The sequence below is a fragment of the Tetrao urogallus genome, assembly GCF_951394365.1.
Source record: "Tetrao urogallus genome assembly, chromosome: 19".
NCBI classification, from domain to species: domain Eukaryota; kingdom Metazoa; phylum Chordata; class Aves; order Galliformes; family Phasianidae; genus Tetrao; species Tetrao urogallus.
This window is the reverse complement of record NC_136832.1, coordinates 8543212-8593993: the sequence shown is the minus strand read 5'-3', so window position 1 is coordinate 8593993 and position 50782 is coordinate 8543212. Positions and strand designations below refer to the sequence as shown.

General features: G+C 43.5%; 2 protein-coding genes across 2 annotated transcripts; one reads left to right on the top strand and one right to left on the bottom strand.

Moving 5' to 3' along the window:
* Nucleotides 1-19556: 19556 nt before the first annotated feature.
* STOM (stomatin) lies at nucleotides 19557-34482 on the top strand (the record flags this gene model as incomplete). The annotated part of the gene is given in 9 exon segments (XM_079544826.1): nucleotides 19557-19586; nucleotides 20188-20193; nucleotides 20197-20245; nucleotides 28322-28425; nucleotides 29231-29303; nucleotides 29684-29766; nucleotides 32401-32604; nucleotides 33113-33247; nucleotides 34288-34482. Coding segments are annotated over 9 exon segments (879 nt in total).
* Nucleotides 34483-36336: 1854 nt separating this feature from the next.
* Nucleotides 36337-48575, bottom strand: GSN (gelsolin; the record flags this gene model as incomplete). Its single annotated transcript, XM_079544563.1, is given in 18 exon segments — nucleotides 36337-36688; nucleotides 37127-37187; nucleotides 37701-37778; nucleotides 38196-38320; nucleotides 38599-38773; nucleotides 39582-39752; nucleotides 40151-40241; nucleotides 41027-41160; nucleotides 41973-42188; nucleotides 42441-42529; nucleotides 42974-43106; nucleotides 44002-44091; nucleotides 44383-44532; nucleotides 44761-44922; nucleotides 45918-46072; nucleotides 46989-47190; nucleotides 48440-48475; nucleotides 48477-48575. Coding segments are annotated over 18 exon segments (2337 nt in total). The 3' UTR covers nucleotides 36337-36518.
* Nucleotides 48576-50782: the final 2207 nt, after the last annotated feature.

The following is a 50782-nucleotide window of genomic DNA, read 5'->3' as shown; positions in this document are numbered from 1 at the left end:
TGTCCTGTAATATTGATTGAAGAGTTTAACTTACCAACAGCCTGGCTGTCATTCATGCAATCCTCCTGGCTCATTGTGCATGGCAGAGTTGGAAAAATACATGCCATGGTTGTTGTATTCTCAAAGCACAATGGTTCAACTCCATCCCTTTGTGGGACACAACTTGGATCTGCGATTCGCCCTCATGCTGTAGGGAATACGATTCCACTAAAACCAATTGCTGAAATTTGGTCTGCAAGGTTCTTCCAGAAAACGCTGTGTCTTTAAAAGCCTAATAACTCGTTCACATGGAAATAGTCAGGCCACACAGCAGGATAAATTCAGAGGTGATAGCAGAGCTCACAATAGCTATAAAAACTCTAATTTAAGCAGTTAGAAGACACAAGAAATGCACAATTCAGAGATACTTTGTGCTCAAGAGTTTGTACACAAATGCAACATCTTATAAATCTTCACCAGGTCACAAAAGCTGCTGAATTGCCTTTCATTCTTACAGCAAGTGGCTTCAGTACAGCAGGAAAATCTGTAGCTCTGGTATGTCATCCCTCTGAAAAGGGTAATTTAAGGTTATGGGTTCCGAATCAGCACATTCTTCTGCACTTTTCTTCCAAAACAAGTTTTTCTTTTTCTTCTTGGTGAAAAAGAGTCAAGTAAATCCATTCCAGTGCGTTAAAAAGAACACACCAAAATGTTAGACCTGTGAGCCACCACAAAATGACAGTAACCTCTCCTTATATTCAGAGAAAGAAAATATTGGGGAGGTGTGCTATAATGATTTATAAAAGCCTTACAAGAACGTGTAGCTTTATGTGAGCCCTTATCCCAGGGGAACATGGAAAAAAGCTACAAAACTTTGTCCCCTTTCACCAACATCAACATGGAGAACAAGCTACCAAGCTTGTGTTCAAAGCAGTGCGAGCAGCACAGCTCAGTGAGGGACCTCAGCAAAACACCCCAACAACCCTTTCAGCCACAGGTGATCACTTTCCATTGTATTCCAGGGTTTTTTGTGTCAAGGCAACGAACACAGCTGAAATCTCAACTCAGTTGAGTTTGACTCAGAAAGAATACTGCGTGCAGAAATGAGCCACAGCTTCCTCAGTCTCAAATATTTCACCGAGGTCCTTGCAGATGATTTTGTATGTCCTGCCAAGCAAGTGAAAGGGCTACAGGAGGGAAGAGGAGCAGTTCTAAAGCATGTTACTGTCACGTGTTCTGCAGAACAGCTTTTGCTATCCCCAGCGATCTGCTCACTGGGCTGTCCTACAGCAACTAAGAGTGAATGAACTGACTCTGAATTCTAAGATCAGGTGGATGGTAAACCACGAAGGACTATCAGTAAATCAATAATGAAACACCAGGCTCCATCCTGACAGCAGAAGAAGGAATTTGATTAGACATTCTTGAAGGCAAAAAAGGCACTTTTACAGAAAGCAGCTCAAGCTGGGGTCAGTTCCCAAGGCATTAATGTTTGTCACATGGGCAATGCAGTGAGATAAACACAACAGTTAGCAGTGCTCAGAGCAGCTCGGTAGCTGCCTGACAATAAAAGGGACAAAAGACTGCTTTGTGAATGACAGCTGCCAGAAAACCTTCTCAAAGGAAAAGCTTATCTTACCAGCATCCAGTGTTCTTTGAAAACTTTCTACTTAATGAATGTATGCAAAACTAAGGCAGGGCAACCACATCCATGGACAAATCCCTCAGACCTGCACATGGTCCTGCAGCTCCAGCAGCATAGCACTGGATGTGATTGACCTTCTGACCAACAAATGGCTCAGTACACATACTGAACGTACACAACACATGCATTCTACATTTAGTGAGCCATTTCAGCATACTGGAGAAAAAAAAGTTACTCTTGTATTTTCCAAAGAATCAAGATACTCTCTGTGATTCCTAAAATCCAGATTCCAACATTGGGACAGAAAGAATACTTGCTTATATGTATGTTTGTTAGCATCAGTCCAAAATACACTTGCATTTCTCTGACAGTCCTAAAACTTCTTGCTGTTAAGGAGAAAACAAGATTCAATCCTATGTCCTGGCGGTATAAGAGGAAGAATAACAAAACTGCATTTAAATGGAGAAGAATAGTTCATTGAAGTTAAAAACTGTATTCTGCCTTCTTAAGCTTTTCAATTCAATCTTATCATTCGAAGCAATGCTGAATTCTGTCTGTGATAGCTTTACACAATTCAACTTCAGCACGGCACAGAGCCCAAAACAAAGCAGTGCTGCCCACTTATAACTCTCCAGTCAACTGTTCACACAGCTTAAATGTTACTTCATTCCTTCAACCACATTCCTCCTGCACAGCTTTAGTTCTACTGTGATATTAACACTGCAGCTACGTCGTGCTTCCAGCCCCAGGTTATCAGCAGAAAATATGCTGTGGGAATTCCATGGGTCGTTCTTCAACCATACATACATAGAAAGTAAAACACTTGGTGGATTTCAAACTGCATGTAATATAGCACTGAACACATATTAAAGAGCTGAAAAATCAATGTATTCTAATTCATTATATAAATTGTTCACCAAAATGTAAACAATTTCTTGTCCTCAATGCAGTCAAGCCATTCTATTCACAGAGAAAAAAAGATTCCCAATTGCAAACAACTTTTCACCCCAATTTATGCCTTTTGTATGCATTCTAATAGACCAGATAGCAGAACATCAGCATGTGGAATGCTATAAACCCAGGGAATAGCTGCAGTTTTAACCACAGATTTTAATTCCAGGGTGAGTTGATGTGGTCCACAGCTAAATATATCCTTCTAAGTAAATTACTCACTGCAACTGCCTTTAGGAAAGCTTTCTGCAGATAAAGAAGCTGCTTCCAAATGCTACATTTGACAGCACATACAGCATGAAGTTACATTCCCTTCCCACTGGCAAAAAGACCCCCAAACTGAATAATGTAGAAAGCATAGGTTACTCTCCACTCTGCAAAAGCTTCCCAGGAGATAGGTTAATGAGGAAAGCACCAATTCTGCCAGATCCCTGCTCCTTACAATAGCCTGTATCTATCAGTCCACGATGTCTATCTCCAAACCTTGTAAACAGAGTGATTTTTAAGATAATGTGAAGCACATTACCACATTCATTTCTACTGATCCATGCAGAAGCCAGTAAAAACACACGCCTAGCCCTGTCCTTAAGGAGGATGTGCAACTCAGACGCTCTTTCACTATCCTTTTTTTTCTCCTCTCTATGTTTTCTACTTCTTACCATTGGAGTTTTCCTGGTCCAAGGGATTATCTGGTTCCATTACTTCAAATAAAAGCATCCAACATGCAGTTCTCCATGCAGCAGAGGCATAAAAACACAGCAGTTGCCTAAGCTGATTCACCTGATTTATGAATTAGTGCTGCATCCATAAGAGGCTGTGTTTCTTCTTTTGTATTACATCTGGCTGCTTTTCCAACTAGATGGCTGGGTATTACAGCATGCAGGCCTTTTTCCAGCATCCTCTTAATGCATTATATTTAAAGTAGCAGCAACCTTTTTCTCCCATCCCCCAGAATAGTTACAGCAATGTAACTAGGCTGAGCTGGCAGAGAGCAGAGCTCATTCAGAACAGGACCTGCAAGCGTTCTCTGATTCGTGTTGCTGCATAAAGAGAATGATTGATACAATAAAAAGTAAGTGGGCTTTGACACAGCGCAGTACGCACTGCAGAAAGTCACACCAAAGCCAGCAAAGGTCTTGAGGGTTTGGGGAATGCCTTGCTGAAGCCACCAGTACCCACCCCCTCGCACACCAACGCAAATTATGTCCTGTTCCCTCCTCCCCTTCCTCCCCCCCTCAATCTTTTATAACCCTGGATCTCCTCCAGCAATAGTCTGTTTCTTTACTCGGTTTATAATAAACTCTGCCATTCCCTTGTGTCCCCAGGGCTGTCTTGGAAAGGAAAGAGGCTGTTTGCAGAATGAATAGAGCAGCCACTGCCCACCAGGGGGGCAAATGGGTGACTGCACTGAGCAGCTGGAACTTGCTGCAGCAGCAGCCTTCTGCTGGACACCTCATCCTGCATTCACCTCCTTTGCCAAGCTAGGAGTTGCTGCTAAGTTGTTTTTCTGAGCTAGGGGACAAAGACTGCCTTTGCCAGAATCATATGGCAAATCATACCACGTTCTGGAGCTGCAGACTCTCAACAGTCAATATTAGTTGGTGCTTCGACCACAGTCTCAGGAGTCAGGTCACCTTTACATTGCCCTTGGGTCTGCCACCAGCACCCTGAGACTTCAGCTAATTCAGAACTCTTTCATGTGCCTCAATTTTCTATATTATAGGTATTGAAATATGTCTGATCTCACAGTAATGCAGCTAAAAGTTCCAGCTTTAAGCGCTTTGAGTTTGGGTAAATGATACAGTGCAAGGACTGAGGACCTATCCCATCACCTAGCTCAGGAACACAAAATCTTATTTTCTCCAAAGCCATCTCCACAAAATAACTGAAGAAGATATCAGTGTGCAGCCATAAAACAAGATGTCTCTGTAAAACACGATGTCTGTAAAAGGTGAAGTTATATTGCCATTACAACAACCCTGGAACAATTCTGCAGAATTGACAACCCAGACTTTCAGAGGCAATTTTACCTTGAACTTGTGATTCAAACTCTTTCCTTCATACCAGCAAAGACATAAAGACCATTCTGTTTGTTAAGAATTCTTTTGTTTAAATCCAAAGCAAGGATCACTCTGTGCAGATTTAATGTGTTTCGGGTTTGTCATGGCTGATGACACAGGAATCAAAGGCAGATAACAGAGTGCAGGGTTTGCTGCTGTGGTGCCCCTGGGTAATGCTTCTGCCTCCCTTGCTCACTCTGTGCAGAGTCGTGTAACTTGTGCTTTAGAGCTAACTCTTCCTGCCTGGTGCTACAGGCTGTAGGCGGACAAATGAATGGCTGGCTGAAGGGAGAAAAACATGCTGTTCTGTATGGAGAAATTAACCTAGCAGGTTGATATGACTCTACTGTAATTGTACCTTACAAAAACACTTTAGTACTGTTCCTGAGAATTCTGCCGTATTAATAGAAGAAAAACTAATTTCCATCTATTTGTTTTAAGCATTGCACAGTATATAGCCCCTATTAAATAACGTTCTGAGATCTCTGCCTTGGTCTAAATTACAGTGCTGCAAACCCTGTATTCTCTCTCCTAGCACCCTACGCTCCCTATGTTCTTTACAACTTCTCTACTTCTCCCCCTCACTGACAAAACAAAAAACCTCCCTGTTTCCACCTTCCCCACAAAACCACCTACTTTGAGACTACAGGAACACGGCACTGCCTCCTAACAGTCCTCCACCTGCTTTGGGTCATATATACAGTCCAGGACTTAGTATATGATAGAAAAAAAGGGTGCTTACTCTTGACTGACACGAACTACATCCCTGCAGCGTGACTTAAGCAGAGCTGAGCACAGCAGGCATGGGAGGCACTCAGAGGAGATGAGCAGTCCTGGTCAGGTCTCATCTGCCATCCCATACTCCAAATCTGGAGGTACATCAACATGTACACAGAGTGACTCATTAACACAGCCAACCCAGCTCACAGGAGATGAACTCCAGAGGCTGGAAGACCCACAGTCACCACTGTACAGCAACACCTAGTACTGTAATGAACGTGTGAATTGACACGAGTTACATAAAGAAAGTGTATTTTCCCATGAAATGGATGCTGTAGTTAGATAATGTACTTTCCACAGACCATTTAATACCTCTGAAATCCTTCTTGTGGTGAGTCAAAAGTAACCCAAGGAGGCTGACAGAGCAGCCAAGGCCAAGAAATCAAAATAAAAACAGTGAAAAATAATACTTACTTAGAACTCAACAATGGTATTTTGAGAACTGATTTGATTTTAATGCCATCAAAATTATTTGTGCATCTGCAGTTAAAGATCTAGTAAAAATTCATCTTTAACGTGCCAGTCAGAACGATGACAATATTTTGGCTAGGGCAGTATTCACTGTTCCTAACAACTGAGCAATTGTGATGTGTCTTTGTGTGAGCACAGCTCATGCAGTCGGGGAAGCAGCTCGTGCAATGATTTTGAAGGGAAAGGGACAGTTGGAAGACCAGGGCTTTGATCTCTGGGGATTTTAATTGCTCAGGCACTGAACGGAAAATTGCAGAAGTGAAGAGGGAAATGATTTTCAGACAAATGGTCTGAATGGTCAGAGGCTATGCTAGACCAAATACCAGGAAATGAGCCAAGCACACTGAACTAATGAGTGTGGAAAGAGAAGTCTAGCTAGCGTGTTCTCCAGAATACCTATGAGCTGAAGTAGAACACATAATTTAGAGATGGGGAAAACTGACTCCTCAAGGAAGGAATTTCGAAATGGTTGGAAGGAAGTGGAAATGAAATGTATTCCATTCTATCTAATCAGAGCATCTCTACATTCCACTAGATGGCTACAGATGAGATGAGAAAATGAAGCTATACAGTATATAATTCACACCCCTGCATGAAATCGTAAATGAGAAAGATAGAATTTACCTTTAATTTGCTACTAACTTCCTGTAAAGATCTGGGCAGATCAGTTCCTCTCTCTTATCAGCTACATGGATCGGTATTTGAGCTGTTTGTTATCCTTCATGACCCACGTTAACATTTCTGGATTAAGCTATACAGTCTAAGCTGGAAGCAGTAGAAATGTGGGGATCTTGAATTTGCCTCCAGGGAAAGGATACATTCCATAAGTCCTTTTGGAGCAGGTTTTGCTAACAGATATTAGTTGCTAATATCTGTGCTAAAACATTCCTGTGGATCCCTTCTCAGCACGTCACCTCAGCAGTCACACCACGCGAGAGGACATGCTGGAGGCTGAAAGATCTCCATCATTTAAAATAAAGAGGAAACATTTAAGACTGCTCATCTAGAAAAAGAAATGAGAAGACTTTCAGTGCTTTCCTCCTGAGAAACGGAAGAGTACTGCATTATTCTGCCTGCTGTTTGAGGCAGCCATTGTTAGCCAGTGTAAAGGATCAGCATGATGCCACAGCTGCCTGCCACCACACAGTCCTTCTTTGAAACATAAATTCATATGTAGGAGGGAGCAATGAATGCATGCAAGTTGAAAAGCTAGTGAAGCACAGACCTGCTTAACAAAACCGTCTGCCAAGGTTACCGGGGGTGTTGTCAAAGCCTCTTCTTTTGTGAGGGCTGAATAACAATTCATACCAACTAACCAGCCTCACTGTTTCTTTGGCTTTACCTGGCAAGTTTTCAAAGTCACTGTTCATGGCTGGGTCTGCTCACATTGAGATCGGCTTATCTTGCCCTGGACAGCAAAGGCAGGGATGATTATACTCCAAAAGTTCATGCCAAAGCCCTATTGTGCTGCTTCTCTGCTTGAACTGTGTCTGTTGTAAATGTGCTTGAATGTGACGCAAGGACAAATTGAAAAATGATGCATCCCGAATCCCCCTGCCTCAGAAACTGATAGCAATTCAACCATTTAATTTAACAAATCTGAATGCAACTGAGATCTTCTGGAAGCCCCAGCAGCAAGGCAGCTCCAGTTGCCAATTCTAGCTAGCAAATGCTCTTGCTAACACAAGGCTTGTCAGGACTATGACCCATTTTAAACTTACCACTGAAGAACTTTCAAAAGAGAGAGCTGTCTGCCGAGCTGTCCAGAGCCATATGGAAGCCTTTTTTTCTCAGCTGAGTGCTTTTTTGGAATATACATCATATAAACTGGAGGAATAGGACAGACATCCTCTAAGGATCCTTTATTTGAGGAGGCAGAATGTATCCTGTTAAATCAGCAGAACTCTGTCTTAAATTTCTCAAGAAAGTGATGCTGTAACGACACATCTAAGGTGGCAGCTCTTCACCCAGAACTAAACAAAGCCTCACCACAGGCAAAAACAGAAGGTAGAACAGCGAAACGGAGCACGAAAGGCTGCAAGTCCTGTGCTGGATAAAGAGACTGTGAAAGGCATTCCCAGTGCAAGAAGTTGTGGCTGTGGAATCATTCCCTTCAGCGCTGTGTGGCTTTGTGAACCGTTTGGAGGTTTGGTTTATAAGGGATCTCTGGGATAAGAGCAGTTCAGTGTCTGACATGTGCCCAAAAGATGCAACTCACTGAACCATGTTTGACCTCAGGGGCTTTATCATAAATTTCTTCAGTTTCTGAGAAGAGCAGCTTTGTTCTTCTGCCCAAATCTTGGCTACAAATCACTGAATCTTGTCATCAGCAACAAAAACTGCTAAGGAGTAAACCAAGCAAAATGCTTTAGAGCTGCTGGTTCTAGATAACGCAGTGATGGCTATGAAAGGAGTACAGCTTAAATATTCTGCCATGGGATACGCCAGCAATCACTGAATGTAGTCAAAACAAGAGTAACTAGAAGATAACATTACTTCTTGCTACTATGCACTTCAAACTGATGCAAGTATGTCTTCAGTAAACTCCTACTGGCAGTTTAATGGAGGAAAATAAAACTGAAGTGACTCCTGGGCAAAAATAACCAATGGTCTGCAACACGGAGGGCTCTGTGCACTGCTCACCGAGCTGTCTGCTGAGATTCCACCCTGGCTGACTTTGCAGATTCCTTGTTATGTTTCTGCAGCTGTCTCCTAGAAACAGGAACAAGAAGCATTTGCTGTTTTCTCAGCTCTGTTGTAAAACTCTGCAACTGCTTCCTTTGCATCCAGGATGCACAAGTAATGAATGTACATTTCCTTAATCAATGGACTGCCTTAAAGAATGGGCTGTTCTTTGCTATTCAGTTATGTAAATGTAACACAGTGGCAATTGCTGTAATGATATATCATGAATAAAAACCTGGATGTAATTACCCAAAAGCACTTGGATGCTGACCAGAATCCCAGGGGGATCCAAACCTCGGGTAAGAATCTTACCAGGTTGACCAGATGTTGAAAAGTTACACCTAATTCCTTTTTATCAAATAAAACTTGTAATGGCTATCGCTTCTGAAGGGTATTTTGTCAAACAGCAAAATGGAAATCAAGTGCTGTTTCTTGACAAAAGTTTTATCGGAGTTTTCTGTGAAGATTCAGGCTAAAATAACATACTGTCCAAAACAATTCATGTATCCTTGACAACATCTGCTGCAAAAACAGCCCTGGTTGAGCACCATGTACACATCTCTTTTTACATATGAAAATCACCTTTTCTTCTCTCTTCCAGAAGTGAGCTGTTCTGCTGCTGTGCTGGGATGCCGTGGCAGCAGGGCTGTGACTCGTTACTCGGGGCCTTTAGGAAATCAGCCCTTCTTCTAGGTTTGTAAAATTCCACAGAAATAAGAAAGGTCAGAAAAAACAAGCGCAAGGTTCAGCTGCACCTGAGGATCTTCAATTTATGTGATCCCAAATGGATGCAAGCAAGGTAAGTGGCGGGAACAAGGCCTTACTTTCTGTAAAGAAATGGACCTGTCCAGATGGAAGCTCGTGTTTCATACTGGCTATAAATGGGGGAGAAAACCCACATCCAGGTCTCCCCCTGTGAAATCTTGGTTTCCACAGGCCAGCAGGTTGTCCTCACACATGCATAGCTACAGCACAGAAAGAGTATCAAAAATTCATATTTATTTCTGTTTGCTAATTAGCACACGCTACTTAGAAAAAAGAAAGAAAAAACCAATCCAGACAGTGTTGAAGCCCCCAAAAGGAAACCACTGCTCTGAGGGCTTGTATTCTGGATCCTCCAAGGCTGCCAGGCTGCTCGCTCAGAGCCTGCTCCTTCTTTTCCTCCCCTCGCTCATTGTTTCCTGCCTGCTCCTCACTGTCTCCCTTTTTGCTTAGGCATTCAGCTAATTGCTGTCCTTCCAGATCGCCGCAGCCTCTCTGCCTTCATAGCTTTTTAGAATGAATTACTCCATATGGTCTTTTGCTTTATGTGAAATCCACATAACAATAAGCAAAGATTGTGAAGCAATTGTTTGTTGCTGTGTCATTTGAAAAGAGGAACACAAGATAAATGGCATCTTATTCTTTCCTCATGTCTCTAATCTGTTTCTGATAAAATAGATCTATAATGTCTCTTCTTTGAAATATTACTGTCATTCTTCCTCTTTGTTGTTCCCAAACTTCTGATTTCACATTCACTTGTTCAGTACACTTTCTTGCTCTAGGCAGAATAGAAGTATGAGAATACAGTCTCTGTTCCTACTCAATTAGGTTTGCCCCAGCCAAGACTTCAGAAATAGATCTAACCATCTGACAGAGATAAACTGTTTTTTTAACCCGAGGTTTCCATGGAGTTATTGAGATATTGCTGTGGCTATGAAGTACACACTGCAAATCTCACTGCAGACTCACAGAAAATTAGAAAATTCACTGAAATCAATGGGAAGAGGAAGGGTAAGGTGAAAAGGCAGAGAGCAAATGCTCTTCTTGGTATGCGAGTGCAAGGTTCAAACCTGCCTTCCGTAACCCTGATGAATAAAAAATCCTGACTAATCAATCACCTGCATTCCAATCTCCTGAACTCCTTTCCTTTCCTGACCCCCACAGTGTTCCTCCTATCAGTCCATTCTGTATGGGTTTTGACTTATCCTTTGACTTATCTGCAGAATGTGTGGGAAACTTCCAGTTTATCTTAGTTTATGAACGTAGTACCTTTCCACACGAATCAAACTTTACAGGAAAGAAAAAAGATATTTCATAGTACATAATGGACAGCATTGTGCCATTCGCTGACTTTGAGGAACTAACTCACTAACAGAAGTCAGCTGTGCATTATGCTCCTTCGCTTTTCCCCTCTCCAAGGTTTCACACGTCCTGTCCACACCCAAAGTAAATAAGCCCATTTCTCTCTGATCCCATGAATAGCACGTAGGCTAAAACCTGGAATTATCAAGCCTGACCTACTGCAGTCTTGAGTGCATTAATATTCAGCTGCTGATCCTACTGACAGTTACAGCATCTTCCTCAGACAGACATACACTCCTGTGCCATACTCCTCTCCCCGTGCAATATTATCACCTTCAGACTCCATAGAAAAGACTCTATTCCAGCTTTATTCAAGTAACTGAAACTATTGGAATGATTTGAAGATTTTAATGTTTTCCCTTCTTTTTTTTTTTTTTTTTTTGGCAGCCTACTTTATCTGATCTAGCAGTGTCCTGATTTGCCATCTTATTCTCACTAGGAGATATCATAAATTTCTATAATCAGTTCCCATCACTTGATGGAATAATTTTAGTGTCAGATGAAGCTAGCTGTGCCTGATTGCAGGCAATGCCTGTCAGTCTGCACAGGCTGCAATGTCCTCTGTCAGACTTCTCTTCTGCTGCAGGTCTCTGTCATCATCAGAACCGTCCCCCTGTGATGCTCTCAGCACACGGTGTGTTGGAGGAGGACCTGGGCTGGACTGCAGAGTGCACTGCAGGCTCTGCAGGCAGAGGATCGAGTTCTGCTCTCTCCTTGATGAAGCAACAATTTCATTTCACTTTCTCCATCAGTTCTTCTCTCATGATGTCTTGGCAACATTTTGTTCTTGTTCACCATTCAGCATTATCTGCTTTATTTCCCTCATTCCTTTTGCATTCCTTTCCCTCACCACCTGCTAATTTAAACAGAAATTGTCTGGCATTATCAGCCAATCTGTTTACTCTGCTCTTGTTCAAACCAAGAGCACTTCTCTCACGCTAAGCTGCTCTGTCCCAACCCCATACACGTTATTACCATCCTCAGAGCCCACAGTTTCTTCCATATGCCATCTGTAGAACTAACCATCTTTCTAGAGATACTGATAATCCAAAAAACGTGCCCATTTTTAAATTAAGACATGGGAATAGAGACTGACGGAGAAGAGAGATGTCCAGAGTTGGGCCTTCACTCGCTCCCAGAACCATTCAGCGTGCTGGCATACACAAGATAGAAAAAGGAGGTCTGGATAACAGCCTGGCTATTAGAACAGCAGTACTAAAACAGCAGAGTGCATGCCCTGCCAGGGAAGCCCATCCCTGTGCTGAGCAAACTTCCTCTTGAGAAGCAGCTTCTGGGAGGACCAGAATCCCCCCTTGCATGGGATCAGCCCAGCTGCTCCTAGCACTGACTGCTGAGGACGCTCAGAGAGCTGCTGCTCTGCGTTCTGCCCACGCTGACTCGCTGAGTGTTACACAGTTCATGGCTGCCTTATTGAAAATAACACATTTCAACCTCATGCTCCAAATCCTTAAGGTACAAAACAAGTAGTGCAGTGGCTACTTGGAACCCCATCAGTGGCTAGTAGCAAAATGCTGAAATCATCCTTGGTAGCAACAACATGAACGTTTTGCAAACTGAGGCGCAGTCAGCACAACTGGTATGAATGCATTCAAAAAGCCAGTGGGAAACAGCTAATCAGAAAGGCCTCAATGAATTTGTAAGTAAGAGAATTCTGCTTTCAGGATCTACTGAAATATTTTAGAAGGATGCTATCCTTCAGAAAAGGAGCTGAGATGCTGAGTGATCATGCTGTTTAATTACTCCCAATTATAAACAAGAATTGGACTGAAACACGGATGTTTTGTCAGAGATGATATCAGCTGGCAAAATTGATCTCCACGATGAAACGTCCCATGTGAATTTATAAACGTGATTACAGATTAGATTTTTTCCAATTCCTAATTAACTTGGCTTTAAATGAATCTGCTTGGAATAAATGAGAAATCTGAGATTTTTACCTCATCAACCATTAGGTTCATATTTCAGGCAGAGGTTATGAAATAGAAGGGTTGCCAACAAGCATGGATTTGACATCCGTGTCTGCTCTCAAGCGGACCTGTGTGTAACGAGGGATTTGAGCACGTGTGATTTTAAGCTGATGAGCAAACAAGCCTGATTCAAAGCTGAAGCACTTCACTCAATCAATAGTTTTATATAAGCAAGTCTTCTCAAAGTAAGCGAAAGCCACACAATTGGGAAAACAGCAAAGAGGGCAACTTGTCTGGGGTTGAGTAGGAAAAAAATACTTATGTATGTGTATTTAACTCCTGTGAATTTAAAAAGTCCAACTTTTGTATGTGTTTGTTACTATTAATACAAACCTTCAACTGTGTGCCAAAAGAAGTTGCTTCGTGTGTGACAGAAAAGCAGATCAGAATAATTTGACTGAATGTTGGAGCTTGACTTCTTACCAACAGCAGGGTATCATGCTGCTGTATTGTATGTTGCTTAGCAATGTAATGTGGGAAGCAGCACATAGTCCTTGACAGCATCATTGTCCGTTGAAACGCTTGTGAAATATTACCTTGGTTATATAAAGATAGCATACAGTTATAGAAAGAGCATGAAGTTTCAGAGCAGGACAAAGGGAAGGAAGCAAACTGCAAAGGAAAGGCATTGCTATTCTGAGGGCAGGAAGGATTCCCTGGATCATCTTTCACCCTCTGAATACACTCAGCATAAATTAAACACAGAGAAATGGTATCTGTAAAATCTGGTTACAGCAGTGCTTACGAATGATGTACGTGTTGTACAGTCACTGCTCAACAGTTGAATAGCTCTGAGTCCATATGTGCCAATGCCACTACATTACTACCATATAAAGACAACCTATCATTTATTGTGCTCATGTTTTGCTTTGGAGGAAGATTCCTGTGCTCTGATGTACTGATTATCCGGAGTGAGCAGAGCATGCACACTAAGCACGTAGCAAAGACAGATTTGCTCTACAGGTTACATGAGACATTGGGGAACGTTCACCTCTCGTGGTTCATGGCACAGCAGAGGCTGCAGGAGTTGGAGGTGCACTCTGCTGCATTCACTATGCTTGCTTTTTCTCTGGTGCCTTTTGCACAGTGTCAATCTGCTCTTGCTTGATCATTTTGACAGCCTCAGTGTAACAGCCACTGCCAAGATTTGCCCTCATGCACATTCTGAAATGTTTTTGGCCCATCTTCTAGCCATTCACAATGTTGTAACTAGATAGCTAGGCTGATCTGTTTTCTGACATTCACGGCAGATGCTGGGACCCATGTATCAAACCATACAGAAGCGCTGCTTCACTGCTTAGCACTGCAGCTCTCTGAAGCTCCAGCATGGTCAGTGATGCTCTCTTTTCACCTGCACAATTTCTCATATGCTCACCTTTCCCTGACGAAAGCACTGTGCAGTTTCCAAGTGACACAAGGACGAGGCAGTGTGACAGTGTCATTAATAACTCAAATGGCAATGAAATCCTCTGATCTGCAGCAACAGGAGGTCTCTCCAGAAGAGGGCAGGTCTTGTTATGCCTCTCTTGCCAGAGATGACTGCCAAAGCAGAGCAAGCATTTGCTTGCTGCATGTCAGTGGAGCACAGTTTTATCACGGCTCATCCACCAACATCATTCTGTAACACTTTCTCCATCACTTCCCCTCTCAGTAACTACCAGGAATACGTGCTAGATGTGAGCAGTGCAAAGAGAACATGCACAGAACTGAACTTGTACGCAAGCAACCCATCCCCAACAGACTGAATCTCAAGAGGCTGCAGAGCTCTGCAGTTTATAAGCACTGGATTCCCCACACTAACTAATCTTTGTAACGTGAGGAAGCACAAGGCTCATGTTCGTACTTCATCACATGCAATAAGCCTCAGCTCCTGATGGTTCATAAGGACACAGGAGCAGATCTGCATCTTAGTAACAAATACTGAATTGACGAGACAGATCCTAGGGGCATTTCCAAAGAACAATTCAATATTCCCTTCTATAGTATTTGGCAGGAAACCACCACAGAGTTTATTCAGCTTGGATTAACTAATGGATCTGAGCATTCTCTTCAACAAAGAGGGAAGATGTTGACTTACACTGACTGCGGGGCTGCTGAATGCTTTGGACAAATCAGATAAACTGATTTACCACAGGATCCGTGCCAGTTCTGATTCTAAGCTCAGTGATGCCTCATTTCAGAATGAGAATTCTTCCATTTGTTTAGAAATATTTATTTTTCTTGGTGTGTGCAACACCAACAAACATGGGAAATTATTTTCCCATATCAAAATACTGAAAGGTACAAATCAACGTTATAACTCTGTTGAAATTGAGCACATGACAGAAGCACAGGTCCAGGTGGTGCAGACCCTTTCAGCTTGCCCACAATCAGTGTGTATGTGATGCACGCTGTTCTTCAGAGGGCCCAATTCCTTTCCAAAGAGCAGAGTCTCATACAAACTGTTGCAGTGCTCAGAGTCACCCTGTGCAACAGCACTTAGCCTCATTCTTCAGCCCCGAGGAGTACGGCTTTGATCTCAAGGAGCACGCATCTGACCTGTAGTAGCCATTCTCCAAATCCAGAGAGTTGTTTCAAGGCATTTGTCTGAAGGTGGCTGTTTTTGTCTCCGTGTGGCAGTGGCAGCGTTTGGTGCGGAGACCTTCCATAACAACAGACAGGTATTTGTGGTGCAGAAATCCTCCTTGGTGATGTGGGAGCTCTGCAGGGAGAGGCTGGGAAAGCCCACATAGGGGCTGCTACTGGGGTAGGAAGGCCAGGAGAGCACTGCTTTCTGTCTGGGACAGAGGGCAGAACAGCCTCTGCAGATCAGAACCAATCGCTGCGCTGTTTTCCCCAAATCATACTTGTTACATGGCAATAATCTAGCTGATAATTTAAACTAGTAAATGCAGAACAGTACCTGGGTCACCTCTACCACGCCATCAGAAATACAGTGTTTTCATGGCAGCCTTCCTTTGGCCTTTAAATCATTCCTCATATCTTTGAATTCTTCAATTTGATTCCCCTAATTTAGTTTTTTAGCTTTTGCCACAAATTCCTGGTTTATCAGCCTTGGCTTCCTTTTATCTGATCTGAAATTAAGATCTATTCCGTGGCCTCTATGCCTCTAATGGATTTTCTGCTTAAACATAAGTGAGTGTATAATTCAGCCAGAAGGTTTTTCATAGCAGTGCAGACTCACAATGGCATAAAAGCAGCTAGCTTTTACTAATGGAAGCCCCTGTTTGGATCTAGTGCTCCAGTGATGTCCTGTACAGACAAGACTTCTTCCTTCATGTCTCTCTGTAGCCCTAAGGAAAGCTTCTTTCAAATCCAATGAACTTCAAAGCTCTTTATTTTCTTTATTTTTAACATTTTGCAGCTCAGAACTGGAGAGGACAGCTGTTATGATATAACCACGCCGTGTTGCTGTCTGTAAAGATAATTTCAGTGAGGAGAATAGCATCCCTGTTTACATGTGCAGTCACACACAGTAACTTCCAAAGTCTGCTCCCACCCTGTTTGCCTTCCCAAGCTCAGGGGGCTCTGGAAGCACACAGTAGTAAGAATGGCTGTGGTGACACAGGGAGATGTGAGAGCATCCCCAGCCACCCTGCAGCCTGGCCTTCCAGCATCCATCAGCTTCCTTTGCTCAGGCCATCAGTGCAAGGCCAGGACCCGTCTGCCACCCATCCCTGCACCTCCCTGCAGTGAAGCAGAGCCTCCAGATGAATTCCCTCTGCTCAGAGGATGAAAAACACACCTGAGCAACAGATGGTGTGTGCAGTCTCCCTCCGCTGTCAGCCTTCTGTCTTAGCCTTTGTGGACCAGCACTCCAGCACTAAAAGTTCCTCTCATAAAGCACTTCCTTAACGTGCAGCTTAGCAGTGACAGCTAATACGTGACAAGAGAGCCTCGAGAGATGCCATGTGACGGAACACAGCAAACAGCTTTTCTGAAATGACCCTGTGGTTCATACACAACAGAAATGCAGACACCTGCAACCCCTCAGCTTATGATTCCTGCTCACAGGCACCAATGCATAAAGCTCTGCTGACAGGGATATCTGAAGAAACCGGTTTTGGCACCAACGCTTGGGAGCGCACCTTAGAACGACCTTAAGCTTCTCCATAGAAAAAGCTTAAACTCCCTCTTGTGGATAACAGAAGTTCCTTTTTGTAAGAGAAAGACCACTGAAGAGTATGCAAGCAATGAATCTCTCCCTTTTCTTTCTCCATGTTTTTCCCATGCTCCCTCCCCACATCGTTCCCATACAGGTTGTGCAGTGAAAAGAAAGGGGAATTTCTCAGCCGACTCACAGGTCTGTGCTGGGACAACCAAACTGCCCACAGAATGGGAACGCAGGGGAAAAGAACTTCCTTTCCAGATGAAACTTCTTTTCACCTACACATTAAATAATGTCTGTAGTCTAAATTTCAGTACACTGTACAAGATTTTAGAATAAAGAAAAAAACAGAGAAACGCTCAATTTAGTATCAGACAACCAAAACCAGGCAATGTGTATTTCTATCAAACCATAAAGAAGAAGTTGGCGTTTTTGGACATACTTCAGTTTGAATGCAAATTGCATTATTCATACGGTTCTACTTTGAGGTGCCTGCATTTAGATTTTCTTCTTATATGAAGTTGATAATTACCCTTCAGGAAAGGAAATTTGAGTAATTAAAATAGAGATGGCGGTTTGTGTCCCTTCCTGGTAGTACTGACTACAATAAAAAGAATCTATCAGAGGAGAATTGATAGACTGTGCTTCACAAGAGCCCGAAGAAGCAATTCCCATGGACCACAACAAATAATGCCTTTTGTTCTACAGCAATATGGAAATTCCAGTGCAGGCCTGTGCTACCTTTGGAGCACAGTGAGGGCTTACCATTGCTGCAGGTGCCATCAGCTCGAGTTCTTCATTGCAGAGCAGTTTCCATGGCAGGGCTCTCCCTCCTCTCCCTGTGCCAGCACACTTGCTCGTGGGTTGTCAGGACCTGGAGTGTGGAAAGGATCCATCTGAAAGCACTGCATTTTAACAGATGTTTTCTACTGCATCATTTCAGTGATCTGGTCTACGCAAACAAACGTTACCCCTCCAGTTTCTGACAAGCCCTAATTGATTGTTGCTCCCATCTTGAATCACCAAGTACATCAGAAACAGCGCAAGTACAAAGGGATGGCAGACCTTCAAATTAAGGAGGCTGTAAACTATAGAATTTGGGGCTGTGGGCACAAACCTGCACAGAGGCATCAGCGCTCCCAGGCATCCAGAGCTGGGGAGAGCAGCTCTCAGCACAAAAGTCCAGAGCACAGAGAGCTGCTCACAGCAGCAGGAACACATTGCTTGTAAGCACTATACTGTCTAGAATTTGGTAGATGTAACCCCAAGTGAGGATCATTAAATTTCCTGCAGGTTGCTGACATTAGTCTGAAAATTTGATGATGCATCACTGCTATCAGCAAAGCAAAGAACATCAGTTATCAAATTGGAACTGGAAGGTACATGCAGATTCTGAGGCTGCTGGGAGACAGAAAGATGTGGGTTAAAGTACATCCCAGGGTGCACATTGCCAGAAGAGACACAAAAGCCATCAGAAACATCTCTCATTATTATGCTTCTCTGCAGTGACAGCAGAACAAACCCCAGGCTGAATGGCCCCATTAGCAGTGGGGCTCGTTGGCTATGAGCTGCACCACTGCACCTTTCCCTGCGATTTATGGAGACCAGAATCAGCTGATTGCTCCGGCCTCTCCTCATTTCTTTTATGGCTCCAAAAAAGTGGAAATGGACATTTAAAACAAATTTCAAAACAATTTGTGCCTGAGTGTACGCCATGTTTACAAGAAGGAACTACCAAAGCCAAGTAATAAAACCTCCAGAAATGCAGTTTATAGTGGAAACTGTGGCACAACTCTAATTACTTCAGCATAACAGGCATCTCTGTGGACAGAGTTGCAGCATATTTTTAACCTACATGAAAAAGTCAAATAAGAAATGTATGCAACAAGAAATGGGAACATAAATCCCTTCCAAATGGAAGACAATTTCCGCTGAGAAAGCTTGCAACCCATTAAAAGCCACAGTCCCCAGATGAAAGGAGAGGCAAGCAGTGGGACTTCAGCCATTGTCAGTGCTGAATCCATTCTAACCAAAGTCAGAGGGGGTTTTCCCAGCAGCTTAATACAGAACAAGACCTACAGTTCTTTGCTAATTGTCTCCATGAACAAAAACAGTCATTTAGGAGATAGATGGCAGGCTTGGGGGGAAATCCACGTTCAGCTGCAGTACGAAAAGACATGTGAACAAACGTCCATTCCCTAGATACGGGGCATGGAAACACAACAAGAACACCAGGCACATCAGTAAGATCCAAGTAATTAGAAATCTGACATGTTGCCACCTCTGTTTCCCACTTCCATGGTCTCGGTAGCTTTTAGATCTTTCAGTTAAAAATGACCAGCTCTATATTTTAGATGGCAAGCTAAGAAATCCTGACCAGGAGGAAAAATAAATGGATTTGAATGCAGCTACCAGGGGCTCACAGGGAGCAGCAGTGTGCAGACAAGGCGGCCATACAGGCTGCCATAGGATACAGTTGGCACCAGACTGTTTCTGTTAGGTTTTGTTACCCCATTAAACCACTGCCACTATCATTACAATTATCTAAAGTCCACTTCATCCATTATTTTCGTTTGTTCTACAGCCCCAAACACGCAGTGTATTCCACTCATTAAAGCAGTAAGTCAGACCACTGAAAGCATGAACATTTCAGTTGGAACATCTGGAAGTTGTGTCACCATAAGAAATGCAGCACTCTGGGGTTGCCTGGTAGCTGCTGCAACAAACTGTGCATCATTTCCCACGTAGCTGTGATACAGTACTGCATGTATCACCCACAGGAAAATAGCACAAAGGTGAGAGGTGGTTCAATAGCAGATAAAGAGCCAAAGAGAGAGGAGAGAGAACACAGGCACCTCTGAGACCTCCGAGGAGGGGGAAAAAAGAGAAGTCTGACAGCCTGGCAGCCTCTTCCTATGGTTTTGCATACAGCACCAGCCCAGGAGAGAATCTGCACTCATCCCCAGGGCTGAGCAGCCCCTGAGCCGAAGTGCGAGCATGCTGGTGGCTGCAATTATCTCAGTAAATGCAATACATGACAAATCACAGCCGTAAAGGCATTCAAAGTCCCTTCCAAAGCTATCCACGTAATGCCAGGCTGGTAACAGTCTTCAAATCCTGAGGAGGGTTCCTCTAAAACTCCAAGTATTCCATTTGCTTATAGCAAAGGCTTCTTGGTTGTTGGGTTGGCCTTTTTGTACAATACGTTGTTTTCTCTTGTGAGATTGAAGAACGCTGTACGCTCATTTACACTTTTTTAAAAGGCTTTCCCTTACATTTGGGGCCAGGTTGTTTGATTATTTATTCACAGTTAATACGATGCAATAAAAGAGCGTATTTTGTGCCTACCTACACTGTATTCCAAAGTTATTTATTCCACTCATCTAATCTCTACAGACACCTTAGCAGTACTCAGAGTTTACAATACGTGCAGAAGGAGCAGCACACACTGAAGGTAAGAGCCAAGTCCCAGGGCTTTTGTTCTTGCCTGCTGGAGCCATCTGTTGCTTCATAAGAAGCCATCACCGTGCAGAAGGGTATGATTCCTTTTGTGTCAGAGAAAAGAGGCCGTGTATATTAGTATTCAGATAACCTCAGTTTGGTATTTTTCTTCATCAGAATGAAGACACAAGTACATATGTTATTTCATTTGCTGTGACCGTCAAAATTAGAAGAGAATCAAAAGTGGAAACATCTCAGCCTCTGCCAGTTCTAAACACGGCCATATGTTCTTTTCAAAATGAAGTTAATTGTGTGGCCTGGGGAAATGGGGAGGAACTCATCACAGCTGGCACAAGGTGCTCTGGCTCTGGGTGAAGGCTTGGTGACGTGAGTCCCTGCCATCAAATACTGAAAGATCTGGAAGAAAGTGAGGATGAATAGACTGTGCGCCACGAATCGTAAGGCTGGGAGCAATCTGTGCAGATCAAGCAAGTGACATCAAAGTGCATGAAAGCGTGGACAGGAACAGTACAATGGCTTCGTGAATCGCAACTTTCACTTCTGACCAGCACACTGCACGTGTGCTACAACGAGCCAATGGTGCAGCCCAGCCATCGCACAGCACACAGCAGCAGCGCTCAGCCCGGCCCAGCACAGCACACGCAGGGCCAGCAGCTCCCAGGCAGCCCCAGGGCCACGTTGGGCGCTGGAAGCGGGATGTGGGGTCAGCACTGGAGGTGGGCAGAGAAGCACACAGCAGAATCCCACACACAGCCCAGGACCGTCCGTGAGCAGCGCGCTGTGACAGAAGCTCTCGTCATCAGACGGAGCGCAAATAAATAAATAAACAAACAAAGCAGGGACAGCAGCTGCATGGAAACATGCACAAATATTTTGACTGCTGAGCTGCAGCTTCTCACCAGCAATCTGTCCCGAAAATCTCATAATTAGTGGCAGTGATTAAGACAGAAGTGTCACCTTCCATTTTTGCAGCAGTTTTCATCCTGAAGCACTTCATTAGCTATCTTTTCAAAGACCACTTAGCAATTGATTTGGCTGTATTTATTCTCTGTCTACTGAAATCAGAAAAGAGACAGATTGTTCTCCTTTTAGAATCTCATCAGATAAAAACCTTAAGCTGTAGTTTCCATAGAAACACATCATGGGTCTTTTAGTTCTCTATCAAACCTGTTCATAAACTTTGAGCTTTACTTAATGTTACATTTTCAAAAATACCAATTAGTTCTTCTGCTGTTCAACTCTCTCGTAGTCCTTTGAGCTTGCTTTAAGTGAAGGAAGGACAGACAGACACAGCTGGGCCGTGTCAGCACTGCGCTCAGTCATGGCAGTGCATCCCTACGGTGGGAAAGGAGCACAGGACAGGAATAAGGGCCAGCACTTCACCCACACAGGCTGACACGTTGGAATTAATGCTCCTCCAAGTCTAACCACAGTATCAGAACGGTGTCATCCCCATCCTGGCAAGATAAGCTTTTATTCATGGCAACCTGTGTAACTATTTCTAACTGCAGAGTGGATGTGAGGCACAGATCCGCATCACTGAATGAAACAGACAAACTCAAGAGAAGAACAGCAGCTGCTGGGGAATGGGGAGCACCAGGAAAACCAACAGGTTCTGTCCTCTGCTGACATCTCTGGGTGTTCATCACATCCCAGTTTCACATCAAAGTTTGCTATGGGCACTCAGGCCTCATGAGAACCCTGCCTATGGGAAACCATGCCAAGCAGGTGATGAATTCAGCAGCTCAGGGCCATTCCACGGACATTCCAATACAAATTTCTTCCGTATAAAAGCATTATAGCATTTTCTTTTAAATAACGTTGCTGCTTTTGAAAGAGATGTAAAATCAGTACATAAGTTCTCAGTGACAGCCTATGGGGCATTTCTTCTGAGGCCGGGCTCCTGGAAGCCTCGTGTGCCATTGCTCTGCTGCTTTAAGGGCACCTCGATGGCTTCCACTTGTCCTGCTGCTCTCCTTTTTCTTCTCTATCACCCGAGGCTTTTTCTGTTTTGTTAAACACAAATTTTCTCCTTCACCAAATCTACAGAAGCAAAGAAATCATTATTCTGAGGAATCAAAAAGCAGCCAGCTGAATTCTGGGTAAGCCCAGAAATGACAAGCAAAACCTTCTGCACACACGACTAGCATAAGGAACGGCAGAGGGAATAGAAGAAGGGTTCTCAGGAAACTTATTGGAGAGCACTGGGAAATTCCAGTGTCTCTTACTTGCTTTAGCTTAGAATATATTCACTCAGCACAGCCCTAAAATACAGAGCTGGATTTTGTTAAATGTTGCTAACACAACAGTACAGCACTTTTTCTTTTTTTCCTTCTTTTATTTTTCCTGTTGACAGAGGGGCAGCTCAGTGCCTCACCAAGGGCACACCACTCCTCTGCTCCGAGCCACAAGAAATACTCCAGAAAATAATAATAATAATAATAATAATAATAATAATAATAATGCAGTGCAGGGATCCCTGGGGATGAGTCCTGCTGGCTGGGCTGCTATGTATATCCGAAAATGTAAACAACCTCCTAACAATTAACCTCCCATCCTCAAAGATATTATAAACAATGCACCCTTTACTGTGGGAGAAATTATTCTGTTTAAAATAACTGAATTTAACACGCTTCTATTTTGGGGTTCTTGACTCCAAAACATGCATGCTCTATTTCCACCGCAAAGAAAGAATCCCATGGTGCAGAAAGGGGCTCCTAAATGAAGTGCAGATTTGTACAACGTGGGAAGCGTTGGCTGAGTCTGCTTTTGTTCAGCTGTAGCTGCTTTGGGAGGCACTGAGATGAACCGATGTTCTTCAGGAGAAAACCGAGGTGTGTGCAAACACTGCAATTCCTCACGTGATGGAAAGTGATGGTTCTCCAGAGATATGACTCCAGCTCAAAAGTCAACAGAATATTTAAGCACATATGCAGATAAGAAGACACTACGTGTCCTAACTTATGTGGAGTTCACCCCTAAAGCTGAATGGTGAACAGCAATGGAAAAAGTCAGTGAGAGTCCCTCAGAACCTATTGCTAACTGGGAGAAAAGAAACAGCAGTGACAAAGCACAGCAATGCTCCTCGTTACCAACGTGCTCCACGTGCTCAGCGTGGGACACAGGCAACGCACGGCTCTTGGGAGCTCGTGTACGGCAGAACTGCCAGGCGGAGCTCTGCACAGCACCTGCAGCTCGGAGAGGATTTGTGAGCACAGCATCTCAGATCCAGCATGTCTGCGAGGTCAGAAACAGCATTTAAAGGAACAGCCCCCGACAGTCACCGCAGACTACAACTTCATTATCAGAAGGAATGGGATGACACGAATCTGTACCTTAAAAATACCGTTTCGGAGGCTGCCACGGGCAGAGCCGTGCTTGGGACCCGGCTGACACCTCGTGGTCGCTGTGCGCTCCGCTCTCAGATTTTTCAGAGGGCAGAAATCGCGTACGGACACACACAGGTGAGCAACCACAGCAGCTGCAGCTGCTCCCCTGCAGGATGGCGGGAGCACAGGGGCTCACACCGCTCCACACGTGCTGCTAAGGATTAACAAATCCATTTGCAAGCCCGCGGTTGTCCTCTGGCGAGCCAAAAATCAAATCCTTTCATTCCTTTGTTTATTGAAACAAAAAAAAAAAACTCAATGAGAAGACTTTCCAATGCTGCCATAAGCTGCGTTATAAGGTTATAACCCTTATATAAGAGTTGCATTTCCTCACCTTGAGCTCTCCCCTCTGAGTCCCCGCAGCCCCTCTCGCCCATCCGAGCTCCTGAGCTGTACGAGCGCTCACGGCTCAGCAGATGGCAGCAACAAACCGCACAGCAGCACCGCGACCTCCAAGCCTCCAGCACCTCTCCAACCTTGTTGGCAAACGCCATGAAGCGGCAGAAGGGTGCGGGATGGGCATCTGAAAGAGAAGGCTCTCTCCTCCTCGAGCAAACGGTCACGAACGTTTGTATGCGAGTGTGAAAAGTTGCAATCTGAGCTGTAAGTGACACCAGCTCTGTGTGGAATACAAGGTTTTGGTTGTGGACTTTTTGGTTTAGAGATAAATTTACAGGCACTGAAATGATCACAGAACCACAGAATAAAAGGACGGTGCGAGTTGGAAGGGACCCACGATTTAAATGTAAATCAGTTATGATACATTCAGCAACGCTCAATTTGTATTGAAATTACCTTACCTCATTACTGGCACCGGCTTAGGCTTTCCAGTACCAAACTGGGCACTGATGGCAGCAGATCTCCACAGCTCCTTTGCTCAGTGGTTGCACAGAACACATTCCTCCCATTTCAAGCACATCCTTCGTCCCTCATCACAGAGACGTTCTCAGCACTCTGCTTGCCAGAAGACCTACGCTCAGCAAAGAGAAAAAAAAAGGCACGGGATCTCCTTTCCCCCGCACTGTGCTCTAACAGCACATCGCAGCAGTTCCATTTCCCTGCTCGTGCTCCGTGCCCACCTGGAGCTGCGTGCACCCACCTGTGCCGCACCATTCCCTGCTGGAGCAGCTCCGTGTCCGACTGCTCGCCGTGCGCTTCTCGTGTGTCCGGTTTTGCTTTCAGGAGCACGATGTGCTGTTACAGCACAGTGCAACCTCCCACGTTGCTTTATGGGCGGATTTCTCAAAGTTAGGGGTTGTTTGGGGTTGTTTGGTGTTTGTTTGTTTGCTGTAATTCTGCCCTCACTTTAGGCAGGAATACAGAACGCCCCAAGGCATTACGGCTCAAACGGAGCGGTGAAAAGGATCTCTTTGGAAGCCACTCCGCACCGTGAAGCCACGCGGAGCCATCGGCTCCCGCCGCCGTTCACGCGGACGGCTCCGCACCGCACCGCACCGCGGGGTCACCGGGCCGCCATCTCCTCCCCCGCATCCCCCCTCAGCCCTTCCCGCCCGCACCGCTGAGGTAACGGCGCGCGGCCCAACAACGGTCCGCCCCGCACGCGCCGGCCGCGCGGCCCCACCCTCGAGGGCTGAGATCCGAGGGTTGGCGGGGCGGGGCGGGCAGAGGGCACGAGGAGCGGCCATGGCGGACTGCGAGGCGGGGGGAGCGGCGAAGGCGCAGCAGCGGCTGCACGGTAACGGGACGGGAGCGGGGCGGTCCGCGGTCCGGTCCCCGAGTTGGTTGTCGGTGCCCGGAGAGTCGCCCTCCGGTTTTCAGTTTCGCTTTGGCTTTATACCGATTGTTTTCAGTATCGCTGATCGGTCGCTCAGCAAAAGTTTGCTGCTTTCTATTCCAAAGTTCGCCCCGCGAGAACGGCGGCACCGCATCGCCGCCTGCAGCCCCGGTCCTGCAGATCCCGGAGCGAATTCCCCGTGCTGTCGGCGGGCTGGAGGAGTTGCGGGGCGCTCGTTTTCCCTGCTGAGGTTTTTTTTTTGTAGCGGGACGGGAGGAGGCGGCGGTGGTTTCCCCGGCTCGGGCGGTGGCGAGGGATGCCCTGAAATAACGCAGCCGGAGCTTTCCGCGCCCGCTGCAACCCGAGAAGGAAGTGAGTTCTAAGACCACCATCCGCAACGGCTGCGGCCGGTAATCCGAGTTGTGGTATAAATAACTGCGGGTCCGTGTGGGCCCCGATGGGACACGCATGGCTCTGGTATCCTTGGGCACGAGCTGCGTTCCATTCTGTGCTTGTTATTAATATCTGACGGGTTGCTCTGATCCCGCCGTGCCCTGCAGCCCTTTCCCCTCATGTGCTGCTGGTTCTTCCGTGCGTTGTTTCGGAGGCCAAAACAGAGTTGTCGCGGTGAAGTATCTATGGACTCGGTAGGCTTTGGATGTAACTCTGATTAATTAGGCAAAACCGTTTTTAGCTGTTTCCCCCAGGAAATGCTTTGAGATGCTCTGAAACAAACAACAACAACAAAAAGATTTCCCGTAAAAAGCGTTAGTCACTGTTTGCTGATTAGCAAGCGGTTGAACAACTGTCATACGATAACCCGCACAGTTGTTCTCACGCTGTCCTGCATTTCAGATAGCAGCATGCAGACCCCTGTGCGGTAGGGGTAGTGGTAGAGCCTCGCATGCACTTAATCCCTATAGTGTTGTGCTCTGATCTGCTGGGCTTCTGTATGCTCAAGAATAGGGAAGATGGGAAGAGCCTTTCCTATCGCTGTGCCTGGCACTCATTCGCATTCTTGCTGCCTCACCGCTGTGTATTTGTTCACGTTGCGTAGGCTTTGTGGAAGAAAATACTTCTCCCATGAAGGCTGTGCCACACCAGGAGCACTCATGGGAGAGCGGCCCCTTTCACCTCCTGGCACAAATTGTCATCTTGTTTGATGAGCCAAGGCGTTATTCCTTGCTAAAGCAGCAGGAATTCTTCCCATCAGCTTCAAGGGGGTCCGAGGCTAATTTGATTAAAATGGTTTTAATTTTCTTTCTCCTTGGGGTTTATTTCCTGAAAGATGCGCATAATTTCTTGCAGACTGCCCAAAAATAAGATTGATTGAATTCCAAGTGTGAGTTTTGGATATATTGATAATAAAAGAGCAAGGCTGTTGCTAGTGTGCAGGAAGTGAGGAGTGTTTGAACTGAAGCTATGGGGGTATAGAATAGTTTAGAAAATCAAGCAAGAGAGAGCTCACGTGGAGAAGGTAGAGGGACTGCGAGCTGAAAAATGGCTACAAGTTCATAGGAGTGTCAGGGTGATGGGGTTGGGCTTCTTCTGGTGTAAGTTGGGCTTTCCGTGACCGTGATAGAACAGTACAAATGAGTTGTTTTTATCATTACTATTTTCTTCTTAGTATAAATTATCCCTAAGATTAACAGTAAACCATCGCTGATTGTCGTTTCCTTTCATTATTGTAGTTTCCAGGCGTTGTCTCTGCTGTAGTGTCTTTCTTTCAGTGTTTAAGTTAGCTAATACCCTGTTGCAAAATGGGAGGTATTTGCTCTTTGTTCATCATTGCTTAATGCTGAATGCCAGCACATATCACACACATAACACCTTTCCTTGACTTTTGCAGAATACCTGGAAGTCACTTGTAAACTGTGGGCAGTATGTGTAGGTAACTTTCCATAGAGGCACTTGAAAATGGCACGTGATGTTAGGTGCCTCACTGAGGGTTGTGGCAGTGGCATGTGAGCTAACAGAGAAGATGCTGATGGCCTTTGGAAGTTTTGAGTAACTGCCAAGTTCCTGCTCCCTCGTGGACAGAAGTTATTCTCCAGCACCTCTGTATTCAGCGTTACTGCAGCAGCTCTGTGGCACAGATTTTAACCAACTGTGTAAACGAGGAATGGAAACTTTGATTCTGGTTCCTAGTTCTATCAATGACTTTTACTTCAGTCAAATATACTGTGGATCTCAGTTCACAAAGCATAGTTATTTGCTTTCCAAATTACTGATTTCTGACTCATCTGTTTCGCTTCCCTCTCTATCAGTGCATTTGTTGCTAATGCTGCATGCAGTCGTGGACACCTGACACAACGTGTGTGCCCACAGTTGTTAAAATCAATGACTGTCTTCAGAATCAGTGTTTTGTTTTATAATGAAATCAGTTCTACTTAGAATAATTGTTGAGTGGAGACTTGGAAACTTATTTCTTATACTTCGCCACTTTTGTTGTACTTTTCTCAGATCTGCATCTCTGATAATTGGAACACAAATCAAATTTTCAGTGTCCTGTTGCCAGCAGGTCTTTGGGGTATTTCCATCCCACTCCTTTTGAAGCAAGCGTGGTTCTGACTTCTGTCCTCAGTGAAGGAACAGGATTTCTGTTGCTGCCTGTCGATAACTGTGCTAGAGGGCCTGGGGAAGAAGGAGGATTTGAGAGTCTGTGTTTGTACCCGTTAGCTAAAGGGGTGGCAGAGATGTGCGTGCTTTGTTCTGTACCAGTGCTGTGAACCACATCCTGCCCTCAGCCATCTTGTGCAACTTAGGGATAGTGCAGAAGAAAGCAGAACCGGGCTCTTAATTTGACTTGATCTGAACCCGATGAGTTTGGCCAGAGGAGTAACAGGAACAGCGGCTTATGCAAAAGAAAAATCCCATTGCAGTGTTCTCCTGGACAGGTGCTCTTTATTTTGGAAATCAGAACATTCCTGCTCTTTTCTTTCAGGCAATGCTGACACCGGTCTTGGGGTGTGTGGATGGATCCTGGTGATATTTTCTTTCTTCTTCACCGTTCTTACATTTCCTGTATCAATCTGGATGTGCATAAAGGTAAAACTTTTCACTGCTAAGTTGGATTAGAGCTTCAGGCGATGCAGTGCTTCCCAATTCAGTATTACATTATTCATTTTAAGAACAAAGAAGCCCATTTTCTCCTGGACTGCGGCAAACCCCAACATTTCACTTTGTTGATCTTCAAATCAGAAAGGAATTTTTGCACTGACACCTTCACAATGTCTGCCCAGCCAGTGCTGGTGTATGAGCTAGTTTGGAATATCAGAATAATTCTAAGGATTGATTTCATTAAAAACAAAATGAATTTTTAAGGAGATCTCTGTAAATATCAACATGAAAATATGTAGGTACATGTTTGCATTCGTGACAGATTCACAGAGAATGTGCCATTTGTGATCACTTCGAGCTCAATATTTCCAGTTTCCAGCAATGTGGATACAACTCCTGCTTTGTTTTTATTAATTCACCCCATCAGAACTACAGGTGGAAAATCTCTGCTGTGTCACTCCCACTATGCTGTGTTTTCTTGTTGCAAGGATATTCCTGCTGGCAGCTTTCAGTCCCTGCTTGGTCTTGCCCCGCAGTGTTGCTTCTGCTGTTGACAGATAGTGCTGTAGTCTGAAGAATATTTCTTCTGGAACGTTTTTCTTACTGTTCCTTTTGCTGTTTGCTTTTTAAGAATAAAGTTTAGTCTAAAATACTCAAAAGCATCCAATAGAGAAATAAAATGTAGTGCATATTAGATACGAGGCTTAAGACTGTGTCGAGTCTAGCATGTGTAGTTTGTAGTCCATGATACGCCTCCGGAAACCCGCGGCTGACATTCAGCTATTTGTTGCAGATTGTCAAGGAATACGAGAGAGCCATCATCTTCAGACTTGGGCGCATCTTAAAGGGAGGAGCAAAGGGACCGGGTACGTCCTGGAGAGCAGTCTTAATTTTTGTTCTAATTGAGTTGCTGGCAAAATGATCACTGCCTACAGATGATAGACTGGAGTTTCTCAGTAATTTTGTAACTTCTGTTGACAAGGTATGTTATTTAGAGGGAGAAGGTAGTAAACCAATTGTCTGTGTGCCTTTCCTGGATCTCCTTAGAGCTGAATAAATCGAGGCTTCTCAGCATACTTTTCTTCAAATCTTTTTCCAGCATGAAAGCCACTGGGAAACACACTGCTGAGCTCAATACAAAGAGCTGTGCAGCTACAGTGGTTGGATTGAGGCTTATTTCCACAGCTAGTGCCATCTATTCTAATGATCCATTCTCACATCTTCTTGGATGGATGTTTTTCTACAGGTCTCTTTTTTGTCCTGCCCTGCACAGACAGCTTCATCAAAGTTGATATGAGGACCATCTCTTTTGATATTCCACCCCAAGAGGTGAGCTTGCACTTGCCTTTGTATCTGCTAAAGTATTTGCAGATTTTTCCACTTTATTTTTCCTTTCCCACTCTCAGAATCGGGTAGCATGTAATTTTAATGTAGACTTACTGCTTCTATTTGTACCTGTGAAGCATACTGTGAAGAATATATAGTTTTTAGTGAGATTGGTCAGTAAAATAAGATCCCTGCAAGAAAACCAATAATGCTATCCTTTAAGGATCAAATAAGACAACTTAATAGTGCCTAAAAGCTAGAATGGGAGAGGTCTGGGTTCAGGGCTGCCAGAGCACACGCAACATCCTTCAGTTGTTTCTGTGAAATTCGAAAGATTTCCAGAAGAATCAGTGATCTTTTCTATGCCAACTAATCTGGATGTATGAAGTAGCTAAAATAATGGCACAAAAGCATCACCACATGCCAATACTAGAAATTCAGTGGTCTACTCTCATATGAGGGCTTTGTGTCCTACTATGTACAGGAACATACGAGGACATCCTGTACCTCATGTCATCTGATATCTTTCAGTTTGGAGGTTCTAAAGTACAAAAATGTATTTAATTTCTTGTTCCATTTTACTTGAACATCTTAATTTCTTAGCAGAATCTCTCAACAGTCCATCTAACTGAACTAAGTGATGCCAACAGACAGCAGAAGACAAAATGAGCCTTCTACAAATGTTAAAATGAGCAATGCTGTGTCGCTGATATTAACTGTGTCTGCTGTGTATCTGGTGTATTTTTCAAGACAGATATTTGAAGCAACCTGCCTGGTGCTCCTGTTTTCTGTCATGTTTGCCAGTCAGTTTATTGCTCGTCATTAGTTGTAGATTTAGACAGATGGCAGCTGTCATAGCATGCTCTGAAGGGTAATTGGTAGAAACCTAATCAATGGCAGGCACAATGTGGTTGCAGCTGCTGATGTGCTATTAGTGAAGTCCTACATTTTTTTCTTTTGACTCGATTAAATTATGCTTGTTTCTAATAGGAAGAAGCAGAAACATGTTTTTATTTGTAGAGCAGGACTTCTGTGCATGCTATTCGTTCTTTCTTGAGGCTATTACAAAAAGCCCACTAAAATAAGTAGACTGGGAGCAGAAAGTAGGTAAACCTCACACGTACCACTCTCTTGTCAGGTAACACAATCCTCATCTTCTAACACAGGATTAGACCATCTTTGCATGGTCATGAGCATTGTTTCACTCTCCTTACAACTAAAATTTAAAACATAATTAATATTAATGATAGCTTTCTGATGTACGCTCTTTTAAACCATCAAGAATATCTGTCCTTATCTTTGCAAGTACACCTTTTGTTCAATGGACAGGTAAAGTAAATCACTTGCATCTCACTGTGAGAATGTTTGCCAGTTTGATTTCCTGTGCAGTTTGTCCGGGACGGAAGGACGGAGACGTCCTTCAGAAACACAAGGTGGCATTCGATCGAACTTTGGGGAAGGACGATGAACTGCCAGACAACAAGAGCCCTCTTTCTGTGAGATGCAGAAGTAGGGCTGACAGTCAAGCAGCTGATATGTATTGCCTTCAGGCAGACAAAAGCAATTTTGTTAGTAGCCAAACATAGTTAGCATTATCTAAAATATCTCAAGGGCCCTTTGTTTCTCTGGGCTTCGTTATACACTGACATCCTTTAATTACAAAGTTTTTGCAATTCAGTCAATTAATTTAACACAGCCAGTGCTGTGCTGAAGTCTCAAGCATTGGCCATTCCAAGGTTCCTATGGAACAATCAGTATTTGAGAATTGCCTTCAGCTACATCCACACTTGGGATACGGGAAACCGTCTGTGATGTTTGTTAGAAAGTGCAGCTGAAATACTTCTTTCCTCACCTGCTTTCTGAATAGCTTGCCTGCTTTGCCCTTGCTTTATAAACTGACACACCTGCACAGCTGTCTTGCTAACTCAATAGTCTTGTGACTGAAGTTAAACACAAGTGAAAATCACTTGTGTCCTATATTTGCTGTGATACTTACTACTACCCTTTTTTCCCTGTACAGAAACACAAAATAAGTCCCTCTCATTTATATTTCCAGTTTGTATTCTGAACTAGAGTACTTTAACATATTTTGAATGGACTGGTCTCATATACTTACCCCTGCACTGCTAGTGTCCTTGGAGTCTTTCCTGTTGGCTTGGTCCTTCTCTATGTACAGCTCTCGTGTTCCTGTACATTCAATCTGCTGCTGTCATACATGTGATATTGTAAGCCTCACTGAAGACTAAAGTTTCCCAGCTGAAATCATATGTATTTTGGTGTAAATTATTTCTGAATACTTTTTTGTCACCTATGAACTGCAAATCCCTCAGTGAGTGCAAAGAAGTAAATTAGAAATAACACCATGGCAAAGCTAGTGGAACTGATTGTTCACTGAGGAGCGTGCTGTTATTGTATTTAATCTTAGCTTGACAGAGCAAGGCTGAAAGGTTTGTGCATCCTTATGTAGACGCGTTGATATGCAGCACGCAAGTATAAAACATGGCTGTCATGACAGTTGCTTTTCCTGGGGAAAAACCAGGCACTAGTCCAGTAAAACAAGAACGTAATTATCATTATATAAACAAATATGTGTTTAGTTATATGCAATTATTGTATGTTTCTCCCATTGCTTTCTAGATCTTGACCAAGGACTCTGTGACGGTTAACGTGGATGGAGTGGTTTACTACAGAGTTCAGAACGCTACCCTTGCTGTGGCAAATATCACAAATGCTGACTCAGCCACACGTCTTTTAGCACAGACAACTTTGAGGAATGTTCTGGGGACCAAAAACCTTTCTGAGATTCTCTCTGATCGTGAGGAGATTGCACACAACATGCAGGTATGAGCAACGTGCAAGCGTGAGGCAGTGCACTGAACAATCAGTTGTGCACTGATCCTGCTGATAAATCAGAGGCCAGGACTTAATTTTACAAGTGGCAAGCCAAGTTTTGATTTGGAGCTTTAGGCAAAACCCTGCCAAGGGCTGTTGGAATGGTACTCAGTCTAATAAAAAACAGTGAGTAAAACAATAATAGACAAGGGGGGCTGTTGTAAGTAAGGAAGGGGGATTTGTGCGAGGAGGAGAATTCTGCATTGTTATGTCAATATGCTGCTGCTCAAGGAAATGACACCACAGTATTCCTTTCATACACTGATCAAGCTTTAAGTCTTTGCTTACAACAGCTGTGCTTCTATGATCATCACAGCATACCATAAGTACTAAAAACCATTAAATAGGAAGGGCAAAAATTCTATGGTAATTCGTTGGCTTGATAGTCTTTCTTCAAATTTGGGTACTTGCTTGCAGCCAAATATATGGCTGCAATTAACTGTCCTGCTTTACATAGGCTACACTTGATGATGCAACAGATAATTGGGGCATTAAGGTGGAACGTGTGGAGATCAAGGATGTGAAATTACCCATACAGCTGCAGAGAGCAATGGCTGCAGAAGCTGAAGCTGCACGGGAGGCAAGAGCTAAGGTAATGGCATCAGTGCGTGGACTTTGCGTTTGCTTTTTCCCTTCATGAAGAACTTCATGCGGTGGTTTGGAGGATGAAGATTCTTTTCTATATTGGGTTGTGGCAAATAGGAAGGCAGGGTAGGATTTTTTGTGGGTTTGGGTCCAGCCACTTGTTGTATCTCATCCTGAACTATGCAGTTGAGATTTCACTTGAAAATGTGGAATCCCAAGTTTTTACTACGAGAACAAATCATGAACAGAACAACTTTGAGGTTATTAGCTGCGGACTGTAGTCACTTAGGAGCCAAACTTCCTTCCAGCTTTTTTTCTGACCAGCCCTGATTTATGGGAAGTTCTTTGCATTCTGTTTTGTTTCTTCATAGGAGAAATGAAACAGCTGTAAAACTTTGTGTTGTCACCCTTCAGCTGAACTGCAGGAGAAGATCTTTGGTGATTCAAGCATTAGCTTTTAGATTATTTTCTGAAGTTTAATTACTCCCTGATCTTATTATTTATTTTGGTGTTTAAAGGAATATTTAGAAATGCTCAGAATATATTGTGCCAATGCAGAAAAGCTCTGCTTGTAAATAAAAATGCATGACTACAACTTGGTCCCTAATGAGCAAACATTTAAAAGGAATGAAGAATAAAAAGGTGTTTTCCCAGGGAGAAATATCATTCGTCTGTCAAGCTCTTTTCAGATATGTAGGAATACCTTCTGCTTTTAGGAGGCGGTGCTGAAAGAAGTACAAAAGCAGAAACTTTTTGAAAATTTGAATGAATCCACCTGTTGTATTTCAAGACTTTCAGTGCCAGTTTTTATACACCGGCATCCTGATACTGAATAGAAAACAGGCATAAAGAACCTTGAAGGGAAACCAGAGTTCCTTATATCTAAGTGAGAAAGGCAGAACCAGTGAAAAAAGGCAGTAGGAGAGGGCACTTGCTTAAAACCATAAGCAACATCTTTGCCGTATGAGTTAAGGCTGAAGTTATCTGACATAATTCTAGCTTATTATTGCATCAGAATTGGTTCCATTTCTCATTTTGCTTTTCCAGGTAATTGCAGCTGAAGGTGAAATGAATGCTTCCAGGGCCCTGAAAGAGGCATCTATGGTTATCACAGAGTCCCCTGCTGCTCTTCAGCTTCGTTACTTGCAGACTCTGAACACCATTGCTGCAGAAAAGAACTCCACCATCATCTTTCCGTTGCCCATAGACATGATGCAGGGCATCTTAGCTGCAAAACGCTAGCTGCAGTGGGAGGGGGAAAGGTGGTTTTTTTTCTTTTGCCACCAGGAAACACCTGCAGCACCAAATTGCTTGCATACTATAGCTTAAGGCAACATGAGCAAAGTGGAAATGCTGAGGAACATTTTTGGTTTTTTTATAGTGAGTGTGTGGTAAGATATAGATGTAATATTTGTGAACACAGACAATCAAAATACTTGAAATTGAAAATTGATCCAAATTAGGAGCAGTACCAGATGAGAAACCAATTATCTGTAACCTCGTGTTTTCAGAAAGTATATAAAACTATTCCTTTTATTAAAAGAGTCTGTGGTCCTGTAAGGGAAGTGGAGCAGCCCTACCTGTGTTCTCTTAGAGTACCTGCATGTGATGAAGTCATCTGATGGCTGTATGCATTTGTTCTCTAGTTTAGATCAGGAGAAACAACGGAAGTTGATGTAGGAGTGAGAACATTGGGTACTTCTGAAAAGCAGGCTCCTACTTTCTGTAACAGTTCCCTGTTCATGAGGAAAAATGATTAGCCAATGTTACTGAAATGAAACTTTCCACCTCTGTTCTGCCACACAGGAATTGTATAGGCTTGCTGTAGTTAATGGTACAATATGCTGCTTCTTGCTATGCCCATGTAGATTTACGACTCTTAAAGCACTGAAAAGTCATTGGGTTTGCTTTTATCTGTACATCTTCTCAAAAAACAATTAAAAGGAAAAAAAAAGCCATAAACCCCAATTCCTGTTTGTAAATAGACTTCCTTTCTTGTTCTAATTTTAAACATGCTTGAAACACTGCATTTTATCCAGGTCCAGTAAATGCTTCCCTAACTGTAATTAGTGGGGGGCGTTTAGCAGGAGGTTTTGTACTGTTTATATACCTAACAAATTAATGATTCACGTGTCAGTGCTGCTTCTGAACAGACTTGTGCCATCAGTTGTGATGCAGAGGTTTACACTTAATACCAAAGGCGCAATCTTCAGCGCATGTAGTCCTGAGGAACAAGTCTGATAAACTCTATTCATATTTTGCACCTGTTTAGTGAATGTTATTAAAGATTAAAAAGGGAGCAGAATTAAAAGTTTGCATGAGAGGGAGGTTCTTTAGGCTACTACTGTTACCCTGTTTGGCATCTAGTCCTTAATTACTGGGAGATGAGAATGAAAACAAAAGCCCGGATCAGTGAGTGCAGTGTCCTTGTTCTGATACCGGCCAGCACAAGGTTGGTTATTTTTTTTTTATCACCTTTCTGGGTAGGGTCAGTTCTGTATTTACAGCTATTATTACCTCAGCATTATAAAATCAATACACCAATCTGTAGATGTTGGCCAGTATTTTAGTTAACACAAGCAGAGCTAAGCTTTTGTTGGGGTGTAAACATGATTAACAAGGAAGTACTAATTAGCATCACTGTGTGCACACAGTTGCAGTAGGAAACAAAGCTATGGCACAGCTTGCCATTAATCCTTGGGGAAGATGAGTGCATCTGTACCTGCTGCTATGTACTGGTCACCCCTATGAATTCTTGTTAAAATTAGCAATGCTTCCTCCTCTGATCCTGAGTTAAAAACACTATTTACTATTGCTTGACTTTCTGAAAGAGAATACAGTGAATTTACCGGAGTATTAAACATAGAGTTTATGTTAGAAGCTCTATGGAGAGGAAAACAAAACATCCCAAGCCACCACAAAATCCTTTCTGTAAACATTTAACGCTCTCACAAAAGAACAGCACAGAGAAGGTTTCGTTTTCTTAAGGTGTGTATTTGTTTCAAGTAAGTTCAAAGGTGGGATCTACAGGTTCTGTTTGTTTTCATCTTAGTAACAAAGCTCACCCATTCTTCTCCTATTCCAAACAAGCTTTACCACATTAAATATAATCAAAGCAAGGAGTAGAGCAGTATTGTGATTGGTTTTGGTACTTATTGCACAGCTAATTGGCTATTAACATCATTGCCATGCTAGCATCCATCCAGCAGGAGGAAGCAGCTCTTGAAGGCACTGAAGGAACTAAACTTGCTCTATTAAAAAGAGGAAAAACCTGTTACTTAGACATCCACATCTGCCATTGCTCTCTGCAGAGGATCGACAGACCAGTAGTCATCATCCCAGCCCAGGAACCAGCCAGAGAAGGTTGGAGGCTCCAGGCCTTGCTTAACGAGTGTGACTGGAGTTCCCTTATCGCGGCTGGCTGGATCAGTTTCAATGTATCGTTTAGCTGTAAAGGCACAAGTAGAAGAAAATCTCGTAAGGTACAAATCTTAGGGAGCAGCAGATGGATGCCAGAGATACAATTTCAGATTTTTCATTAAAACAAATAAGCTTTTACTCTGTGGTTTTATCTAGACCTGTTAGAAGACTGGCATTTTTAGGTAGAAAACACACGTTAGGGTTATAAAATGCTCCAATATAAGGACAGTCTGTACTCCCCACACAGGGATACTTTTCTACTGTTAGGGCCTGAGCAGAGTGTCTAAACACCAGACCTTTCTTTGGAATCCTTTGGGAGTCTCTTTTCTCAATCTGTGTGATCATTTTGATCACAACATTGAATGTTATGATTAAGATATATTCATCAGTATATTAAATTGTCTGACTTAAAATCAGATGGTGGGAAAATAAAAAACATTTATTTCAGAAGGAAAAATGTCATTACCAGATTTCAAAGCCTCAGTCTTTTCTTCCTCCTGGGCATCTTTTCCAATCCATACAAACACCTATAGATTAAAAAAAATAAATCACATGAATTGTTTCAGCAACAGCCAACGTGCCTATGAAAGAGAAGATAAGGGCTGAACTGAGTACAACACTGAACACAAACATATTCCTCCTGGTGTGCCTGGATCACTGACCCACCTGAATAAAGTTTCTAGCAGATGACAGGAAGCATTTGGCTGCAGTTTATCTGCTGTAAATTCTAATTACGAGAACAAGCTGTACACCAGCTTAACAACAGAAAAAAATAACTGATGTTTGAACATCTTTACATAAAACAGACACAGAATTCATCTCTAAGTTCACTTTTGGCTGAGTCGTGCACAGCAACTAGCACAGGTTCTGGGCGTAAGTTCTCTTCAGTGTCACAGGTGAGGTGTTTTGTTCTCAGGCTTCAAAGCAAAAAAACTCCACAATTTAATAATTCTGCTAGTGATTTTAATTTGGATCTCTCGATCTAAAGCCACATGGGGTATATTCTTTGCTTCTCTCCTTAGCAGGTGAACATGACATACCTGATCCCATGTGTCAAGGATCATAACATCATCTGTAGCAAGGTCATCCTGAGTCAGGTCTCCAGGGACTTCTTCAATCTGAAAAACATAAGATCAAAATATGACGACGTTCTGCAAGTGTCACTTTACCTTAGTGAGAGAAATGCAGTTCACCAGGGCTCTCGTTTCACCTCTTGTCAGCCTTTCATTCATGCACAAGGCTTCTAAGGCTCCCTCTTGCTGCTTGAAAGATTCATGAGTTAAAATCTTAGGAATCGGAATGCTGGTTGTTAACCAGGGGAGGACCAGGCTAATGGTTCAGGAAGTTGCTATAGATGTAGCTGCTGTCTGCAGAAAAAGATAACTGGTGCTAATACTTTCCCCTCTGGAGGCAGCGCTACAAAGGAAAATTGGGTGTAACAGCTCACTAGTTGACTCAGGACATACTCAGACTAAATTTCTCTCAGCTTTGTCAGATGAATGTTGAATTAATTGACAATCTTCCCAGACACTCACAGTGAAGCGTCCACTCTTGTTGGAGCACGCAAAAAGACGAGGGGGGTGAGCATCCATCTTCTTGTCCTTCAGCCGAGGAGAGGTACGGTACGGAGCTTTTCCACCCAAGGCCGTCCAGAAGTTATCTGATAAAGAAATAGATACGCTGTTGTCCCAGCTATTGCTGGAGAGCAGTATGGTTGGGTAGGACTTTAAGCATTCTTCTCTCTAAGTCAGAAAGTTCTAGAGGTCTACAAACACGGGTGTGCTGTTAAACATTATGAAGGCACTAGGTTGGAGAAGCCACTCTCTGTCACATTCACATTTCCTTTCTCTGAGTGATAAAAAGAAAATATCCAGGAAATAATTATTGAGAAAGTGCAGCTACACAGAAATGACATCAGACTTCATGTATGCCCCTCACCTGGCTCTCTACCCTCAGAAACCTGTACTGGACGAGCTCCCAGAACCTTCAGCAGCTCTTGTGCTCCTGACAGCTCTGCACTGTTGGAGCCACGGCCAACCCAGAGGTAAGCAGCAGAGGGAGTTTTCAGGACAAAAGCATCATTGGAGTTCAGCTGACTGGCAGAAGGATCCAGCTGAAAAAAAAAGAGAAAGTTGCACATGTGAGGTGCAATCATCCTCTATGTAGAGCCCGTAATTTCAAAATAAAAGTTAGTATTCTTAAATAAACTTCAAACAAGATATTCCTTGTAAGCATGTAGGGTTACAGTATATGTTGTATATTTGCCTGTGTCCGGGTAATGAGTGAGGCTTAGCCGTATGAGAAGAGTAAACAAATGTGTGTTTCTGAATACAACCTACAGATACACACAACTTTCTGCTCAGATGCTTGGGGCTGTCATTTTGCCAGTCTTTATGGTTCTGTCAGCAGATATAAGAACTTGCTGAGGAAACTATCAGAGCACCATCCTGCTGCTGCTGAATCATTAGCATAATGTTTATTTGTATGTGTGTATTTTCTTTCAAATAGAAAGGGCTTTCAGCCTGTATGCTGGCACAGGCTCTATTTTTATTTAGAGTCTTCAGCACTTGCAGTCTTCCACTGGTAGGAGTGTGGTCACACAAGCTTAGAACAAGGTCACAGTATCCAGCACCGAACAGTATTTGGCAATCATTGTTTTATGCAGGGTGTAACATCTACTGTGGACTTCAGACAGAATGGTTTAACCTGTTTGAGATTATATTTATAAACCAAAATGAACATAACGATTATCACCACTTATTCACCATGAAAAGAGACATCTTTTAACAGTTTCTGCAGGTTTAAAAGTTTGTTACAGTTTACATCAGAAAGCTCAATCTGGCCTTCATTCTTCTCGAAGAGGTTGTGTCCCCACTGCAGTTTATGTGCACAGCACAGCAGCTGGCTCTCTCTCCACATACCTCTACAGCTCTGGTAGCTCCCGAGGTGCTGGACCGGACCTGGAACAGCCGTGTTTGTGCCGGTGTGCTCTGGCCTCCTTCCCGAGATGTTCCACCCTTGTAAACAATCAAAGGCTTCCCACCAAACATGCTCATCAGATGAGGTGGCTCTTTTCCTTGCACTACTCGTTTCTAGAGAAAAAGATAACCTGCTGTCAGTTTTAAGGCACTGATGAAGAGAAGCGTAAGGTATGCTGGAAATGGATTTGGCTGCCATTTTCTGGCTGGAATCTTGTTACAGAACTCACAGAGTTTGCAGTCTTCACCAATCCAGCAGCAAAAAATGTAATTAAATATACACAGGGCGTTTTCTGCTTCTCCTAGCAAATTCTGCTGGCTGCCAACATGTTGCATTAATTTGTATGAAATACAGGTTGTTAATTTCTGAGAATTATTAACACTAGAAAGCAAACGGCTCACTGCCACTTGCAAGGTATGAGAAAACCAATTATATCCTATTTATTTTCAGTCAGTTTTTGTGTTGATCTTTTTTTTTTAATTTGTTTTTGTTTGTTGGTTGTTTTTTTCACCTGCACAGGGCTGCCTCCCAGCTCCTCATCCAGTTGCACAGTGAGGAATGCCGAAGTCGCAATTTCATCTTGAGTAGAATGAGCACCCTGCCTGAAAGAGAAGGCAAAATTTCAGTTTCATTTTTAGCCTGCTCCCCAACATGCACCTTACAGAGATCAAGATGTAAGAAAAATGTCAATGCTACCAAACCTCAGTAGCACTTCATTCAGCATGAAAAAGAAGTTCACTGTCTTACATTGTAAGACTGATTGATTTCAGAGGGAAATATGGATGTTTTCTAGATAATAAGCAGAGATTCTTTTTCTCCATGCCTATCTCCAAAGATCCTTTCAGCAGCCATCTTAAAACTGTGAACATCTAGCCTGTTCACATGGCTAGCATGAACTATATGTGCAGTACTTATACAGACTGCACTCCTTTTGGTTTTAGTTACACAGCTTGCCTGTGCCCTCTCTGCTTGCTGAGGAGCAAGAACATGACTGGGAGACCATTAAAAAGCTCCTCCTTAAAGGCATGGCCTGGGAAATGTAACAGTCCCAATCCACCAGTCAAGGTGTCAAAGTAAGAAAAGTTAGTTACAGTGGTCTCAGATGTAGAAACCGCAAGAAGTCCAGAGCTTGATCCAAAGGATTAAGTACTGCTAGAAATGCAAACAAACAAACAAGCAAGCAAGCATCTTTTTCATTTGTTTGCTATCACAGTAATTCCTTCCATTCAAACTTCAAAACTTCCAGACCTCTAGTAAAGCTCTGGGAGGGAATACTATCGTAGGTGAAATCATATTCCCTGAGGATCCTCCATAAATGGGAACCAGCAGTGACCCATTCTCAAAGAAGTAGACTTCACAGCTTCTACAAAGGCCCAGTCTTTCTCACCAAGTGTAAATGATCTGCCCCTGCTTTCCAGCATGCTGGTAGTCGTACAAGATAATATAGCTATCTCCTCCATAGAACTGGCCATATGTCGCAGGATTCACTGGCACTTTCTCTGAGCCTTCTATTCTCCAAATCTAGAAAAGAGCACAAAGGGAGAGGACCAGAAATTTTCTTAGTGAAATACAAGTAAGCAGATGTTCCTCAGCAGAGACCGAGCTGTTTTCTTCATCCAGCTTCCCAAAACTCGCAGTCCTGCAGCCCCACCTGCTGGGGAAAGCCATTAAAAGTCTGCATTCCCATCCACCACAGATTTCCACAGCCTGCAGCCAGGCCTGGAAGCAAGGAACATTCAGTTTATCCAATTGTGAACTCCCAATCTTGATCAGGCCTTCCAAATGGTGAGAAACACAGGAGAAATGTCAGTCAGACTGCCAGCACTGATGCCCATTTTGTACATGACATGATGATTTTGATTTCTCTCAGTTATGATGAACAGAGATTTTAGTTTACTGGAGATTCTGGAAAAGCACAAGGCTGGCTGGGACTCTTGGCTCAGCTCTTTCAAGCCCACATTGACCATTGCTTCCATGCACAAACACAAGCATCCAGACGTGTCAGATAGGTGTTCTGGTACAACTGTTCATCACATGCATGATGGCAAGAGCTAGAATAATAGGATGAGGAGGAATGAGAAAGAAGTCTGGGTCAAAGGTGTTGGGTGAAGCATTGACCCCAGGGCAATCTGGGAGTGAAAACGGCAGCTCATCTACACCACGTGCTTGTAGGGCTCTCAAGACCTTCCTGGTATCTTACATGTTAAAGATTACCCCAGCATTTATAAAAGTGCAGTGTTGATGAGTCTCAAGCTCCATCGGTTCTTACAGCAGGGCATCAAGTAGTAAAGACAATTCTGGAAACTCTTCAAAAGGATTCTGACACAGCTTACCTGCTTCTTGCCAGAGCCATCATCCTCCATGCCGTGCTGGGCAGCCATGGCCCTGGAGGTGTGTAGAGTGGCAGCATCAAAAGGTACTTTCTCGATTTTGGCAACATGACCAGAAATGTAAGCCTCTCCCAGTCCTTCCGTCTGGTCCTTGTCCCTCCAGTTCTTGAAGAATTGCTTAAACAAGGGTGTTTCACCACTCTCAGGGAGGACTTGGACCTGAAACAGAAGAGCCAGTTACATGCTAGTTACATGTTACATGCTAGTTGAAAAGCAGTAAATGCATTTTAAGGACAGTGGCCATTGTAGCCTTGGAGATAGACTGCAGGGTCTCTCTGCTGAAGAGCATGTCCACCCAAACAGGAGCTACCTGAAAGACTGACACACTTCACGTGAGCTGTGCTCTGGAGTCAGTGCCTATGTGGTAGAGAACTATTCGCAGTGGCATCTGGGTGGGCTGCACATCCTTACCTGGGTATGTTTCGGATAACCCATCTTATCAATGAAATCAGTAGCTGTTTTCAGGGCTGCCTTTCTCTCATCAGAATTGGCACTCCTGCCTTTAATGAAAAGAGACAGGAAAGATAGCAACTTTTAACAAGTTTTATTTACCCAGAGAAAAACTGTCCATAGCAATTCAACCTTTTGCAACAGCTGAAGGGCACAGAATTCCAGCTAGAAGATGGTGCTGAGTACTAAATGAAATTTTTATTTCTTTTGTGCTTTTCTAGGATGATTGAGAGAACAATTTCCTTTTTGCTTATGATGTTAATTCATTTTTTCTTTTTGGTTCCCAGAAACCTTCATTTAACCAAAACCCAGTATCTCAGCACCTGCCATTTTGCTTTCCCGGGATTGTTAATGCTATCTGATAGCATTATCTAATGCCCTGAAAAGCACCACCTCCATCAAGTGAACACTCTCCTACCTGGCTCAAAAGAAACAGGAATCAGGATGAAAATCCTATGCATACATAACCAGCTTCACCTGCATCTCTACAGTACCTTTCCAAACAAAGATCTTTCCATCTGTGCCATGGTCCAGAATGAAGCAGTCTTCTGTGTTCAGTGCTGCCTGGGAGAAGGGGTTCTCATCTGCCACAAGGGAAACTGCCATGTTCCCAGCCCCATTCGAGACCTGTGGTAACAGTGCAGAGATTAGATAAGGCACTGTCTGTTTGCCTTCAGCTTCATGGCAGTAATCCAAAACTCATGGAGTGGAAGGGAAATCAACCTGAATGCAATGGCTGCTTCAGGCACTATTATCATTCAAACACGGAACCTTTGACACAGCAACGGTAGGACAGAACCTAGCACTTAATCTGAAGATTTCAGATATGTCTAGCAAAGCAGAAATCACTAGAATCAAAGACTAGTCCAAACTGCTAAACGTACTGGATGCAAAAGCAGCCATTAAAATTCTTCTAAAGCAAAATAACTGCATCTCAGAACTGAATTGGGCTGTCTTGGTAACTGTGAGTAGGCCTCCGTGTGTCGAGAGGGTTTAAAGGTCTGAGTCCTTGTACCTCCTAATAACTAAAGGTCTACATTACAAACCATCTGGGCAGATATTCCCCAAGTCATTAGTGGAGACAACTGCAGAGAAGAATTCCCCCCAGAAAGTCTTGAACAGTCTTCTGCACTCATACTAACTGATGGTAAGCATTACCTTCCAAATCATTAGTTCATCACGCTCACTGCATACTGGAAGAGATAAAGCCAGTTTCTAGTCCATTCTTCTCATGTTTTTAACAGCGTTCCCCCCACTCATTTCACACTCTGCCTTTCTCTCATAAATTCCTGAAAAGCTCCAGCTGAATCCCCACTGCTGACTCTGGTCTCTGATAAAGACAGTAAAAAGCACATGGGTATGCAGTGTAAGCAACCAAGGTTCATACGCTTAAATTTAAAAAGGTTCCTAAAAGACTCTGAGTCAGATCAGATCAGCTCTTCTACGCTATTCCAGCTCCATCTAATTGTGGAAAGATTACTTCACTCTCTACAATCGTGAGGGTCCATCTGTTTCTTGTTACCTTATAGAGCTTAGCAAGCTTTCTATTGGCTGTATCAGTTTTAGTATCATCAGAAGCTCCTTGTGGCAAACTGGGCTTTGGTCCTAGGACCTGAGAAAGAGAGAGGAAAGAAAATATTACTAGCCAATCCAAAAAAATCTCTATTTGCAGATGCTCCAGCCACAAGGAACAAGGAGAAGAAACTTCTAGATCAAAATCAGCAAAAATATCCTGCTGTCCCAACAATGAAGAAGAGCAAGTCTGCATTGAAGCGCGAGTGTTTCTAACGCTGGCACTTCCTGTGTACACACAAACATAACTGAGCCTACCTATCCACTGCATTTGTTCTTTCACATACTGCCCTTCCCTTTCCAGCATAGAGAAACGGATGAAGTGAACAACCTGAAGCATTTCCTCCCGCTCTGCTCCTTCCTCTGAAACAAAGACTTTGGCGCGACCGTTCCTCTCGTTGTCCCGAATCCCCTTGGCTAGCACGGTGGCCTTCAGACGCTCCTGACGGTTGCTGTTGGAGCCACACCACTGGTAGATGTTCTGGGGAGAAAGAAAAGTTACGCAGCTGCCACTTGTCAGACCCTAACATGACGTTTTCTGGAGCAGCATGTCCAGGACTAAAAGATGTTAGAAAATCAGCTACGTGATGTTTCAGAATGCTGAACACCTGAGATAACTGAACACAGCATGAAGAAAAAAAATAAATTAATTAATCAGAATTTTCCTGCTTCCGAAAGTCTGATAACTCATCTTTTATGCGGTACTTACACTGCCAAGGTCAAGGATGAAACAATCCCCCGTGTTGAAGCTCTCCCAGGTCACAGGGACCTCTGTTGCTCGGACTGTTCTCCTGCCCTTGACCTGGAGAAGCCTCTGCACAGTTACTTCATTGGGAACCACATGCCTGAAGCCAGAAGCCACGCCACCAGCCTAAGACAAAAATTAAAAGGGAAGAAAAAAATACATTGATTTGCTATACATGAGAAGTTTTTATTTGTCCCAGGACAGAGGGTCATCAGAAAGTTGCAGAGGGAGCTAATATGTGCAGGCTGGACTTTTGTATGTCCATCTATCCAGCGATGCATCCCAGCTATCCATTTCTCTGTTGTCTGTGGGACACTGATAGAAACATGAGATCAGCTGACGTTCTCAGGGGATTTTGGTTGGTGGAGTGAAGGGTGTATTTCCATGTATATTGCACTTCCTGCCTACCAAAAATTATCCCAGCCCTAGGATTCCCTACCCCTACAATGTATTGTCCAAAAAAGTACTACCAAATTTGAATGAATAGAAAATAGTAACAAATGAGCAGGAAATAAGCAAAACAGAAAGATTAAGAGAGTTGAACACAACGAAATACAAGTACTTGGCAAGCATTTGACCTGATATCCCTTTCCTTTCACTACCATAGTCCTGACTAAGGATAGCAATTCTAGACTGTATGTTTCTACTTCTATTACAAGAAAATACAGTACTACTATTCATCTGCTTTCCCCCAACATTATGGATGGTAAGGAGTTGGACTGAGCACAGAAAAAGAGACAGGCAAGGCCAACCTCAGTTAAGTAACTGGGAGAAATTAAGCCTACTGTGTAGGCGTTTCCCATTCACTTGGATTGCTCTTAAACTCATTCCAGACATCTTGAGACTGTTTTTTTTCCCTCTGTCTTCCAAAGAAAAACAAAATCCCAATCCCTGAAATTTCCTGGGGCTTTCCTTGTGCGTTATTAATTGAGCCAAAGCTCTCCCACTGGGATCTGCTGTTCTCCACCCTGTCAGTTCCACCTCATTGAAAACATCTGGTTGAGAATGCTTTTTAAACAACTGGCAAAAGGGCAACTCTTATTTTTCTGAGAAGTGGGCAGGACGTCATTTCTTGCAGATTTGATTCAGACTGGCAAGATCAAGATCCAGCCATAACCTACCTTGTACTTGATGCCAGACTTGAAATACCCCAGGAATGTTGAGGATTCATGGCCTTGCACTTCACGGTGCTGAACAGCCTTCCCCTGAAGGTAGTCATCCATCTGAACAGTGAATATGGCAGCTGCCCCTCGCTCATCTTGAGAGCTTTCATCTCCTAAGAAATGAGAAGGCAAAAATGCGGAGAGAATGCAAGGTTTCTGCCTCAGCATAAGCACAAGGGAGAAAGGAAATTCCTGGAAGTTCAGCTTCCACACAGATCTGCAGAGTAGCAGTTTGCAATATTTTCTAATAATGACCCTGCACAGCATAAGAAAAAGTTATTTTTCTGTAAGGGTTACAATACCACCATAACTGCTGCAGCCCCACTGCTTCACAGCTGTGGCTTTGCTAAGTATCATACATTTTCCCTTTGCTATTTCACCCTGCCCTGGAAGGAAGCTTCTCATGGACCAAATTCACAAGCAGATGAATCTGCAGGAAGACATCATCAGCTCATTAAGGCTGTAGAGACTAGCAGGGCACCAGTTCCTCAGCAGTTTGCCTCTCAGAATCTCTTCAGTGTAGAAAAGCTATTGACAGATGACAAACAGGGCAAACCACCATGCAAGCATCCTACACAGATTTAACTATGATATTGCCAGTGAGTTTTATAGAATGTGGAGAAAGCCTGGCCATGTCACTCAGTGACATTTATTGCAGGCCAGTTTGGAGGTCTGAACTGACCTCTATCCCTTGAAATAGAAAAGATTTCAGCAGACTCCTTCATCTGAGTTCCTGTCTTTTCTGTGGGCCTGACAACTTACTCTGGAGAACCAGGAATCACATCACCTTGATCAGAAAAGCCATTATTTTGATACCACAGTTCTATTTCCAGGTACAGAGGTGGCTGTACTCTCTATTGCAGAAACTATTCCAAATATTTAAGGCGAGTAGCAATATCTGCACCAAAACTGCATTCCCAGGATGCCCAAAGTTCTGTTCCTTATTTCCTTAGGTAACACTTACTGGAGAATGTCAGAGTAGTGAGGGGAACAGAATTCACCTCAGCAGGGGCACTCCCACAGCCTTACCTAACCAGAAGTGCAAGTCGTACTGGAGGTTCCCGCTCCGCTGTTTGATGGTGTTCAGCACCAGATAAGAATCTCCTGTGAAGAAGTCGCCGTACAGATTTTTTGGCACTGGTACCAAATCAAATTTCTCAATCCTCCAAATCTGAAGGCCAGGCTCCTTCCCAGCCTTCGAAAACTCAGCGTGCTCCACCATGCTGACAGGCTACGGGCAGGACAGAGGATGTTATTCAATCCACACAGTACAAGGAAACTCTTGTTTAAATGACTTTGCTTCTGATCTCTTAGCTATTGTCCCAAGCAACAAGCGGAGTTTCCTTTCTTTTCTCCTGCATTGAATTTTGTGAATAAATAAACAAAATCTTTCTCAATTGATGATTGTTACTTCTACATTCCAAACAACTTTATTCTATGCCTCATCCCTGGCACATTCCTTTGCAGGCTCTCTTTTATCTAGCGTTGTTTTGGGGTTCTTTTTTTCCCTAATTTCTTGATTTTACTTTACGTATTTTCCAAGCAATTTATAGCTTATCAATATGACACAGAAGTGAAATACAAGTTTCCTTGCTAATTATTGCAGGAAATGGACATATCACTTTTAACTATATGTTGTACAGCTTGCACAATTACTAATCATTATTTACATATTGTGTATTATCCAGATATTATTATCATTATTGTGTAATCTGACCATGCTCTCACTGGAAAATATTGTGAATATCAAAGAGATAATTAAAAAGTTCCTTATATTCTTAAATTCTCCTATTGATAATCAAGAGACACATTACTTCAGTATTTCTGTGCCACTGCTCTATTTCAGGAATTAAAGTGCTATCCATAAAATCCTGTCCTAGGGATGTTGCAATTCGCTTTAATACATGTACTGTCACACAAATGCAATCTATTTACAACATACAATCCATTATTTTACAAAAACATAATGAACAGTTTCATTTAGCTACACATGAAAATAATTCACTTTGGTAACACTGAAAGTAAACAGAACATTTTTGTAAGTATTGGCAAAAGACGTTTGTCTGTATATTATAGCATGCCTGTAAGTGATAGCAGACAACAGGAAAGAAAAAATTAAAATGTTATATAGAAGCATCCAATAAATCGGTAAAGAAAAGAGTTCACAGCAGGCTGATGGACAGGAGTATGAGTACGACACAGGAGTCACCTGCTCAGCTTCCAAGGCAGAAACAAAGAATGTTACAAACTGGAGAGCAAAACTGCAGGTTACCAAAGTGATTCCTAGCTGATATCAAACAGATAAAGATGGAAAACAGTGAGTTTTGACTGCTCTGATTGCAGTCAGCCGGACTTCATTCCTCCCCAAATCCCACTATAAAATTGCACAAACTCCTTACGAAGTTAGAAACAGGGTGACTCTTACAAGTAATTGAAGAGTAAAAGTTTGCCCATGTTTAATTGTGGTGCTGGTCACTTACCACAGCTGAAAGCACCACAGCTGCTGTAACAACATAAGCCAAGCCCTGCAACAGACATGGAGCTCACACAGTTCAGCTTCAGAGCCATTGTGCAAAAAACGGTAAGAAAAATATAACCAAAGCCCTGTTTTCCCATTTCTAACAGCAGATGGGCTTCTCCCTCCTCCTGCAGAAGCTGCAGGGAGTCCCAGCTCCCTCCTTCTCCTCCCGCCGATATCGAAGAGCGCTGCAGCAGGCATCTTTTATCAGGGACAAACACGCCCACCCCTCAGCAATGCAGGGGCGGAACTTGTTTGTGCACACACTCCTCAGGGAGCCTCAGACTCCTACAGCCATTACAGATACTTCATCCCAGCCAGCAATAGCTCAAGACAATATGCTATCCATTACAATGACAGAGCAAATGTGTTCAAAACAAGCCAAATATCCAGTCATAAGGCCATGGGGATAGGAAGAAATTAAAAGACATCAACAACAAAGGCAATATTTTGTCATGCCGATGACTGCACCTAAATAGAAAGTTGATGAGACGCAGAGGAACGAACAGCAAACCTGCTCCAGATGGCAAGGGTGCAGAGAAAGAGGTTGGAGATGTCAGAACAGAGGAGCACTAATGGTGCACATCCCAACAACCTGAGGATGGAGGGAATACACCTTCATCTCTCTGAACTTGTCAGAGGAGCAGGAAGCAAAATTCATCACGAGCCTTGCACCTGAATTCAATGTTGCACAAACCTCCATCAGAGTAACACAAGCCAGAGGAGTTTGAGATAGACAAGTGCACTTCAGCTCTAGTGTTAGCAAAAGGCATTAGCGGGCTGGCAGGTGAGAGAGCAACACTAATTCAGTAATTCCACAACAAATACCACCGAGGGTGTACTAAGAGCCCTGTGACAGAAACACAGCAGCCATCAGTCCCGTTCGGGCCAATGGAATCACAACAGGCACATTGATGGATCGCCATCACAGAGGGCAGCCAAGAGCTCATCCTTCCAGCAGCCCATCACACCTCCCAGGTGCCCGCAGCACACAGGCTGCACAGGAAGGCTCACACTCCACTTCCAGCCCAGGTGCAGAGCAGCCCCACACTCCTCCAGCTGGTGCAGCTGCTTCTGGAGGTGGAGCAGCCATGTCTGAGGTCCAGCACTGCCACACGCTGCCGACGGCTGCACAGACTGCTGCAGACATGCTGCATGTGTGCCACGCACATCCTGGGAGGTCGAACAGGTGCACTAGGAGGAACATAACCAGTGCCTACGTGTGGTCATATTGCTGGTGATTTTAATGCACCCGGAGAAGAATTACTGACAGTGTTCATGCTTCTCAGTTTTCAGCAGGTGCTTCAACAGAAGCCAAACGCTCCACTGGCCTGCATCCACAAGACTCCCGTATGGAAAGATCACACCCCACAGTGCATGTGCCTTCTCCTCTCTCCATGAGGATACTTTCTCTCTCTTCCTAGAACGGTTTCTCTCTTGTCCAAGCTAACGCATTTTGTTTTTAAATGTCAAGTTGGCAAGCACTGCTTTAGTTAATGCGCTTCTGAAAATTTCAGTGCAAGTTCTCAAACTGAAATAGATAATGAAAACAATGCTTAATCCTGCTGACATTTCTGATTTCCATGAAGGAACTTCGGAGTGTCAAAGGGTCTGAATCTGGTGACAAAGTTTTGGAAGCCTAACTGTGTACTGGGACAGCTCTGGTGCTCCGAGAAAACCAGCTGTGAATGGCTTCTGCAGCTGCAGCACACCCAAACCAGGACGACTGGATTGCACAACATTAGAAAGAGATGAGTCCCTTCCAAATGGAAAAATACTTTGGACTTTTTATTAATAAAAGTCTGCACAGTGAGACACTGCCAAACTTAACAGACGGAACGCAAAGAGACCTAGGATATGTTCACTGCTAGCATCCCATTTCAGGGTAAGCTCAAATCCCCTAAGACTTTTTTTTTTCAGGGCAGGGGGGGAGAAGGGAGAAGGTGAGAAGTGGAAGGAAACAAACACCTAGATTTGGTCCATTAATTAACATGGCATTTTATAAGTCCTGTCCCGAATCCAAGCTTGCATTGTCAATTAGCTGCAGAGGAACGAGGAGTGGTGGTAAATAAATTGTGTGTTGTAATAATCTTTGGTAAGGATTCATCTGAAGCATGTCAGAAAAGAATAAGTGCAACATTAACACACGCCAGCAGCTGGTACAGGCTTATTACTGCTGTGCTAATGTTGCATTGTTGAGTCAAGCCACAGAAAGCTGTGCTCTGGATGTGTTATTGCTGGTAAATGCCAGATAAGGTTGCCAGGACCGTACCCAAAAGGATGTCTTGTTGGAGACATGGGAAAG